Here is a 72089-nt window from a genome sequence, read left to right as displayed (position 1 = left end):
GAAGATTGAGTAATGAGGGGGAATAGGGGAGAGATGCAGGAATATGGGCACAGATGGTTGCATGAACCACCTTCTTTTTTTTCCCTGAAATACAAAATTTAGGGAGGGAGAAAACCTCCTGTACACTAGTTGGCACGAGCAAGAAGTCAGGAAGTATAGGAGACGCCTCCCGTCCGTATTGCGAGTGTAACCCAAAACCAATGACACAGCCAATACATGTCATATTCCCTCCATCTACATGACAAGTTTATTTTTCAAGGAGGAATTTTAACGTAAAACCTGCCCCGCACAATTATCCTGATTTGTTTAAAACCCAGGTGGACAGTCCCAATCATCAAAAAAAAGTTAGTATAAAATCTCATCTCTTGTAGAAATTCCTTCAAGGTATGTTTCCTTCATCAATTAAATGTCTGACTATTTATACTCTTAATGCAGTCAACTCAATCAAGAATAGTCTGCAAACATCCAGGTGTGGGTTGTAGCCTAAGCAAGCCCAGCCGCTGATGAAATCTGTTCAATTCTGCCTTGCAAGCAGTTCTGGAACCACATGAATTACCTTCATCCTTAAACCTAAATAATTTCCTAGTGCTGTGTTGAAATATATTGTAGGAAGCACATCAAAACTTGGTATAACCCAAACATTTAAACTGGCTATAAAATCTCATTCCTTTTTGCGGGACAAACAAAAAAATAATTAATCTGCAAGACAAAAAAAATGCTTGCAGATACATGACAAATTATACAAGCATTATTTATGGAAATGTTAAGCAGGAGAAAAAAAAAGAAAAATTTGAATTTTTCATGGAAAAAAACTACCTGTGGTTAATAAATTTCCATCAAAGTTACTTTAATCAGAGAAATAATTTGTGGTTTATAAACTGATTGGATGCCTCATGCTGAACCTCATTATATGCAGAAAAAGGTTAGCCAGTGAAAACTGCTGCTGCCTTCTATGTGTCATCAACTTGACAATAAATCATCTAAATTACATATTCATTACCTAGCAAATTGTATTCAAGGGTATAACATTAAATCAGTTTATAAACACAAGAGTATGTATCCAACAGGGTGCCTATACCTTTAAAGGATTCAACGCATGGCTAACACCAACTTAGTGAGGCTTTGGAGGAAAGAAAAAAAACATTTTTCAGTGTTTGTTCTGTGTAAAAACCCTGAGGTATTAGGGTGCACTAATCTTTAAAAGGTTAATTTATTCATAGAGATTTTGACAGAGATGTATGGCCCAGCCAGCATCTCAGGCACCTCTACCCACAGGGAGAGGCCTAATGTGAGGGAGGGAGAAGAGAGGAGCGGAGAAGAGGAAGAAGGGAGGGAGGAAGGGAGAGAATGAGAGAAACAGAGACAGAAGCAGAGCAGTCAGCATGTAATAAACACAAAGACATAATTACCTCACTGAGCCAGGCAAAGAAAATGACCTTTAACCCTGCACTACAGTGTTTTTTAATGTATTACAGTGCCTTGCTAAACCCTAATCAGGAGGATATTTGTTTTCGTTTCTGTAACTTTTTTGCTTTGATGAATTAACATGGATAAAGTATTTTCAACAGTTTTCAATGTTTTATACATATATATATATATATATATATATATATATATATATATATATATATATATATATATATATATATACACACACACACACACACACACACACATGTATGTATATATATTTGTATGTGTATGTCTACCTTCACACTTCAGTTAGCCAATTTATAAACCTGATCACTGTGCTCATTGGTTTAAGGTGCATGTCTATATAAAGCACACAGTTTAAACTCAATTATGCAGAAAGAATAACAAGGCTTGGCCACATGTATTTTTATGAAGAGGTATGATTTATAAAAAAAAAAAAACTTTGTAAAAATAAACTACATAAACTAAACAATCAATGTCTTACATTGCAAGATGGTGCAAAGAAGGCAAGAGGCGTCTGAGAGATGGTGATGGCTGAGTGAAATGAGCCTTTGTGGGGCTTTGTATACAGCAACCATAGGAGGGTTCAAACTGCATCAATCATAGCTGTCACATGATGTAAGCACCAATCTGTCGCTGCTAGGTGAGAGATGATTTAATTTGTCCTATGTTTTTAAATGGCCATGCTTCAGTGAATAGTATCCAGAGAGAGGGAGACTTGGTGTGACTGGAAACTTCGTTGCTATGTTGAAGTTTTCCAGTGATGATATTTATCCACTTATATTACACTTATTCCAGCACTCTACTGGAGCTACACACTGAACTGCATGCCTGTCAACTGGTAAGCTTTTAAAACAAAGCTTTCAACTTTTAATTACCAATGAAACATCCCAAAGGGTGCTTAGTTTTTATATGCTGAATTTGTGACTGCTGCCTAAAGGGAGACTTACTTAGCAGAGCTGCAGGAGTCTGTTGGGTGGATGCCAGAGTGTGTGTCAAAAGGTACAGCCATTAGCAGAGTGTGAAAAGATCTAGCGCTCTTCCATCTGCTGCCGGAGCACAATCACATAAAGACAGAAAGCTCAGAGATTACTGCTTTTAATTAACGTTGTTTCATCTCATGGAATCAACAACTAGCGACTGAAATAGAGCAACTTTTGTTGCTGTGACAGGCTACAAGTTGCATAGCCTACATCTATGTGACTAAATGTATTTCTTTCAGACGCTGCCCCAATGTAACATAAAAAATAAAATTCTATTTTGTCCTAAAAACTGTTTTGTGGCAGTTTGGCTGGAGTATGCTAAAAATGCCATAGGAGTGGCATGCTGTATCCATTCTTATTTTTAAAAGCCTGCTTCAGGAGATGAGATTGATTTGGAAAGGTAAGACTTGTACATGTGCCTTTTTTTTTTTTTTTTTTTAACAGGTTAGCATCAACAAGTACAAGTACCCCACTGATGCCCACTTCTTTACCTCTCCCCATCCCGTCTTTCCAAGGATATTCTTTATGCTGGTCAGTTCAAAGCCAGTGTACTCCCAAAACTCAGCCCAATGCCTTCTATTAGCACCACTTAGACATGACCCCATGCTAGCCCTAGCCAGGAGTGCTCTACTGTGCCCTTCATGCAGTGTTCCAAATCTTTCTCTGGGTCTCTCTCACTCATTCACTCTGGGCGCATCTAATTGAAAGCGATCTCGGGGCTCAGGCCGAGTTCCGTTTCTTGGCTAATCCTCCATTGAGGGAACCTCACATGTTCCCAATTAGATCCCTCTGACTTCCTCGCTCTTCTCCTGCATCTCTGCTCACTTGGCCTGGCCTTTTGCAGGAGTTTATGTTATTAACTGCACACTGCACAGTTCCTGTCTGTCACAGGGGCCTGGAGATGTTATCACTGCCACCTCAACGTATACGGTTACCTTAAAAATATTCCATAAATTAAATTGGGATTGGCAATTGTGGAGTATAGAAGGGAAGACAAGGCAAATGGGAGGGTGGACTTCGGCATGAGGAATAGGACAATAGGATCTCCTGCTGTTTATTTTGGACAGAGATATTAGTGGTAAGTCACTGGCAAGCAGTACCTGATGAAAAAATTGGAGGGTGCTTAAGGGGCTTTTGGAGATTTTTCAAAGCCAAAATACTGGAGAAAATATACTTTATTTTCAGAGAGATTCGTACGGTCAAGCCCTGAATGCCTGGACTCAGATTGGACTCAGGCTTTGGAGTATTTCTCCTCAATGAAAGGCATACATCCCCTTGTAATCAAATAAAGCTGCTTTTTTTTTTTTTTTTTTTTTTTTTATTGACGAGGGAACTTTTCACCTCCCAGACAGCTGTTCTAGCTACATCTATGTCTCAACTAAAAGACTTTGAATAGATCAGTCATGGTGATCCATTATGAAATAAACATGTTCAAAGAATCAAATAAACAAGGGCAAAATGTTTCCTGTTTTTTTCACTTCCTTTCACTGGGTATTAAAAATTGAAAATATGTCCTTAAAATGATTTAGAATTTACATGTTAAAATGTCAAGATGGAGCTCAGGTCTGACTCTTTGATCCGCAATACAATCATATCAAAGCATATCTGATACTCTTGATCAACCTACTGTTCAAAACGGGTTGGGAAAAAGCATAGTAAAAGGTGGGGATTTCCCACAGGTCCTATCATTTACTTGCACTACAATCAGCGGCAGTGTCTTAAAAAAATCTAAGGCTTTAGCACTTTTGCATGCACTTGGTCATGTGTATATGCACCTGTAGAAAGACCAACAGATTCAACTCTAAGGTGACTGTACAGCTAGTCTGAGTGTAGAAATAATGTTTTGGAGTGGCAGCCATCTTCGCATGCATGACAGTCTAATTGGTATAGTAATCTGTGATTTGATTACCTTTGGATAAGTTTCTAAATACATACTCTCTGTTTCAAGGAGTGGCAGGTGTTATATTTCTTTTGTTGAAAACGAGAAAGTACATTTTTGTACAAGTGCCTGTTTTATTCATAATAGGGTGAATAGCCCTAGAGTATAAAGGATATTTGACTCTGCATCACAGTTGGTCAAGAAGAATGCAGAAATGCTGACTGACAGCAGTATATTACAGTCACCTCTAGAAATTATATTGGCACTCTTGGTAAGTGTGAGTAAAAATGGTTATGAATAAACATCTCACACTGAAAATATGAGAGAAATCTAATCTTTAATTGAAGTCAGTTTATTCTAAATATTATTTTTTTTTTAAATGATGTATTTTTAACAAAAAAAAAGTCACTTTCTTGCCATCCTGCATTCAGTGGTTTGTGAAAACTCTCTTTGCCAACATAGCCAACAGAACTGATTCTTCTATAATGCTTGATGAGACTGCAGAATTCAGAGCACTGCAATTCCCTTTATTTTGGGATCGGTCAGTCAACCTTGTTGCGCCAAAACGCAGCTGCTAGGATTCTAACAGGCACCAAGAAAAGGGAACACATCTTCCCCTTTATGGCCTTCTTCTGTTGGCTACCAATTAAATACAGAATTGAATTTAAGGTTTTATTGTTTGTTCTTAAAGCTCTACATTGTACTGCACCAAGCTTTGCCCCCTTTCTACCTAAAGAACTTTAAGATCTTCTAATCAGCAGTTTTTGACCATTCCACACTCACAGAGGAAGTTCAAAGGTGACTGGGCCTTTTCTGATGTTGCACCAAGATTGCGAAATATTTTAAAAAGTCCCCCACAACAGACATTTTTAAATCCAATTTGAATACTGGAAAGCGGTCTCTCTATCATTTTATTTAAATAATTTGATTTCTTAATTGTGTTGTATTTATTTTATTTTATTCTGTCTTAATCTTATACTGATTTGATTTTACAGTGCAGCAATTCAGTTGATAATTGCTGTCTTTTAAATATACTATAGAAATAAAGCTGACTTGACTTGAATCTGAGAGCACTCCTCAATACAGCATCTCTCCAGGGTCCTCTCTTGTGGTCTCGCCTCTTCAGCTTACCTTACAGCTTTTCAGTGACATTTAGGTCAAAAGCCTATGTCAAAGGTTTGATTCTGCGGTTACTGAACCGGTTGTGTGCATTTGGTGAGATGTATGTATTGGATCATTATCCCGCTGCAACATCCAACCACGAGCCAGTTGTAGCTTTTTGGCAGCCAGATTTAAAATTTTAAATCTCCTGGTACTTCATGGAGACCATGATACCATGTATCCTAACAGTTTCCCCAGGCCTTTAGGGATAAGGTTCGTTTCTAACTCTTTATGCCAAACCCACCTTGAGTGTTTGCTGCCAAAAAGCTCTGCTTTTGTCTCAGAGCTTAGAACCTAGAACCCAGAACTATTGTTCTACTCAAAGTCCCAGTAGCATCTAGAAAACTCCAGACACTTGTGTTTCTGGTTAGATGAAAGGATTTCTTCTGGGTCTTCTAAACAGTTTGTTGGAGGTGAAGCTGACATTTAACTGTAAATTTGGAGAATTGTTGCCATGTTACCATCTTCTGCAAATCTCCAACTGTGATCCCTCTCACTTCCCCCTCACTGTCCTTGGGCACAAAATACACTTGCTTCCTCTTCCAGGCAGGTTCATTACAACTGCAGTCCTTTTGATTATAGTGGATATGGGAATTTTAAGATGCGTAGCTATTTTTAAAACCATTGCCTGATTTATGATGGTGAATACAGTTTTGCCTCATTTCTTTTGTGTATTCTATTTTATTTGTATACCACTTTTAACAGGACATTGTCACAATGCAGCTTTACAGAAATAAATACATTCAAATTAAATTAAATCAAAATAAATTGCAAATGTGTGAATTTATCCCTAATGAGCAAGCCAGAGGTGACAGTGGCAAGGAAAAACTCCCTGAGACATTATGAGGAAGAAACCTGGAAAGGAACCAGACTCAAAAGGGAGCCCATCTTCATCTGGGTGATAACGGATAGTGCAATTATAAATACATCCCTTCTATAACTGTGTACTACATGGACAAATAGTGCAATTGTGCAACCAGTAAATTCATCACAGTTTTCGCATGAAGTCTGGTTTGTTGAACCTATCCACTGTCCACTGATGGAAACCTGAGTGCAAAACTGCTCGCGGCAACCACAGCCCCAAAGTCACCACAGTAATCGCAGTCCCAAGCCATCACAGTACAACTCCCCATATGAGAACCCCCATAGTGATGAATGACTATCCTGTGTCCCCTCATATTTATATCCCAGTGAAACAGAAAGCCATGAATGACCACTAAAGATTTTCTAACAAGTGAAAAAGTAAAAAATAAATGCAATGTAATGAATAAATGCTTCAGTTACAGTTTGTGCATAAGAATTTCTAGGGCTGCCAATGATTGTAACCCATGTGTTTTTTTTGTGTGTGTTTGTTTGTTTTTGTTTTTTTTATAAAGATTTGTTAATTTCTTACAAAAAATTAGCTTCAGTTAAAGATTAAATTTATCTCACATTTTCAATGTGAGATTAAGCTAATGTAAACCATGGTTTACATTAGTACAGCTAGAGAGAAGCTAGAGAGAAATACATCAACTATATCCGAAATACATCAACTGAACTTTCAGCATTTGATTGACTAGCACACCAGTTAAAATAAAGAAAATGTTCCTGTATTCACTGACTTTAAAAAATATTTGGTTAGATATCTTGTATAGCCTACAATGGATAACTGATAAGATAAAAATTATGACCAAAAAAACCCCCCCAAGCTTTAAACAAAACATCACACATGGGTACCTTTAACACAATGGAATGCATGCCATCTCTAAACCTTGGAGCATATTCAGAATAAACACAAAAAACTTCAATCAGGCAGAATTTTTTTTCAGACAGTAATGTTACCCTCCACCAAGTGCACAACTATGAAGTTTACTGATTCAGCAACATCTACAACCCCTGGCAAAAATTATGGAATCACCACTCTTAGAGGATATTTACCCAGCTTTTTTACTTTATAGCAAACAAACAAATCACAGATATGACACAAAAAAGGTTTTGTTCAATAGCTTAACATTCTGGTTTGTGAAATATACATAAAAAAAATTCAAGGACATTTTTTTAATTAATGGCATGTCTTTTTCCAAATCAAGTAGAGGAAAAAAGTATGGAATCACTCAATGTTGAGGAAAAAATTATGGAATCAATTTTTAATTTCCATTTCTAAAACAAATACTGGGACAAGTCTAAAAATGCTAATAAGTCAGCAGTTAAAAGGGAGTGCTTACACACTTTAATGGGCTGTTGTACTTGGCTAATTGAAAGGAAACATGGCTCCAATGAGAGAGTTGTCAGTTGAAACAATGGAAAGGATTCTAAAACTTCTTCAACAAGGAATTTCAACATGGAGTGTGGCCAAAGAAGTTGGTTGCTCCCAGTCAGCTGTGTCTAAAATTTGTTGCAAGTATAAACTTAATGGGAAGGTTATGAAAGGTAGATATACAGGCAGACTAAGGAAGATGTCAAAGCATCAGGATAGAAAACTCAAAGCACTATGCCTTGAAAATAGAAAATGCACAACAAAACAAATGAAAAACAAATGGGCGGAAACAGGAGTCAATGTTTGTGACAGAACTGTAAGAAACCGGCTGAATGAAATGAGATTTATATATAGAAAACCCAAAAGAAAACCAGCACTAACACCAAAACAGAAGAAAACAAGGTTACAGTGGGCTAAGGAGAAGCAATCATGGAGTGTGGATGATTGGATGAAAGTGAAATTCAGTGATGAATCCTGAATCTGCACTGGCCAGGGAGATGATGCTGGAACTTTTGTCTGGTGCCGTTCTAACAAAACATATAAAGATGACTGCCTGAACCAATCAAATTTCCCAACTCATTTATGATATTGGGTTGCATGTCAGGTAAAGGACAAGGGGAGATGGCAGTCATTACCTCAGCAGTCAATGCACAGTTGTACAGTGAAATTTTGGACATTTTCTCATTCCATCAATAGAAAACAGTCTGGATCTCAATACAATTGAAAATTTATGGTGGAAAGTAAAAAAACTGGTCCATGTTAAGGCTCCACCCTGCAAAGCTGATCTGTCAACTGCTATTCGAGAAAGTTGGAACCAGATTGATGGGGAATATTGTTTTTCATTAGTGAAGTCTATGCCTCAAAGAATAAAAGCCAGAGGAGGAGCAACAAAGTATTAATTGTGTTTTTTTTGTTGATGATTCCATAATTTTTTTCCTCAACATTGAGTGATTCCATACTTTTTTCCTCTACTTGATTTGGAAAAAGACAGGCCATTAATAAAAAAAATGTCCTTGAATTTTTTTTATGTATATTTCACAAACCAGAATGTTAAGCTATTGAACAAAACCTTTTTTGTGTCATATCTGTGATTTGTTTGTTTGCTATAAAGTAAAAAAGCTGGGTAAATATCCTCTAAGTGTGGTGATTCCATAATTTTTTGCCAGGGGTTGTAGTCAGTTCAGAGAAGTGCGACAAAACCAATCAAATCAGACTCTGTTATTTGTGCATACAGAGGCAAACACATGCTCAACAGTAGTTGGTCAAGGCAGAAGTTATGGAATGAAAGCCTATTTATTTAGATGCACTAACTGTTAATTACTCACACTGCACACACCTGTGCTATCACACTGCACACAAAATCACACACAAATCTAGCTGGGCAGCTCACAGGTCAAGGGTTTAACTCTAGCTAAAGGCAACTGTTGCCTGCGTATCGACGTCCCCGTGCACGGACAGCAGACATACTCGAGTTCTCTTTGTTCAGTGGGCCCCCATTGTTGGCTACGGCACATTTTAATTGAATCTTGAAATCTTGCCACTTTTAAGAGGCCTCGCAGCTCCATGCTGTGCAAAATTATGAGTGTGGTATTTGCGCCTGCATTAAAGGCATATTTAAACAAAAGTATTGAAGCAGATTGAGCGTGCATTGGTCTGGTCTTAGTACTGTTCTGTGAATTATTTGCAGACCACCACAGAAGGCATCTATTTGGCAATACTCTTAAACCTTTACTCGAAAAGATAAACAAAACGGATGCTAATAACAGCTTAAAAGCAAACGCATACAACTTATTACAGTATGTATTTGTGTAATATTCTATGACCAAATATGGTACATGGTATTGGTGCATGAAGGGATATAGCTGTCAGCATAGAGTAGCTGTGAAAAAAAAAATCCATAAAAAATGAAAATAAATCACTACACACTATGCAAAACAGTCAGTTGTAAGACTGTCAAAACAGTCAGCATTAAACAGCATGCTCAATTGTGCTTAAAATCTGTCTCTCTCTCTGCCACCCTCCTTCCCAAGCTGCTGCTCCCCCTTTCCTTTCCTGCAGCATGCCTGAAACAGAATCTGTTCTTCATTTAAGCCTCCAGGTAGAAATGAAAAAGTGCAATGTCCAACACTGGTGTGGCACGGCTCAGGAGCCTCCAGTCCCGTTTGAGTAACAGCTCTGCAATGTAAAGTGTGTCTTGCACTTTGGAACATGTGGTTTTAGTTTCAGAATGTTTTACTGCCGAACAATGTTTCTGCCTTGGAGCACAGCTCTACTCATAAAGACCATATTGTCCCTCCGTGCCCACACAAAACACACACACACACACACACATACACACACACATACACACACACAGTATGACATCAGAAGACTGGCATAGTCTGCTCACATAAATAAGCTCTGTCGTTGATAAATCAGTACATATTACTGCAACAGCTCCTGGTTTCCTTTGCTCTTGCATCCTAATTTCTAATATGTTTATGACATTGCAACTGAGCTAAGACAAATATTTCTGCAAAGCCAAACCACAATGACCAGTATTTAATGACTAGTCAGAATTTCAAGTTGTATTTTTAAGAATGACATTGTAAGGCATCAGTGGAACAAATTTCTCAATTCAAAATGTTCCCTCCTTGCATTGTAGTCAGCCTAAGCTTTATAAAACTAAAACAACATGCAAAAACTGACACTGCAGCAGTTTTGCAAAATTCTATCAAAAAAGCATGGCAGTGCTGAGAATCTCATAGCAAAATGCAACATTGGTTTATTAAGGAACACGAAGGGCAGGCATGTGTCCAGGGTTGGGGGTGGTTCCAATTTGTGTATTCATAAAATCTGGATTTCTTATCCTCTGAGTAGGGCAATAGAAGAGTGTTCACCCAGTTGGGCACTTTTCCTGACAATGCCATCAGCTATTCATAGCCAGGGGTCCAAGGGAGCACAGTTGCCCCTGCTCTCTGGGTGGGAAGGAAGGGCATGTATACAGAAGAGTACAGATTCCTCTAAGCAGCAGTTTTGCTGTTTTCCTGCATTGCATGAGCAGCAGCTCAAAACATGCAGTGGTGGAGAAAGCATGCATTTGCACTCATTGTTCCTGGTTGTTGTGCAATTGGGAAAAGGCACTTACGTGTTGTTTTGTTGTTGTCTAATGTCATTTTTCTTGAAACAGCCATGTCAAGCAATTTTTTTTTTCAATTTAATTTAGAAAAACAATTATGGTGTTCAAAACAACTCTTGTTTCACTTCAAATAGCATTATTAATGTATGAAAAATATTAAGTATAATAACTGTACAACCCAATATCATGGTTTTCGAAATAAAGTAGTGGTAGTGGTGATTTGTGTGGATATTATACTTTGTATTACCTGGTACTTCTCTGATTTTTGCCTATGTTCTAAATATTTAGAGTTGGTCAAGTTCCAAAACGTCATCTTGGTATTTATTCAGTTTAATAAGTGAACAAAAGAAAAGTGTGCAATATCTGTTCTAGAAAATCTTGCATTAGATTTCAAGAGGAAAAAAAAAGCAATCGCAGTCTATTCTAGTATAGCATGACAGTAATTGTCTGACTATTTCAGATTTCCAAATCATACACCGATCAGCCATAACATTATGACCACCTGCCTAATATTGTGTTGGTCCCCCTTTTGCTGCCAAAACAGCCTCGACTCGTCGAGGCATGGACTCCACTAGATCCCTGAAGGTGTGCTGTGGTATCTGGCACAAAGACGTTAACAGCAGATCCTTTAAGTCCTGTAAGTTGCGAGGTGGGGTCTCCATGGATAGGACTTGATGGCCAGCACACCCCACAGATGTTCGATTGGATTGAGATCTGGGGAATTTGGAGGCCAAGTCAACACCTTGAACTCTTTGTCATGTTCCTCGAACCATTCCTGAACAATTTTTACAGTGTGGCAGGCCGCATTATCCTGCCGAAAGAGGTCACTTCCATTAGGGAATACTGTTGCCATGAAGAGGTGTACCTGGTCTGCAACAATGTTTAGGTAGGTGGTACGTGTCATAATAGCATCCACATGAATGCAAGCCTTATGTAAGAGATCTCTCTGTGCTGAGTGACTTTTTCAATTGTGAAAACCAAGAACAAGGATGACTACAGTATGTCAGATATTACATATCTTATTATGTATTATTTTCCAAATATAGTGAATATGAAAACAGTATGTAGTGTTTTGCTCAAAATATAAATGAATTATTAACTAAGAAGTATAACTGGGAAAATGGCTGTTTTTGTGTTTTTGAATTAAAGCACTGAACCTATTCAGTGCAAAAAATCATATTTCAAATATGTCACATATAGGCACATTTGTCAAAATTTTTCATTAGGAGATTATTATACACTACAAGTCAAGTGTCTGGACAAACTGGCAACTTATTTCATATCTTAAATTCTTAACAGTACACCTGATGAAGATTTGCACAGTCTTCACAACTAACTTCATGAGGGAGCTTCATCCAGGAGGTCTCCTGAATAGGCTGAGCTCCTCACTGCTTCTCCTAAATTCTAAATCAGAAGTGTCAAACATGCAGCCTGTGGGCTGGTATCAGTCTGACAAAGGATCTAATCTGGCCAACAAAACTTTGAACCTCTGTTCTATAGGAAATTTGTGAACCATAATTGAACTGAAAGATTCGTAAATTAGGCTCTCTATTATTCCACTAGGAGACAAAATAGAGCAATGAACATTTCAAATTTGACATTGTAACCATGTCACTTTCGAACTAATTTAGGGGTTTCACAGTAATAATAGTAATAGTTATGGGGTGAATACTTATACAATCACAACTTTTACATTTTATTTGTAAATAATTTTTCTAACTATATTGAGCTCCCCCCCACCGACAAACACATAGACACACACACACTATATTGTTGGCTATTTTGTGTAGATTCATGACATATGCATAGGTCCAGTTGAAAGGGGGGGGCAATACTTATGCTACTGTGTATACACCGATCAGCCATAACATTATGACCACCTGCCTAATATTGAGTAGGTCCACCTTGTGGCACCAAAACAGCTGTGACCCTTCGAGGCATGCACTCCACAAGACCTCTGAAGGTGTGCTGTGGTATCTGGCACCAAGACATTAGCAGCAGTTCCTTTAAGTCCTGTAAGTTGCAAGGTGGAGCCTCCATGGATCGGACTTGTTTGTCCAGCACGTCCCACAGATGCTCGATCAGACTGAGATCTGGAGAATTTGGAGGCCAAGTCAATACCTTGAACACTTTGTCGTGTTCCTCAAACCATTCCTGAACAATTTTTGCATTATTGGCGCATTATCCTGCTGAAAGAGGCAACCGCCATTAGGGAATATCGTTGCCATGAAGGGATGTACTTGGTCTACGACAATGTTTAGGTAGGTGGTATGTGTCAAAGTAACATACACATGAATGCCAGGACACAAGGTTTCCCAGCAGAACATTGCATCCTGGTGCCATTTCTTCCCCAGGTAAGTGACAGAGAGGCACCCGGCCTTCCACATGATGTAAAAAGAAAACATGATTCATCAGACCAGGCCACCTTTTTTCCATCGCTCTATGGTCAAGTTCTGATGCTCACGTGCCCATTGTAGGCACTTTCAGCAGAGAACAGAGGTCAGCATGGGCACTCTGACCGGTTGCAGCTACATAGCCCCAACACAGCAAACTGCGATGCACTGTGTGTTCGGACACCTTTCTATCATAGCCACCATTAACTTTTTCAGCAATTTGTGCTACAGTAGCTCTTCTGTGGGATCAGACCAGATGGGCTAGCCTTCACTCCCCATGCGCATCAGTGAACCTTGGACGCCAATGACCCTGTCGCTGGTTCACCAGTTTTCCTTCCTTGGACCACTTTTGGTAGGTAGTAACCACTGCCTACCGGGAACATCCCACAAGACCTGCCATTTTGGAGATGCTCTGACTCAGTCATCTAGCCATCTGGCCCTTGTCGAAGTTGCTCAGATCCTTACACTTGGCCATTATTCCTAAACTTTTTCTTTCTGGCCCACTTCACATTGGACTTAATTTTTATTTTAATCTCATTAAAATACATTTTTATTCACACAATTTATGCATGGGCATATCCTTCATTATTTACATTTGTCTCAGAAAAAAGGACAGCTATAAACCTTTATTATAATGTCTTTAAAACAGTGGTAATGATCTATTTACTATATCTAGTGTATCCAAAATGTTCAGTGGCTGTTTGAAAACAGCTCCTTGATACACAATATGCATTAAGATAGATCTGCTTACACATGGCAAGCAACAATGTTAGTTTTGCATTTAAAAACACAATGATACTTTGATGTAATCAATAAAATTTAACAATAAAAAAACAACTTTACAATTTTATAGACTCAGTATTAAATATTAACATCTAACCAGCTGCCTCCAATCAGAGTTTACAATAGCAATATCTCAGGAAGGTGTATCAGTATGTTATTACTGTATATTTTCATATTGTCCAGCTCTAGTCTCATATCTAGGCGGCTAGATGTAAAAATGGCTTGCATCTCGCATTTGTTTGATAATAATATCATAATATTTTTACAGTGGGAATACTGTATTAGCGCTTTGTGTCCAAAACCCTTCCCAAAAACTAATGTGTACTAAGTTTCCTTGTAGAGCCACTTTCACTTCTGTATATAAATAATAAATATGGCCTGTGGAAGAGGATAGCAAATAGAGCTTGAACATGCATTAATATGGGATTAGTTTATAACTAATGAAGGGTGAGTGCAGTGCATCCACATTTAAGCCTGATTAAAACTGTACCTTATTAAAATCAATACCAACTTGATAATGAGCTGAGTCCCTTCAAAAAAAATACAAAACAAGTGGACAGCCACAGATCTGATTTTGGTTCAATATTATTTTAGTGTGCTTTTCTTGGCATAACTAAAATGAATTTTGTTTCTGCAAGGCAAAAAACATATTTTTGTTCATTTGTGACAGAACTTTTTTCTTATTAACTTTCCAAAAAAAAAAAATATGTTACACACATGTCAGAGAGGCAGTGCTGTAATGGAAGTGTGAATATGTTTGTTTTAGTCAGTATTTTATTTTTGCTGCTTTGCTCACTCTGGCCTACTTGCCCAGTGGTTATTAGCCTAAATCTTCAGAAAGCAAGCTGAAATATTGTTATATTGTTTCTGTTTAATTAAAATGATTTACTGAGGCACTTAATTTTCACTCACAGACTACATTGGCCTACAGGCTGCCTCCTGAGCTTTGCTGCTTTTATACATCGTAAGAAAATTTACATCATAATAATACTGTTCAGTCAATCAAATATCACACAATTAGTCTCTTAGAGAGCCATTCTTATATAGTGAAAGAAATAATGGTAACCTAACTGCAAACAAAAAGAAAGCAAAGAAAAGTTATATTACTCATAGTCTTCCACGGTCATCGCTGTCTCGTATTTCTGTGGTTTAAATGAATTAACCAAATACTATGGTGGTGCAGCAAGTATCATTGCTGGCTCACAGCCACATGGTCCCTGATTCGAACCTAAGCTTAAGTTCTTGCTGTGCAGAGATTTTCATATTCTCCCTAGGTCTGCATGGGTTTCCTCTGGGTTCTCCAGTTTCCTCTAACCTCCCAAAAAACATGCCGGTAGGTGAACTTGCGCTAGGCGTGAATGAGTTTGTGTGTATGGTGCCCATCCAGTGTGTATTTCTGCCCAGTGCTCCCTGTACAGGCTGTGGGGCCACAGCAACCCTGACTAGCATAAAGTGGTTGCTGAAGATGAACGAATAAATGAATGAAAAGGAAACTTTGTGTGCAAAGATTAAAGGTATACACACACCTGTTCAAATGATAATATTTTCTCTGGTTCAGTTTTGGGATATGATTTTTGATAAGCAGAAAAAGAGGGACAAAATGGCTTGTATTCTACCAGTGAAGTTATTGAATAATATGATAATATATTGTACAATATTATATTAAACATTATACGTTATTAGACTAACACATACGTAGAGTCAGTGTCAGGTATTTTTAACAACTCAACTTTTTTCACTACCTTCAAAAAACACAGCTTCAGTGTAGTGTTGGTTCTTCATCCCTCCTACACTCTGAAATACTGTTGTGAAGTGACAGACCTGCAAAGGCAGTTTTTGTTTATTATTTAGGAAATAATAAACTAATATAACTAAAGTCTAATTTTATATACAGAGACATTATGAAAAGTCGAACTGAAGAACTTGCAGCTGTTTCACAAGCTTGTTAAAAAAAAATTAACTGCACATTAACTACCTAGCTAAGTAGCTAAACGGTGCTGGCGCTTAGCTAGCAAAGTATTAAATTATCCTTAATGTATGTTTAGCTAGCTAATTTAGTTTAGTTCTAGCTAATTGCTAGCTAGTTGTGTAACTTAATTACATCAAATTAATTCCACTTGGTTACCTGTTTTCGAAAACAAAACAACACCGTGTATACTTTGGTACACAGGTTTAAAAAAAAAAATTTATAAAGTTACCTCAGGTGGGATTTTTTTTACTTCAGGTGAGGAGCGTTAACTGTTTCTCACGCGCGCGCCCCAGTCAGCAGGTTTAAACTGAGGTGAAGAGATGCGCGCGCGGATGTGCAGCTGTGATTCTGGTAGCTTCTTTTCCCAGCATTAATAACTCATGATTTAATACACTAATCCGTACAGCTGTCGTGTAGAGAAGTGATTTAGCTCACTGTCTGTAGAAATAATATACCAACCAAAACTGGTGTTATTATTATCACTGTGGTTTGAAATTCACACCAGAGCACCTGCCAAACTCGGGCCAGGCTTTAGCACTGGCTGTTAATTCGGGGGGGGGGGGTTAAAGAAATCATATCGCATTTCCCACTACACGTAATGTCCCGTTTTTACATATGGCTGGTTTTTATACAGCTATATTATATAAATCTATATCATCACACAAGCTAGCCAAAACGCGTCATTGGTCCGCTGCAGTGTTCTAGCAGGCTATTGGCTGTTACTCGTGACGTACGTTTGTAATCATCATTCCCTTTATCAACCTCTGTACAACGTTCACTCATAAGTCGTTTTGACTAGTTGCTAACAACGCCAAGTGAAACAATACACGTGTGCTTATTCAACAATATAAAAAGGGAGGTGAGTCGGAGGAAGAGAATGGTGGGAAGTAATAGGCCTGGCGAAAAAAACAAAAATACACTCTATATCGACTTTATTAAGCCAACTGTGAGAGACGTGCATTCAGCTACATGCAGCTTATGCATAGCAAACACTGCAGTGAAGCAATGAAGAACTGGTTTGTTCTGGATGTGTATGCTGCAGCTAAAAAACACCAAAGTCTAATTCAGTCTAAACGCAAAACGAAGGCAATTTCCACATTTATAGTCAAAAAAGATTCAACTGAGGAGGATAAAATTGACTTTTGTATACTAGTTGACTAAATGCCTGTTGATGTAGCTAATTTAAACGGAAAAATTGTGGCTAACTAGCTAGCTAGTCAGATCCGCCCCATTTGGGCCCCGTAGTGTGGTGACCACCAGTGTACAGTATGTACACTTAAATTATTACATTCATAATTACTCTCAGAGCCTAGGTTACTGGTGGTAGTCCACAGAATATATTTAATAAGTAAAAAAAGAAAATATAAACTTTAATTACTGCTCTTGAGGGTCTCAAAATATGCTGATGTGACCTGGGCAGAGTTTGAGTTTGACAGCTCTGATCTACAGTTATATCCAGTATCTTGTTCACTTATTTTTATTTTCTTGTTTAATACTGTGTTCTCTCATCCTAGGTAATGAAGTATTAATTCTGTTCATTCTTTCATGTAAAATAATATGATTGATGTGTGTGTGTGTGTGTGTGTGTGTGTGTGTTGGGGGGCAGGGGGATGGGGGGGGGGGGGGGGGTGTAACAGCCCTGTTATGACAGTGTTATGACAGTGTTATGACAATGAAACAGAATATTTCAGAAGTCTAGTAGTTAATAAAGAGGGACACAGAAAAAGTCAGCACTGATCAACAAGTAAGACAATTAGCACACAGAACTTCAGCAAGCAGCTACACACATCACACAGCAAGAAAGCAGATTCCAGCTACAACAATCAGGGTTTTTTTTTTCTTCCAGATTTTTTATTTATTTATTTTTCCATATTATCCTCTTTGGACAATGGTAAGTTGTAGCCAAATACTAATTATAAATTATAAATATTTATTCGTAAATTACAATCACTCATCCTAACATCCTAGCTGTATTACCGTATGAGAAAAATGTCATGTTTAGGTCTTAAGCAGCCCTCAGACATTAAAAGAGCTCAAAGTGTCTTTAAGTGCCTGAAGAGCCGAGTGTCTTTAAAGCCAACTCTGTTTCTTTCTTCAGTCCCAGCTTCAGGCAATTTCCAACTTACTGCCTACTACAAACATATCCCACCCCGTCCTGCCACCCAACATCTACCCCTTGCCCTCAGTGATGGAGATGAACCAACAGCTTTTCTTCATCCCATCTGTCCAGGTATAACACTGTTTCTAGTCCAGTCAAAGGACTAAGTTCAAGTCAGTATACTGGGGTTTGTGTTGGGAATCAGTGAAGCCCATTCGATTCCACGTAATTACAATACAACTGAAATTGAAGTTAAACTTTAAACTCAAACTCTCTAAATGCACTAAAATTGCAGCTCATTAGCGGTACTCTCCATATTGTTGTCATTAACAGTCGGGAAAAACAACAGTCGAGTTATTGTAATTTTTCATGTTTATGCAACTTGATGTTGGTTGCTTTTCATGTTTTCATGTATTATCCCACTCACTCATTATCCCACCCCATGTATTGTTTTCTTTGTACATTCTTTTAATGGTAGTCCTCAACTGCCTCTTTATCTCTATCATTCTTTTTAATATGGCATTTTTAAAATATTTACACTTCAGCTTTAATTCCCTACAGATTAGAATTCAAGACGAAATTAAAATGGCTGAGATGTCAGCAAAGAGCTCGTGTTGGGAGAAAGAGCCACAGTGCCCCTGAAACCACCTCCTGTAAGATTATTGCTTTTATATATATATATATATATATATACCCAGGTCTTTTTGGAAGAGTGTATAAGTGACAAGTGTTAAGTGTTAATATACACTATATTACCAAAAGTATTCGGTCACCCATCCAAATGATCGGAATCAGGTGTCCTAATCACTTGGCCTGGCCACAGGTGTATAAAATCAAGCACTTAGGCATGCAGACTGTTTTTACAAACATTTGTGAAAGAATGGGCCGCTCTCAGGAGCTCAGTGAATTCCAGCGTGGAACTGTCATAGGATGCCACCTGTGCAACAAATCCAGTCGTGAAATTTCCTCGCTCCTAAATATTCCACAGTCAACTGTCAGCTTTATCATAACAAAATGGAAGAGTTTGGGAACAACAGCAACTCAGCCACGAAGTGGTAGGCCACGTAAACTGATGGAGAGGGGTCAGCAGATGCTGAAGCGCATAGTGCAAAGAGATCGTCGACTTTCTTCACAGTCAATTGCTACAGAGCTCCAAACTTCATGTGACCTTCAGATTAGCCCAAGTACAGTACGCAGAGAGCTTCATGGAATGGGTTTCCATGGCCAAGCAGCTGCATCCAAGCCACACATCACCAAGTGCAATGCAAAGCGTCGGATGCAGTGGTGTAAAGCACGCCGCCACTGGACTCTAGAGCAGTGGAGACGCGTTCTCTGGAGTGATGAATCACGCTTTTCCATCTGGCAATCTGATGGACGAGTCTGGGTTTGGAGGTTGCCAGGAGAACGGTACATTTCGGACTGCATTGTGCCAAGTGTGAAATTTGGTGGAGGAGGAATTATGGTGTGGGGTTGTTTTTCAGGAGTTGGGCTTGGCCCCTTAGTTCCAGTGAAAGGAACTTTGAATGCTTCAGTATACCAAAACATTTTGGACAATTCCATGCTCCCAACCTTGTGGGAACAGTTTGGAGCGGGCCCCTTCCTCTTCCAACATGACTGTGCACCAGTGCACAAAGCAAGGTCCATAAAGACATGGATGACAGAGTCTGGTGTGGATGAACTTGACTGGCCTGCACAGAGTCCTGACCTGAACCCGACAGAACACCTTTGGGATGAATTAGAGCGGAGACTGAGAGCCAGGCCTTCTCGACCAACATCAGTGTGTGACCTCACCAATGCGCTTTTGGAAGAATGGTCAAAAATTCCTATAAACACACTCCTCAACCTTGTGGACAGCCTTCCCAGAAGAGTTGAAGCTGTAATAGCTGCAAAAGGTGGACCGACATCATATTGAACCCTATGGGTTAGGAATGGGATGGCACTTAAGTTCATATGTGAGTCAAGGCAGGTGACCGAATACTTTTGGTAATATAGTGTATATATATACATACATATATATATATATATATATATATATATATATATATATATATATATATATATATATATATATATATATATATATATATATATATACACACACACAAACATATTAACACTTAACACTTGTCACTTATACACTCTTCCAAAAAGACCTGGGTCTTTAGCCAAAATTGTTGCTGACAAGAAAAACAATGTTTGAATGTATTTTACAGCTGTTTCAAATGCTGTCTGAGTTGTAAAATTGGGTTTAACTACGTTAGCAATAACACAGGAAAAGTATTTATAAAAAGACAACCTCAGAATTAGCTTTATAGCAACAGGACAGTATGCATGTGGTAATTGTAATATAATTTTCCATCAGATGTAAATGTGAATGTTAGATACACAGTTGCACACTTTAGGTCACATGGAGATAAAAAAAAAAAAATTCATGGAAAGGGTTATGTTGCTCATGTGTCTAGTGCTCATGCTTTATATATATATATATATATATATATATATATATATATATATATATACACACACATATATATATATATACACACACATATATATATATACACACACACACGCACACACACAGTTCTTGTCAATTATACAATAATAATAACAATAACAACAACAATAATAATTTCTCTTCTTTTGCCTTTTGTCTCTCAGTGTGAAGGTGTTCAGGCTGGCAGCATAACTGCTCCTCTGGCTCCATCTGTCTCGACATCTCCACAAGTGTCAGAGCCTGAGCCCAAGTCTGTCTCCCATCTCCAGTTTCAGCCTTCCATGCAAAGCAAAGACATCGTTTCTGAAGCACCACCATCCACACCGCCAGCTCCTGCAAAGCTTACATGTTGTGATATCATGGATGCTGAGGATGCTGGCCTGGAGAACGTAGAATGTTTCTGTTTACACGTGAGACACTAAGCTTGTGAATAAGTTGGGCATACACAACATAAATCTTATTTCTGTGGGGTCTCTAATCCTCTCTCTCTTTCTGTGTAAAACATAATCGCTGGAGCATGAATACCATCAAACAGGTAGAGGAGCAGAAGGAACAGGCAAAAGTCCAGCAGGTTCCTTAAGAAGCTACTTAAGGAACACCTTGGCAAGAACACCAAGGTACAGCAGTGAATTTTGCTGATCACAGGCCTGAGAGGACACGCTTTATGTCCATATATGGACGTGTAGGCATGTCTGAGTTCATGTGTGAATATCTGAGAGCCTTTTTAAAAATTTTCCAGAGTCTATGTACAGAAATGTTGGTGCTTCTTTTAGTCTATTAGAGACATGGGAGGTTGAGAAATGGAAATGTATAACTGGGTGTAGATGATCAGGGAAGTGGATAATTATGAGTCTTACACAATACATATGATTATCATGAAGTCAAATGTTACTCAAATGCACAATGTTACTCAAAAGGGTACAATGCTGTTTTGGACCAGGTTTTGTACAGCTGTATTATGCTGTTTCACATTTTTAGCTTAATGTTGTTGTTGTTGTTGCTCTTTCGGCTGCTCCCATTAGGGGTCACCAAAGTGGATCATTAGCCCGCATATTTGATTTGGCACAGTTTGTACGCCCAGTGCCCTTCCGGATGCAACCCTCCCCAGTTTTTATCCAGGCTTGGGACTGGCACTGAAAGCACACTATTGCACACCAGTTCCCTGGCCAGGAAACGAACGCGGGCCGCAGCGGTGAGAGTTTTGTGGCCTAACCACTAGTCCTCCAGGGACCCACATTTTTAGCTTAATAATTGGTTTAATTAACACACTGGATGTTGACTCTGGCCTGTTCTGTAGACAGTCAAACTGTTGCTGAAGAATCTTTACTACAGTATGGATGACAGGTGCCTACATGAAGAGTTCCTGCCATTTGGAGCTGTCATCAGTGCAAAGGTCCCTTACAATTATTAATCCCTACATTTTATTCCTTTCACAATAACTTGTGTTCACTTCCCCTTACTCGCTGTATTACGTCAAAACCAGTGTTCACTTGCAGCACAAGGAGACGAGTGTGTAGTGGGGTGGGTTTTTTCCTCAGCTGGTATATTTTCCGATTATTATGATATTTTTAACGTTTAATGCTCGTAATGCTCATTCTTTGTTTTCTGTACCTCCTCACTATCCCCTACAGGTCATGATGGAGAATGGCTGCTCCAGAGGTGCTGGATTTGTCAGCTTCTCATCTCCCGATGAAGCCAGAAAGGCCATTGTGGAGATGAACGGCAGGTTGTTGGGCAGCAGGCAAATGTATGTGAGTCCGGCTCAGAGCAAGGAGGAGCATCAAGGAAGGGACGGAGAGAGGACCGACAGTACCGGCCTACTGAACCTTGCCCAAATCCACACAAGGCTAAACAGAACATCCGGCCACAGCGCAAGTCCCAGCTGTCTGATTGTATATCAGTTCTGTGTTAAGTGTAACAACACTGGAGTTTGGGTTTATATATATAAAAAACTGTTTGATGATTTTTAGTTTGGGTTTATATATATTAAAAAACTGTTAGATGATTTTTGTTTTATGTCGTTTTGCCTCAAATCATCATTCAGTCTCTGTAAGTTTGCAATCTTTACCATTAGCTAAATTTTACTTTCTGCCTATCCAATTTCGGTACTGAAATCGATGCTAGTCTAACCTGGTATTAGCAAAAAAACAACAACAACTAAACAAATAAAACAAATAAAAACAGTAAAAAAAAAAAAAGTTAAATATAGTTTGTGTCAAAGTTAGCACATTAGCAAAACTTACTGTTTGGCCGCTAGAGTGAAGTGATTGGATGCTAAATTGAAATGATTGGATGTGGCTAGAGATGCAGCTCCAGAGCTTAGGAAAAGCAGCAGTACAAGAACACAAGCAGAGCGCAAACCACACCGCAGCCCCTGAATGCACAGATACGATTCTGATTATTTTCCAGGGACTTTTATGATTTGGACCAGGTTTTGGTCATAGCTGTGTTATGCTGTCTCACATTTTTAGCTTAATAATTGGCTTAATACTGAGCGATTGATCAGTATGTATTTAAAGCCCACAGTGCAAACACACACATGCACATGTTCAAACATTGGATGTTGACTCTGCTCTCTGTTTTGTAGCTGGTCGTACTCTTTGTGAAGAATCTGGATTACAGCATGGATGACAGGCACCTACATGAAGCATTTGTACCATTTGGTACCGTCATCAGTGCAAAGGTCAATTACTAATTACTATACAATTTGTACTAAACTTTACAATTACTAATCCCTACATTTTATTCCTTTCCCAGTAATCTATGTTCACTTCCCCTTACTCGCTTTGTTACATCAAAACCAGTGCTCACTTGCAGCACAAGGAGATGAGTGTGTAGCTGGGAGTTTTTTTCTTTTTCTGTATTTGCTACCTTTACCTTGATACCTTTAACACAGAAGAGTTACGTATCAGCTATGGGGAGGTGCAATACCAGAACCCTAATACTAACATGACATAGCTGCTCTGTTTATATTTGGGTGTACAGACAGTGCTAGTTTTTCCTCATGGTTAGCCACGAGAGTGTGTAATGCTCATTTTTTGCCTTCTGTATCTCCTCGCTGACCCCTACAGGTGATGATGGAGAACAGCCGCTCCAGAGGAATTGGATTTGTGTGCTACTCATCTCCTGATGAAGCCACAAAGGCCATCAGAGAGAGATGAATGGAAAGATGTTGGGCAGGAGGCCACTGTCTGTGACTCTGGCTAAGAACAACGAGCAGCGCAAGGCTTCCCTCGCCTGGAATGAGCAGTGGACGGAGAGCAGCCGTCCTACCGAGCCCCATCTGAGACCACACAGGGCCAAGCAGAGGGTCCAGCCACAACGTGAGTCACAGCTGTCCTTATAATGTCTTACAGAATGTATCTTGCTGCCTGCTATGTAGGGAGTATCCTACAAATCTAAAATAGTGCAATGGTAATACAATATTGTGATAATATTATAAACCATGATAAAAGGTTTGACAATTATTATGATATAAAAAATCTAATATCTGCACACTCCTACTGAACACACACTGTGTACCTGTGAAACATACACGCGCACACACACACCCTGTGTAAAGTAACACAGCTCTGCTTTTCTCTTCCAGGTCATCCCTCTGGATGAATAAATGAAAATTACAAGTGCAAAATGCCACATAAATGGTCTGGGTCTTTATCATAGTAAATAATGTTGGTGTAAATAACTCACACAGTAGCAGCAGTAAAGGTGCTGTGCTGTTAAGTAATCAGTCTTAAAATTCAACCTTAATACACTGGAATTTTCATTAGAAATGAAAGAGACAGCAACATGAAAAGAGAATAGTAATAATTGAGTGTTGTTCATAAAAGCCTTGAAAACAGACCATGTAACAGTACGCTGCTCACAGAACATGGCAGACTCAGGACGCACGTGAGATTTAATTTATTGGTGCTCGGGCCCTTTGGTACAGTCAGTGGGCAGTTACGTAAAACTATGTTAAAAAAAAGCTTGGTCGCCACTTATCCTGCTCAGCTTCGGCATTTACTGATAGAGAAAGCATAAATAAGGCATTACAAGCACTACCAAAGTGAATCAAGCTATTACAAACTGTCACAATCATATCCTCAATCTTTACCAAATAATTCAGAAACTGTGAGTGACTACGTTTAACATTGTCATTATGCTAACAACATTCCTGTTGGCACACATTTCTACTGTGGCCCCTAAGTGCAAAACACAAACAAACCATAAAAAATGCAACAGCTAAATAAAAAGCACCCCAACACACATCGAAACGCAACAGCAAATCACAAATACATCAATGTTAACTCAAAACAGAAAGGGCTGAAAGGGTATACCCTACTATACAGTAGGCAAAAAGCAGTACGCCAAAAGAGTAGTATATCCAAATTCTCAGTATTCATAAAACAGTAGGCGAGAAAAATTGTCACTGCGCTATCTCATAAGGCAAAAGGGACTGGCGTGGAAGAGCTGTCAGAATCAAAAATGGTGAAAGGCAGCGCGTTGGCTCTTTTTAAAGTGTAAGTGCTATAGGTATTAAACGTTGTTCCCTGTGGTTAAACCGTACTTGTTTAACAACAGCTGAGTAAACTGTTAACTTGTTGAAGGTTAACAAGAAAAAACAGTTGCCACAGCTTCCCTCAAAATACCAGTGACTGCCTTGCTCACTTTATGCACTATGTCATGCACAGAGGACTTGGGGATGGCCCGTGACGCCAATCTGTATTATGCTGCATGGACAAGCCAGTAGAGGAAGACAAGTGCTTCAATGTGCCTTTGCCACCATGGTCGGAATCGGACTTTAGTGCAGCAATGAGGGACATGACGGACTGCTGAGAAAGCCGGAGATCACCACAGAGGTCAGCTGTCTCATAAAAATACAGCCGCAGGATTGGCACAGCTGTGTTGAGGTAGCAGTAGGATGTGGGGCTCACAGTCTGTAAATGTGTACATAGTTTGTTAGAATAGTAAACTTGAAAAAGTCTTTCATGCTTCTTGTATTAACTTACTTGTCTGTGTATACATTAATTCATTCTTTCATGTTTGCTTATTTGTATTCATTTAATCAATCATTTTTATTCATGATTCCTGTTTGATTTTTTTTGTCTTTGTAAATTCATTCATTAATCTTTTCTTGCTTGCCTATGGATGCATACATTTATGTGTATTAATTCATTCATTCATTCATTCCATTGTAGTATCACAAATAAATGAATGACTTTCAAAGTAATTGCTGGTATATGTCATTATTCTGTTTACAAAGCCCTTTGTGTGGGGGGAGAGGGGGGAGTCGAGGAATCAAATCTGAGGTAAATTTTACACAATTTGCTAGGTGGTGATTGCTTTTTTTGAATAAAAATAAAATAAAACAACTGTGTCCAAAGGCGTGATCTCCAAGCAGCAGCATCCCAATGTCTCTGCTGTGATGTACTACCAAACATCATCAAAACGCCGACGAAAACTGCAAGTATCATATAAATCATTTCACCGTGAGGGCAGTACAGGTGCCTTACTATGGCAAGTTCTTTTAAGTTTTTGCGGATATAACGTCGTAGGTCACGTGACAATGCCAACAGGGTGGATGTAGTATGGCAAGATTGTATTCATACTACAGACATATACTACAGACATTGAACGAAGTAGGTACTGTCACAGTACGCGATTTCGGATGCACAGTTGGTCTTTACTGAATACTGCATGCTTATTGCTGATTGGCTACAGTCAGTGTGGAAGTAACTGGTTTTATTGACCTTTGGGGTGGTTTTGAGTATATTTTTGGCTGTATACTTCTAATTTTTAATTGAGTAAGATTTTGACACATTACTTTCTCTTACGTATAAATTGTGAGTCCACCACTGGTTATAGCTATTTGTTATCTGATAACATTTCTGTAGACTCTGGAAATTTTTTAACAGGCTCTCTTATATGCACACATTAACTCAGAGATATGCCCACATGTCCATATATGGACATAAAGCTCATCCTCTCAGGCCTGTGATCAGACTTTTCTGCTGTACCTTGGTGTTCTTGCTGAGGTGTTCCTTAGGGAGCTTCTTGGTCCTAACAGGCAGCTGCTGGACTTTAGCCTGCTCCTTCTCCTCGTCTACCTTCTGCTCTTCTACCTGGTTGATGGTATTTTTGCTCCAGGGATTCTGTTTTACACAGAAAGAGAGAGAGAATTAGAGGATTAGAGACACCACAGAAACAAGATTTATGTTGTGTGTGCCCAACTTATTCACAAACTAAGTGTAAACAGAAAGGTTCTACATTTTCAGCCCAGCGTCCTCTTTGTCCGTGATATCACCCCATGTAAGCTTTGCAGGAGCTGGCGGTGTGGATGGTGGTGCTTCAGAAATGACGTCTTTGCTTTGCATGGAAGGCTGAAACTGGAGATGGGAGACAGACTTGGGCTCAGGCTCTGACACTGGTGGAGATGTCGAGACAGGTGGAGCCAGAGGAGCAATTATGCTGCCAGCCTGAAATTATTGTTATTGTTATTATTATTGTATAATTGACAAGAACCTTCACACTGAGAGACAAAAGGCGAGAGTTATCATTATTATTATTAATAGTAGTAGTATTGTATAAGTGACAAGACTTAACTGTTAATGTGTGTTTATATAAAAGCATGAGCAATAATCTTACAGGAGGTGCTGTCGGGCTTGATGTGGTTCTCCATCCCAGTAAGAGCTCTTCAGTGACATCTCAGCCATTTTCATTGGGGTCTTGAATTCTAATCTGTAGGGAATTAAAGTGGAAGTGTAAATATTAAAAAGATGCCAACAATGGAATTAAAATGTGAAGCCCCTAGTGATAAAGAGGTAGTTGAGAAGTATATTTCCTCATCCCACCAAAATTCATTTCTGGTTATGCCACTGCCAGCACAACACACGACTCATTTTCAGACTCAAGTGAGACTCATCGGACAGTTTTAGTTAAGCACTGGTCGTTTCGCTATTATTTTTCAAAGTTCATGGGAGCCAAATGAAATGAGGCTGTGGGTCGGATTTGACCTGTGGGCCTTGTGTTTGACGCATGTTCTAAACACTAGCTAGCTAGCATTTTAATTATACCAACAAGCAGAATCAAAAAGGGGGACAAACTGACTAAATACAAATAATTAAGTTGTTTTTCATCCATTTCTTCTCTTTCTGTTTTTTTTTTCCTTTTTGCATTTTTATGCCCAAGGTAGATATGAACACTTCATGACTGCCACTTGAGCTTGGTTATTTTAGTTACCAATTCTTTTGGTAACAATTTCTACCACACCCTGCGACTGCATGATATACAGTCCTCTTGATAGTAAAGTGTGCTTTTTTGCATATCTATTTTAAAAATCATGGGGCCCCCAGTGGTCCAGGGGCCCTAAGCAACCGCTTACACTGCTGATAGCAAGAAACAGCCCTGCGTCATATTATTCTGATAGACTTCATCATGGCACCTGACCCATCCTATAATAACCATATGTTTATGTTCACGACCATATCACATAATTAAATATTAGAACAATAATAAAATTAGAACAGAATAGAAGAATAATAGAATATAACAGAAAAATAGAAGAATATAAGAACAATAGTGTGAATTCATTGGCTTTCTCCCCCTCCTTTGCTGTTTTTTTGTCAGACTGATGCTATTACAGTCAGCTTGACAAGGAAGGTCTGCTCAGCTACCACTTTCCCTACAACCCTTAGACCTTCCCTCAAAGTGTGTTCTTTTAAAAGCCAAATTGAAAACATGCAACATGAAACAAACTATTGCCTATGTTAATGCTGAAACAATACAACAGTGTATACAGGGTGTCCCAAAAGTCTCCATACATAGAAGAAATTAACACTTTTTAGCAAAATGTCTTCCAAAATTTTTCACATTTAGTTTATATTCTTATATTATATATTTTTTCAGATAGCATTTAAGAATGTCTTTGACAAGAGAAGAAAATCATTCTCATGGCTGGGTCAGGAAGCTGTCGCAAGTTTGCAATGGACTTTAACAGGTAACATGGCAAGCGCATCACACACGACACTATTGCCAAACTTATTAACAAATTCAAAAATTCAGACCAACCGAAAAGTGGATGTCCACGAATATCCACTGACGAAGGAACAACCGACATGATGCCGGCATACATAGTCCCCTAAGTATGGAGACTTTTGAGACACCCTTGTAGACTACAATAAAAAACAAATTTACCAATAACCTACTTTTTAAATGTGGACTATCTGCTGAAAGCTGCTGTCCTGCCTGACTGCCATCAACCTCGCTGCTTGTCTAAAATAAACAAAATGAAGGAAAAGATAAATCAATAATACTTGATTACAAAATGAGGAAACATAAATGCCCCACTCTTGTTTTAAACACATAAAATCCTTGTTGTCTAAACATGACCCTTTTCTATTCTCTAGTATAGTATTTTTGAGCACTTCCACAAATGGGCAAGATTGTAACCATTTCAAACTTTAAGTATTAAATGGTTACACCATTTAAAGCATGTTTAGCATGGTCAATTACAAGGACAATAATCAATTTATTTCCTTTAACAAAGCTGAAATGGTACAATTGCCTATATATTAGCAGAAAAGTCCTGTTCTTCCTTCAACAGTCCACGTAAGAGAACACATCTACCAATACCTGGTTTTAAATGGAGACTACCTGCGGACAGCTGCTGCCTTGCCTGACTGCCATCAATCCTATGGCTTGACCTGTCTACAGTGAACAACAAAAAGAATGGAAAGACATAAAATACAAATATAAATGTTTTAAGGAAAGTTGTATTTGTTTATATGGCATGGGCATCCTACAGTACATTTCATTCAGGGTCTTTAGTTGTATTTGTAGGTCTTTATTTGTATTTTATCTACAAGATGACTAGACTAATTTGCATATGATTGCATATTATTCATCATCTGCATATCAAATTACAAATTAGTGCACAGGAAGAAAACGATTTACAGTTAGAATAATAGAGAAAAGAACAGTGTTTTATCGCAATAGAAAAAAAATAGATTATCACTTATTTGTTAAATAATTTATTTGTTATATAAAGAAGTCATCTTTGGTCATGGCACCACAAACTAAATTTTTATGCATTTACAAAATACTAAACTTTCTATCAAGAACGCAGACAAAAGAAGCAGTGACAGTGAGTAATAGTGAAAGGTGAGCAGTCGTGAAGGAAACGGTTACTCGCTTTTATTACTTGTTAAGATCTCTAAGAAGAGAATTTAAAATGAAGTGCGAGGGTGGGACAAACAAAGTGGTTATCAGTGATTGGTTGTTGGGGAACAGTGGTGCTCGGTGATTGGTCAATGGGAACAATTGTGATCAGTGATTGGTCACAAGCTCAACACAGTCAGGCTTGACACACTGATGCTGAGTCGAGTGATCCTGCTCTCTCGTATATCAGCAGCTGTGGTGTGAGCTGGAGAACCGTACAGAGTCGCTAGGCTCTTTTTAAAATTAAAGTCCCTACAATTGTCTGAAAAGTTGTCAAATTTAGCGACAAACTCTCTAAGTTGGCAACACTGAGCCGCACACTCCCATTTTACACGCGGCTAAGCTAACCTAGCTCACACACACCGGGATTTCATCAGGGAAAAGTCTATACCAGTATAACAGTTATGCCTTTAACTTCTGTCATACAGATTACTGTGCAATTAATGATATGCATAAGCGTTACTAGTCTACTCATGGGAGACAGAAGAGCTGAAAGAGCACTTTCTATAATCAGCTAAATTAACAGAGTGTTAGCTAACTTAGCTACCAAAGTCACTCAACACACCCTGACGTCTTTAACCGGAGTAAATTACTTTAAAAATGTGCACGGCTTAACCTTAATGGTGTATTTTTGCCCGCATTTCTTGCGTCTTCATCATTTCTCTTTTTTACTGCCTGCGCATTTAGTCCGCTTCGACTCATTAAAATCGCTGATAGCACCTGAGTGGCGCAGTTTCCCGCTCAGCTTACTGTTGCCAGGGGAACCGGAGGCGCGCGTGACATTTGAAGCTCCACAGCTGATTGACATGGCGATCCACCAACCACAGCTTGGAAATAGTCACGTATTAAAAAATCCCACCTTCCTTACTGCTATCTAACGTTTATTCACCAGTTCGTTTATGTATTTTATAGGTATTTTACTAGTCTACTTGACATAGTCGTTTTATAACAAACAAATTAAAAAAACAAGAAAGTACATAATAATAATAATAATAATAATAATAATAATAATAATAATAATAATAATAATAATAATCAATCAATCAATCAATCAATCAGTTAATCAATTAATTGATTAATTAGACCCAAGTGTTTTGTCTGCCCCAAGGTATTATATGCTTCAGAAATCAGTTGCAATGATATTTTTCATTTATAAATTATTTTGTGTTTCGCCTTTTATAGGTAGCGGTTTATTAAAAACAAAGGTACTAAGCAGTTAAGACCTAAGAGCAAACACAGAGAAAGAAAATGTTATGGAGAAAGAAACCCTGTTGAACAGATAAAGGCAAGACTGAACAAGTCCATGATTAAAGGAAAAATCCACCCTGAACAACTTGCATATTAATCTTTATAAGTAACATGTGATCTTCATTAGCATCCAAAAATTTTGTAATGAAATTTTTTTGTTCTGTCTTTCATTGACATATCAGTCTATTTTCACTTTGGTTTCAAGTTATCATTTTGTTACCCACAATGCCGTTTGACTAGTTCCTGATAGTGGTGCTCCTGATGAGTTTAAGCCCTTGCTTCATCTCTACCTAAAGAAAGCGGGGCTTTAGTCCTTTAGTCTGGGCAGCTCTCTCACCTCCTCATCTGTGCACTCTGCTCAAACAGATCAAGGTCATAAGCTTCACCTTTCATGCTAATACCACCGTCAACAATTGTACTCATCATCTAGTAGATCGCTAACTAGGAGAGCCGTAACTCAGTGTAACTATAATAACTTCGGGTCCAGTGTTTGCTTTCTCCACTATTGTACAGAGAACATCTCATTAATATGATATTGAATGCTGCTGGGAAATGCTGAGTTAGGAGCTAACAGTGAAAGCTGACCGTTATCCCTGTTATCACTTATGCTTGAGAGAGTTTTTTCTCCTATTATTTGCCATTGTAACTGTGACATCAAACTGTGACATTCTGATGAGAATAACAAAAATACAGCACCAACTGCAAGCACATCACAAATATTTCAATATACATAACAATATAAACATCCACTTCAAATATTTACTTACAATAGCCTACTTCAAAATCTATGGGTGTTTTTTTTCAGGTGGAGAAACATCTGGTGCATAAGGTGATTGAGCTGGTAATTTAGCTTATGTAGGGTTTTTTTCCTTGCTGCTAATGATAATTAACATGCAAATGAGTTCAGGGACTGGTGAGAGGTTGGTAGTGCTGCTTCATTCATTAAGGCCTTAATTACTGTTTGAATACTAAACTATTAGATATTAATCATGCTACTTTACATTCTGGGAAGGAGAGATGGTTATGATGATTTTGAATAGGTTTTGTGCTTTTAACCAGAATCCTCTGCCTTTCTTTGTCCAAGATAAACAGCATTAGTCACTTAAAATTTGAATTATTTGAAAGCATTTTTCAAAGACAGCATATTATGACAAACGTGTCAACTACAAGAGCTAGTAATGAATATTAGAGTTAGTTTCATCTACAATGTACAAACAGACATCTGCAACATCTTTTGATCAACTTGCTTTTGTTAAATTAATTATAAAGTAGAGGGCATTTAAAACACTTAATTTTGGCTTTTAATTAGCTTAGCTTAATTAAGCAGTTTATCTAAGTTCTCCCCTTAATTAAATAGCATATTAAATTACATAGTGCCTTAGGCATTGATACAAATAGTACAGTAGAGATATAAATTTTATAAATGCATCTTAACAGTTAGGGTGAACCTGAAATGTCATCCTCTGCAGTAATTTCTTTTTTGAATAGATTTTCACACTTTCCACCATAATGATTACTATTAATATATCAATAAAATTATTCCATTGTAAGCAGCGTGTATCTGAAGCCTCCAACATTGTAGAGGACATAATTTAAATAATGTACAAGCAAAACTCTGATGGTATCAATTTTATTTCTTTTAACATGTGCGGAATATAAGACATTATATTACAATAGTCAAAGCATGCACAGCTGTACATTACCACTGACATGGAATCTATAGATCAAATGTACTTCATTTCTTTTCACTTGCTGAACACATGGCGAAAATTTTTTTTTTAAATAAAAAAAAGCAGCAAAAGTAAAGTGCACAATCAGTGAAGAATTTTTCAGAACTCTTTCTTAAACACTTGGCACAAACTATAATCCAAACTGAACGGCTATTACACACGACATGGAAACAGCGATGGACCAGTGAGGATTTATACACAGACACACACACACACACACACACACTCACTACATGTAGGAGTCTTTATATATGCCTTTTATATGTAGTAATGTGTTGATATCAATCTCAGTGTAAGACAATATGGCGCAGAGACATGTCACAAATCCTAGACGCATTTCATTAATTCAAATAATATTAAATAAGTAGTCCGTAAACCTAAACTGCACTTCTTCCCCTCAAGGGAATTTCATGTTACACTAGCAGTCATCACATGCTAGAATATTTCATCCTGCATTCTTTATTTCATGTCTCTATTTTTCTTTTAACACAAACCCAAAGAACTGATTTAGCTTGGATTAAATAAATAGTGCCACTACTATACACGCTGCCAGTGAGCATTGCAAATATACACAGTGCTGCATTTTAATGCAGTTGCAGTCTTTGTAGTGTGGTCGCTGCAACAAAACCATGCCTCCTGCACAATCCACAATGTCAAGACTACATGCTGGAATCATTCTGCATCTACGGTCCCACTTCACAAACCCTGACCTACTTTTCACAACAGTAAAGATGCCAAACCTGTACCAAAGAAAACTACTGTAATATAATGGCTTACTTATACAGATATAAAAGGTCCGCATCATACACAGGAAATCCTGCTGTCCATGCAAAACTCAATTTGTGTGTTGGTTTGGGAAAAATTAGATTTAAGCTAAAATTGTGTTTTCCTTGCCTATAACATAAAACAAAGTTTTAAGAATCCACAAATGTATTTCTCCAAAATGACTTGGTCTTGCCTAAGCTATTTTCCTACAAAGATCACAATGGGTAAGGAGTCAGTCTTTTTAAAACCTTGTAAGCTTAGTTTAACTTCCACAAATAGTGAACATCACGCTTTGATCAAGTTGTATTTGGTTTGTAATCAGATACTGGCTGTCAAAATGTCCATCATGCAGTCAGAATGAAGTATATAAATACTTATATTTTCTCTCTTCACTTTTTGGAGGATATTATAATGCTATAACTTTATGTCTGGTTGAGATCCAGGCATAAGAGAAACATATTTCAGTTCAAAATTTCACCATGTGAAGAGTTTTCCCAGACTGCCACACTTTTAATTAAACCAACACATACAAACTGACATCATTTTTGCACATCCTCACAGACACTAATTATTTGGTTATATTTCTTAAAGTCACCCAACATACATCTACCCTTCTGAACTCATTAGACATAGCTGGGTTGTGACTGTGAAACATTACTTCCCATATTCATTTCATTACATGAGCTCACACAGAAATAAGGATGCATTTGCATTCTCCTTTTCTCTTTCTCCTTGGCATTTTAGCGTACAGGCCATATCGCTTGTAATCCCACTGGCCACAGCCTAGACAAGATGACAAGGTCAACAACTTCACAATGCAAATAATAAATAATTCATTCACACAAACAACCTATTTGCCAAGAGAAAACAAAGGACCTAAAAAAATGTTGCCTTTCTTTAAGGTGCCAGTTCACTACCTCAGAATCCTCAAAGGCAAGTGTACATCAAATGCCAAAAGAAAACAACAGAGTCCTTTCAGACTTCAGATTGATTTGGTATTTTAAATCCACCTCTTCTCTTCTATAAAAGCATGGCTAAAAGATCTCATCGTTTGAATATGCAGAATAAATTACTGAAAGAGGGAGTAATTTGGGTGTGCTTTGCAGCACTCTTTAGGTAGTAGCAGAAGTGAATAGTGTTGGTCTTGGTCATGTTGTTAAATAATTAAACATGTATTCCTTTATCGGCTCTGATGAAGGTACTGTTGGGTGAACATGTTCAGCTCGCTGTCCAACCAGCCAGCTTTGTTCCTACAGAAAAATTCAAACACACAAAGAACACATATATAATTAACACTCTTATCAATCTCCCCAACTACCTTCCTGCTCAGACATACTTCTGTGCATGAAAGAGTACAAAATATCAGGCTTTTACCTGAGCAGCTTGGCTTTGCTCTGTAGAGTGTCCAGCTGTTCGATCTTGCGGTTCATGTCCTGAATGTCTTCTTCCAGCTGCTGACGTGTCACATCGACCTGTTGGCACAGCTGGTTAAAGGTGCCTGCCAGCTCCCTGGAAGAGACAGACACATACATATTAGCAAAGCACTAGTTTATTTACTTGGAAAATTGTTTTAGTTGCGTACTGCATCTTTGAAATTTCTTATTTTGACCACAACCAGGACACTGGCTGTCATCAAGCTGGCACACAGCAATCCTTCATCATTGTCATTCAAATGCAGTATAAAGCTTTGTCCACTAGAGGGAACAATGAGAGAACCCACAAATTGCCCAGTTATTACATCCAAGCTTACTACTGTATGTATTAGCATTAGTAATAATTTACTGGGAAAGCTCTGATGATCTGGGAACTGCAGAGTGATGGAAGACCCCCATAATGAAAAAGAGCCAAATAGAATTTTCAGATTTTGATGGGATAAACAACAAAAATAAGAAAGCAACATAAAACTGAAATAAATCCAACAATGATTAAACATTATGAATATGCAACAACACTAAGGAACAAGTGGCTAAATCCTATATTTATAAAGCATGCTGGAATAGATTATTTCCAATATGTGGCACAAATGTAATCATATAAACAAGACAAAATTCTACAATTACTACTGTAGTAGTCTGGAAGAAAAAAAGATATTGAGATATTGAGGAAGTAAGTAAGTAAGTAAGTAAGTAAGTAAGCAAGACAGTTCAATTTGGCAGTATAGTCCTCGCTTACAGTAGTTTTCATTCCTTTCATTCCTTTTTGACATGCCTCAATCAAAATGTTTCATGGTTTTAAGTAAATTTCCAACATTATCTGAGACACTTCAGAAAGGTACATTAACATGTGGTGGATGTTTACTGGTTGAAAAAAACGTATATAAAAAAATTTTGTGTATATTATTTGTGTTTCCATTCCACCCAAGACTAAACATTTTGCATAAGTCTTTTTTTTTTTTTTTTTTTTTTTTTTTTTATTTCTGGCACTTCCCTTGAGATTTTCTTACACATCAATCCAGCTGAACTGAAACTGAACTGAAACTTACTGCTGGACTTGGTGGCTGCAGTTGGAGCCAGTGTAGCTGACGATGAGCTGCAGCTTCTCACTGGCGTAGTCCACAAACTGCCTCTTGAAGGCTCGTTCTTTCGCCTTAGTGGTCCATGTGAGCCTCTCGTACACGTAAAGAAGGCCATAGAGTCCCACCGACAGAGCAATGAGCCTCCAACCTACAGCCTTCCAGATCTGACACATACACACACACACACAAAACATGTGAAGTACAGAGATTTTAAATTACATGTCTATAGATATGTAAAAAATCAAAATATTTAGATGAACAACCGATATCTTACCACTCCTCCCACAACTATGATGCCCATGGACGTCCGGGACGTGAGAGAAGCAAGTCCCGTCACCATAGAGACCATGAGCTCTTCTTGGGTCATGGAGCCCTGTGGGAAGGGGGGCATGGCAGTACTGACAGGAGTGATTGCCAAAGGCCTGGGAACCTGATGAGACACAAACACATTTGGTAGCCATTTACACTAAGAGCTACACAGTAAACAAACTTACATCAAACTTTATTTCTAGATCGCTTCAGGGTAAAGAAGTCTCACTGGCAATGATTTCACATTTTTGTTAAAATGAGAATTAATACTCATCTGTGAGAATTAATCCTTTTCTGGCATATTTCAGTTTCATGCTTCACTTTATCTTTAGATAATACTAAGATAAACATTATAGTGAGATAATGATAAATTGAAGGGAGGCATGCATCAGTCATATCTGTTTGAAATCTGTTTGTCTTCTCTAGGAATGCACAGTTTTCCTATTCTGATATCAGAGCCCTTATCAGCTGAAACCTGATACTGATCAGATACTGACAGCGCTTCAGACCACTATCAGTCTGATACACATATTCAGTATCAGATGCATTCAAGAGCTACCTGCAAAGATTTAAGCTAGCTCAGCTTAAGTCTCACTAAACAGCAAACCTAAACACCATCGTACCGTACAAAGCCAGCCATTACCTGGTCGTTGTAGCCCATGAGGGCACGGCGGGTGTTCTTAGGGCCGAGGAAGCGATTGACCAGCATGGTCCAGCCCAAGGAGAAGTGGAAGCCAATGTCCTCCTGGAAGTCGCTGCACAGCTTGTCACAGTTGAGGTCATAGCAGAGATTGAAGCACTGTCTGGGCACCATCTTATCCACTTGCTCCTTCACTGAGATGGGCAGCAAGGGCTTCAGGCCATCTGGGGTTAGTACAGTGGAGATGTTAATTTACCTGACATGGCTGAATTGTATTATAAACTATAAACAGTGTAATACTTAAGAAAGTCGTTAATCAATAATAGTTATTGTCGTTTTGCCTCTGTTAAAAGGCAGCTTCAATTTTGCAATGCTAATGTATCTACAGTTGCAAGTTAGTACGACATTAAAAATCACTGTAAACCAATGTTCCACTTTTGAATTCAATACTGACCTATCATTTCAGTTTGTGTGGTTTGCAGGGCTGCACTGATGGTCTTGGAACACCTCTCAGACATATTCCTACCCAGACCCTCTTCTATATGTTTGTGAAGCTCCTGCAATCCAAAAACACACAGATTTCAGGTGCAGCCAAGCCAAGGTCCCAATCCTCTTTGCTAACACAGGACTAAATAGGGGTCAGGAAAGCTGTGGACTTTCCACTCAGCAGGTCTGGGCATCAACAATAAACAGTAACTTAGCAAAGTAAAAGCAAAAGAAACACACGCACACATACAGTACAACAGAACAGAAGAGGGGAATTCAATGTTGGAGCTACTGCACTCACGTTCTTGTAGACTTTCAGAACCACTTGAGAGGGATGAAAGTCCAGGTGAAATTCGTCTACCAGCACGTGCAGTCTCCTTATCTCTTCAGCCATTGCATTTGATACCTGAAAGACATACATATTAAAGGCATAACTACAGCCACCATCTCAAGGGAAGGCAACTCAATACAGGAAAAACTGCCTGGTGTAAACCATTACACACACACACACACAGATAGTAAACTGTAGTTATCTGATGTAACATCTTTTTTTAATTAAAGGGTCCAAAGTTCTGCCATTTTCAACTTATTTTAACTAACTTACCTTGTCTATCTAGCTAGGTTAGCTTGATTAGCATTCTGCACACAATTACACTAACAGTGAGCTTATAATATAATAAATCTAATATAACACACAATGCTAGTAGACTTTTCAAATAATAAATCACCAGTTGGCCTAGGCTATGGAATATAAGTTCATGAAAGTGATTTTTTTTTTAAAAATAATGCATTCATGATTCTAGTAGCACAGAAAACACAACATATATCAATATTAAATTAATAAGTATTAATCGGCTTTTTTTATTATTAGCCACATTTTGATATTTTTCTACATTTTTCATATTTAAAGCAATAACATAGAAAGCTTGGTAGATTACAGTAACTTTTACAAGCCCCTTTGTTAAAAGCACATGAACTATTATTCACCATTTTCTACCTCCACATTTCATTATTTTCACCACTAGATGGCATACAAACACAAATATTAGTAAGATTTGCTAAAATGCTGGAGAAAAAAATGTTCCTCAAACTAGTTCAGGTAAAATAAGCCTAAAGCCTAGGGATAGTGATTTTAATGGTTAATGTCTTGAATCTTTAAAACAAGCTGACACATAGTAATTACATGGCGCTTTACGTTACCTGTTTTTCAACCTCCTCTGTGATCTTCTTGATCTTGCTCTTGCAGTCCTGGGTGAGCAGATCCAACTGCTTATCGATGAACTCCAGCCGATCCTCCCGCTCTTCTTTCGTTTCCATGCAGTGGATCCTAAATCATCAATCGACATCACTTATTTTACAAGATAGGATTTGGATGAATTTTACAGTGTAGACACTAACACGAAGTGGTAATAGTTAGAGCCTCTGCTTCACATATTTACTCAGACCAATGCAAACTTGGATACAAGATCAGTTACATTTCAGACAGTCCAATAAGCCAATCTAAAAGCCATTTTAAGACCATTTTTTAAAAATGCAAATTCAAATATTGGAGTAATCTCCATCATGTAAGGATGACTTTTACCGCGTTACAGTGCCTGTGCCTTCTGGACCACAGAAGACACCAGTCACACTTTGACTAACTATACTGGATATTTTGAATATTGGGTTACTCTTGTTTACTCTTGGGTTACTTCTGATTTGAGAGCCTGGTCTGATTGTGGAATCATATTACTGCTTGCAGCCAATGTGTGGTGTTTAATTTCACACCTCTGCTCTTGGGCTGCCACATGCACCGAGTCCATGATGAATCGTAGGGCTTCTGAGATCTGCTTGGCCCTCACGGTGTGCTGCTCAAACTTTGTCTTCACCGCTGACTGGGAGATACACTCCTACAATCACACAAGCCAACGATTTACAGACAGTTGTCTCAACAAATAAAGAAATTGAAAAATTTTATTTTAGTGTGTCAGATGCTACCAAGTACCTACTTCAAAACGCCGCTCAAAGTTCTGAAACTCGAACATTCTAGCTTGAAAGCCTTCAGCCAGTGCACCCCCTGCATTGCAGTAAAAGGAAATGAGGGTCAGTGGACTGCTAAACCAGTTTTGCACACTTATTTATCTCCACTTGTTGCTAGGCAATCCAGTCTTCATTTATATGTTGTTTGTGAAGGGTGCTTGGACCCCTAGAGGTCTATATATTGTAGGGGCCACAGAGAATCCTGTTTAAGACATCTGTATAAGTTGTAGCTACCTGCTTCAGGCATGCCCTGGGCCTTCTGCACACGCGCCTGCAGCACCTCTTTGGCAGACACAAAGAAGATTCGGTCGCTGGCCTGCGCTCGGTCCACCACCCCGAGTTCATCTACCAGGAAACTGGTGCAGCGGTCCATGTGCTGGCGGCGGACCTGAAACACACAACAAGCTTCACTCTCACATACTGCTCATTACATGTGACCCAAAATGGGTAATGAATGCTGCTTTGTAAACCATTATCAATGTAAAAAGATACATGCATTTTTAATATTAATATAGTTATCAGTCATGTAGAGAATACTGACACAAACTGAGCAGTAGAAATGAACCAAAACCTAAAATCCACCAAATATGCTTTTTAAATAGTCAATAGTCAAAATAATTTAAGACTAAATAATTCTGTTCAAATATAGACTTATGGATGTGGATTCCTGTGTGAATCACCCAAAATATGTGTGTAAATATTGCACCAATATTTTAATATTGCACCAGAGAGTTCTATACTGGGGCTATATTTGGTATAGGCACAAATGCACCAATCCCATTTTTATTTTCAACAGAAAAATAAAATCAGAGCTGCATGTTGTGGCCTATACCAAATACTTCTCCAATACTATTTTCCATATTAATAAATGTCATTTAAAGGGTGCAACAAGAAGATTCAAGATTTTATTTGTCACATACAGAGTTATATATAGTAGATACAGTAACTCGCGGTGATATTAAACCCCGGCCTACTCCTCTTTTGACTTTACATTTAATTAACTAAGTTAAAAACCAGAAATGAAAAAAAAGAAGAAATAATAAGAAATATGAAATAATAAGAAATGAGAAATATATGTACAGGAATGTGCAAAAATGGATGTACAAAATATGCAAATATGTTATGCACAAGATATGCAAGTATGTTAAATGTAGTAACAACACAAAGTACAAAGTGCAGTGTGTGGAGTTTCAATGGAGTGTAGAGTGACTGGAGAGTCTTTATGGCGTCTTAAGAAATCTGAGTGGTGGACATATCCCTATTGAGGAATCTGACAGCATGAAGGAAGAAGCTCCTCCTGAGACTCTCAGTGTTAGCCATTAGACAACGGAAGTGCTTGCCTGCCCAGCAGGCTGAACAGGCAGTTACCGGGGTGGGTGGAGTTCTTGACGATTTTAACAGCTCTTGTACTGCATCGTCTGGTGTAGATGTCATGCAGAGAGGGAAGAGCAGACCCGGAGAAGCACTCAGCTAAGCACACCACTCTCTGCACAGCTTTGCGGTCCTGGGTTGAGTTGCAGTCACCGTAACATACTGAGATGCACTGAGACAGTAAACTTTCTATGGCCCCAGTATAGAATGTTTTCAAGATTGCTGAGACCCTGGATTTCCTCAGCAGTCTCAGGTGGTACAACCATTGTCTGACTTTGTTCACCTGTGCTTGGATGTGATAAGTCCAGGCCAGGTCCTCAGAGATGTGTACTCCAAGGTACCTGAAGCTGTTCACTCTGTTCACCACTGAAACTGTTCACCACTGTGTCATCAGCAAACTTGACAATAGCAGTGGAGCTGTGAGAGGACACACAGTGTAGAGCAGGGGGCTCAGGACACAACCTTGTGGGGCTCCAGTGCTCAGGGTAATGGTGTTGGAGGTAAACTTGCCCACTCTCACTACCTGCAGTCTGCCTGTGAGGAAGTCCAGGACCCAGTCACAGAGGGGGGCATTAAGTCCGAGTTCCCTGAGCTTCGAGGCCAACCTGTGTGGGACTACGGTATTGAAGGCTGAGCTATAGTCTATATACAGCAGCCTTACATAGCTCCCCTTGCTGCTGTCAGTGTGGGTGAGGGTGGTGTGCATTACGTGAGATATGGCATCCTCAGTAGACCTACTGGGCGGTAGGCGAACTGGAGTGGGTCGATGGTGTCAGGGACGGAGGAGCAGATGGAGTTTTTGATAAGCCTCTCAAAAACCTTCACAACAAGTGATGTGAGGACTACAGAATGATAGTCATTAAGAAGATGGTTCTGTTTGCTTTTTTTTTTTAATTGGTGCTGTAGTAAAATTGCATATAACCATGATATCCAAGACAGTCAATTTTGAAGAAAAAAAAAAAAAAGTGCATCTGGTATTAAAAATAGATCTCTGACACATCCCTCATTAGGGGCAGCTAATAGGGGCTGAAGTACTAAAAAAGTGGTTTTGGCTTTTTTTGGGTTCCCATTGTTTGCTTGAAGGCAATTGTTTCAAGTAAAACCTTAATTTAGACATCACAATAAACCCTTTAAATTAAATTATATTAAAAAAAAATGATCAGTGAATCGACTGAGAAATTTGGCCAAATCGAGTCTGATACAGATGGTTTTGGGCCAACGTCAATCTGATATGATACCAAATATGGGATCATTACATCTTTATTCAGTACTTTGGCATTCTTTAACCTCACATTTTTTCAATTCCTAAATCAGCAATCATTTGGTGTGAAAACAAAGAAAAACTACTAACATAAAGCTGCCAAGCTGCCACTGCTGGGCCCTTGAGCAAGGCCCTTAACCGTCTACTGCTCAGTTGTATAAATGAGATAAATGTAAGTTGCTCTGGATAAGGGCGTCTGCCAAATGCCATAAATGTAAATGACACATGCAACACAGCCATTTTCTAGCTCTCTAATGTGGTAAATGGTTGAAGCAGAGGCAGATTTTTCACAATGACCTGGTGTACTATTATCTTGGTAGTGTCAGAATGCATGGTGCCTTCCTGCTGTGTCACGGCACTATACCGTCAAGTCATTTGAATAGAAATAGTGTCACAAGACATGTGTCTTGCTTACTGTCATACCTCCTCCATGTACTCAGGCTCGCTGGCTGAGGCGTCCCAGCGGTTGTTCAGGATGAATATGTTAGGGCTTGAGAGTCGCTCATTCACCTTGTGAAAAAATGATTTCTCCTACAAGGTGAATGACAAAGACAAAGAAAGAGATAATGAGATTCTTGCTCACTTCTGCCTCATTTTATTGCTTGGATAAATCCTAAGCTTTACAGCAAATAAACTGTTTCATCAAAACAAGCCTCTAGCAGATGGCTGCTATTCTGTATGTGTTAATATGACAGACGTTCTTTGAGCTCCCATGACATACTACACTCCCACCCAGGGTCAGTCAAATGGAAAACGCATTTGCCTTGGCCAGAAGTGGTTGGACTACTCTTGTGTCATTGGGATCAATTCATTGTAAATCATCTGTGGTGATGAAATCTTACTGTTTGCATCAGTGTGGACTCTGAATTGGCCACTAGCACAAAAACATCAGCATCCAGGCAAAACTTGTCAATCCAGCTGTCCAGCTCTGTGGTGACATCGATGCCAGGGCTGGAGAAAGGAGGAGAATATATCATACTCAGCTCTGCGCAAATTTATACAGTTTGAATTACACAAAGCACTATTAGTTATGACTCTCCGACTCAAGTATCTGAGGACTGAGTTCAAGGCAAATATTATTCAGGTTATACCATCCAATAAATACATAAGCCTAGCGGTACATTTGTATATGTATGTGTGTAACTGACTGTTCTGTTCACCTGTCCACCAGTACCAGGTCATCCCGCAGTAAAGCGCACTTAGCTTTAGGCCACATGACACACACCAAACTGCCCGCATCCAGCTCCTGGTCCTGATGCAGGGCATGGGCCAGCTGGTTCACCGTCTGCAAACACACACACACACACACACACACATGAATAAAGCCTACAGTCACAATCCAGTTCCTTTAAAATCAATATTACATTAATATGGGGATGCATAGAGATGCATTTTTCACTTAAAGTCTCTTGGTATTACAGTACTACCTTTTGCACTCTTGTTCACATACTGTGACTGCACATATTCCAATGTCTATAGTTAGGATCTGCACTTTACCTACATATTGATTAAGCACACATAACAGTTTGCCTAATATATTCTGCATACTTTGTATATATACACTGTATTTATACATATTCTTTTCCCCCCTTTCCCCCTCTTTTCTCCTTTCCGTATCTTCTTATGTATATATTTTGTAATGCACAGCTGTAGAGTACCATAGCCTCAAACCAAGAAATTCAGTGTACAACTGTCCCTGACATTTTGTGCACATGACAAATAAATCTGAAACCTGAATAAGTAAGCTTCACTATTTTATTGTACACAGTTTGCACATTAAAATGCCATGAAAGTGAACTCCTTGGCTTGTTAGAACATTAAATCTTCTGGAAGAGGCAGCAGACAGACTACTGCTCAGCAGCAAGCCATGTGTGAAAGTCCGTACAAGCAGAGCATTAAAATGAGATAAAAGCCCTGACGTCTGGGTAAATCAGGGGAAAACCAGCACAGGCTGCTTGGCAGGAAGGACATGCACTGTCTGTTAAGTTATAAACACAGCCTTTCCTAAGAAGCCCTTCTAAGACAACATACTCAACTGTGCATAAGCCAAGATGCCAGTTCATTCTGTGTTAATATACTAATTATTCATTTTAAAGTCATCCTAATTAGTCCCAAAAAAACCTTTGGAGGCAATTTTTTTTCTCAATATACTTTGCAAAGGCAGTAGACATCTGAGAGAATACTAGAGGAAGTCTACTCATCTGAGAAAGGCCATGTGAAATATGAGGCCTTTTTTAGACCTCTTCATGACAGACAGCTTTGAAATGCATCTGTGTTTATCATTATTCTGTACGTCATGCAGACTAAAAAAGCAGAAATGCAGTACGTGACTGTAGGGGTGTGCGCCTGTGTGTGCTTGTATGTGTGTGTGTGTGTGTGTGTGTGTGTGTGTGTGTAAAGAGGCAGAACCAAGAGAAAGCACACACACTACAGTCAGGAGCTTGTGGCACATTATGGCTGTGCTATGTTTAGATGCTGATAAGGGCTATGTGATCTGAAGCAACACATATTATGTCAAATCTCTGCATGTAACTGGCTGCCTACCTGAATAAAAAAAAACCCTCATATATTGTGGAAAAGGCAGTGATGTGCTAATACTGCCCTAATAACACTGCACAGATTTTCCAGAGGACACAGACAACTTTCTCAAGCCTTTCGGTACAACATGTGAAGTCATGAGACCAGAGCTCAGATAGCAAAAAACGAACGTGTGGCCCTGTGACAGCTGGCAGCATTAACCTCCACACTCACGTAGGACTAATTATAGGTCAACTAGATCAGTCCACAGCAGACAGATAAGGGTACCGCAGTATCAAATCCGTTAGCTTACAAGACTTTAAAAAAATACGTTTGGTGAAAGCAAGAAAAAGGTTTTTCTAGACTAGAGAAAGTAAGCATCAACAGGAGAGTCCACTATAAAGAGCTTTATCCCATCAGCCATAAAGAACACTTTTCTGTCTAATTATACTTTTCAGATATGGATGATTAGATACATTTAAATTTTACAAGAGAATTTCTTTACCAGTGAAATAATGTACAAAACTGGATAATTATTTTGTTGTTCTCTATACTAGATTAAATAAATGCAGTTTTTGGTAATGGTACTGGTTTTTGGTTTTAACCCTATATTCTAATAAGTGAGGAATAAACCATGAAGGGACATGCTGTTACAGGAAAATAATCAACAATGGAGTGCTGTGATGCAGCCTGACTAGAAGCAGAGTTACTGTTATAACCCCCAAATTGATTATTTTCCAATGACAACGCATCCTGAAGTGTTTTATTCCTCTTAAACCTCAGCGATTGTATTTTTTTATTACTTTTATCTATTTATAGTTACTTTTAATGTTGTGAAATGTCCATGAAACAAGTTAGTTCATGTTATCACTTGTGTTATAGCAGCTATTAACAGTTGTTCCCTCACCTGCCTCTTTTTTCCCCCTCTGGAATTAATAAGACAAAGGAAAAAACAGCTCATCATGTTACCGAACAACCACAAAACCCTCTGTCCTGAAGACTTTCTCATGTCAAGTTCCAGCTGTACATCTGACTGATATGCTGACACTGGAGACTTCATCCATAAATGCTAATTAAACATCACCTTGCCATAAAAACGATTACACACAGTTCACCATGTAAGTTGTTACTATAGAAACGATAACATTAGAATGAGCACATTAATGTATACCTTGCAGCTGAAAATTACTGCCCAAACAGCTGTTATGGAAAATTATTCCACACCTTCTAAACAATCAGTGCTGGGATATATGGGCTTTTAACACATTTTGCTGTGAATATGTTGGGTTCTTACGCTGTTCCTGTCTGGCTGATAATGGACAATCAAACTGAACTTTGAGGTTTTTTGTAGATGGACTATTTAGGCGTGAGCTGCCTGGCCAAGAACAAAGGCAAAGTCTGTGCAAAGATCAAGCAAAGAACAAGACACATTAGCTAAGCAATTATGATTCATTCACAAACTATGTGCTTCTTACAGGTCAATGGAGCAAGCATTAAACTTAGCTTAGGAATGCTGAAAAAGACTTATAGGTACAGGATTATAGCTAGAATTCCATTACAATACATGTATGCACAATAAACACCACCCTGTTCTGTCAAATCTCTAAATTAAGTGAGATCACTCACTTTAACACTCTTCTTTTCCTCTGATCCTTCTGTAAGCAGGAATGCATCATTGCCATCAGTCCCTTCTACCCTCAGGAAGCAGTTGGTGGTGTGACCAATGCCCGATGGTAAAACTTTGTCCCATAGCATGGCGTTGATCACAGAGCTTTTACCATTGCTTGTCCTGTGTGTACAAAACAAAATCAGGGGTTTTCACACATGAGCCAAAAACTCCACAAGCATCAAGAAGCTACGATGACAATTTCTCAGCAGGAAAGGGAAAAAAATGGACAAATAGGCACATAAGTTGAGACCTCCTAAAAAAAAAAAAAAAAAAAATTTATATATATATATATATATATATATATATATATATATATATATATATATATATATATATATAAATATTTTACATTTTGTTTGTTCTTTTTTTCTTAGAGCAAATTTATTTAAAGGGTAGATTTCTCTCACATGTTCTAATTAACCACGAATATACAGTATGTTTCTAATATAGTTTTATATCTGTTCTTTTTTTTAAACCATGAGTGCCAATAATTTTGGAGTTGACTGTACATAGGCTCCTGTAGGAAAAGTCAGATCTGGGAAACAAAGTGACAGATGTTGTGTGTTGTTACACCCTTGTGCTCTCATAAAACAGTTAGCACGCATAAACATGGTCCTGGCTGCATTACGAAATATTTGAAACCAACCACACCCAGAGCAATAAATGCTTTGTTTGTATATTCACAGCATGTGTCTGAGCCTGTGTGTCCATGCCCAGTTGTTAATTATTGCTGTTCATAATGAGTCAAATAAAGAGCACTGAAACACTCTGAGCATGCAATCTTGTGTTGGGAACTGGATGAGACCACATACCTGCCAAAAAACACCACTTTCATGTGTCTCCGGGACAGCACCTCACCAATCCCTGCCACCTTGGACAGGTAACCCCGCACCTCAGCCACCTGCTCCTCTGTAGTGACGGGATCCAGTTCTTCATTGCTGTAGGTCTCTGTTACACAAACACAACACAACTATGATATCCAGTAATTGATCAACATGACTAACTCCAGATATGTTCTGATATTAACCCATTTCTCTAAGGACAACCTAAAAATTCATGTTATTATAAATCCATGTTATTATAGTTACAGGATAATCAGTGTACTTCTATAAAGATATTTTTTATTATATTTATTTAATAGATATTTTTATTTCTATTAAAAAAAAAAAAAAAAAGCATTTTTTTTTTTTAAATGAGATTACAAATTTTCTATCTACGTAACTGCATAAGTGAGCTGGTTAAGTGAAAAGCGTGTGGAGCCTGTTTCTGTTCTACAATGGTGCTGACTAAGCCTGTGTCACTGCTTGTTCCCTTAGGGAGTAAAACATCGGTGTCCCTCCGGTCATTTTATAACCAACCTTCTGTCAGAATCGTTAACGTTCTTTATAAAGCCTCAGAACCTCAGGAGCGTTAAATAGGATTAACATTCAACCTATTATCGCTGTGCTTGACGTTCCTGGAGCCATATTTACCAGTTTGGCAAAATAACAGACCTGATCCGGGATCGGATCTTGCAAACCGCATCTAACTGCGTTTATGAGGATATGCTTCAGTCAAAAATACGACACATCTGTGAGCACTTACCTTCCACAAAGCTTGAGCTCTCTTTGATGTAGGCGCCAAGCTGCTCAAAGATGCCGTTGATTTTCTTCTTGGCAGTGACGAAGTGCTTGAGCGGGGAGGCGTTCACCTCAGCCATGAGTCGCTTGTCCTTTTTGCCGACTGCACTGTTGTTGGGCCGCGAAAAAACCAGAGACATTGCCCTGAAGCCAGAGGGAGAAAAAAGGAAAGAGCAAAATACAAATCAAAATACTGCTGTGTGATGGATTTGGGAAATTATTTGTAAGAATTAACAACCTGAAATTAGCTTTAGGTGACTGCAGTTTTTTGAAACATTTTGAAATTTTTAAGCATGAAATAAAATGTGTAATAAGTAAAGAATAAAATGCATCAGGAAGTGCTGAAGATCTGCTGTTATATAAAATCAATTAACACCTTCTGACCAATCAAAATCAAAACTCAACTGCATTTTGGTATAAATAAACAAAAACTGAACAAGAATTACTCTTAGTTTTCAAAGCGGATGCCAGGCTTCTGTGCAGACGTAGGCTACACATCTAATTAAAAGCCCAGTTCACCTCCTCTAATGTTATTTTTAGTGTTATATTTGGGATATGTAATGAGTTAACCATTCAAGATATTTTAACATATACTCATTTTTAGCATTTAAGGAACTAAAAAGCTAATCACATGACACAGAGCAGGGCTGAAAAAAAAGACAAAAAAAAAAAAAAAAAAAACAATACACATCAGAATAGCCATGGTAAATATAAATCAGCGTACTGTCCACACTTGCATGTTTGCTTACAGTCTGTAAATGTTTGTAGAGAGCTGAGTGTGTCAAATTCTGCATGTATCCAAAACAGTGCAAACAATGTCCAGTTAAAGTCATTCCTATTGTGCCTATTGGAAGGACACATTTCCAGATGGACTTTGTTTGCTTGCTTGTCATGTTAAAATGCTGTGGTTGCAATGGACTTAGCTTCTAAGAAAAAAAAAAACCTAATACAGATAACACCAACAGGTGGAGGAGTTGATGGAAAGTTTACTTTCAGATTTGAGAATATATAAACACTGTCATTTTAAAAACATGAAGAGTACATAAAATGAATTCTGCTGGAAAACATTAGATTTGATTGCATTGTGCTACATCGCATTAAATCTGCATATGCAAACACAATAGGAAGCCACTAAGGACAAGGTTTGTGACACTCTCTCTCTCTCTTTCTCCCTATGCTAGGAGAGAAATGATGGAATTGTGTTTGTAAAATAAGAGAGCAGCCAATCTCAACAGAAGACAGTAACTGATCAGTTCCGCTCTACAAGCTTACACGTGAGGCTGACATATGCTGAACAGCACGCACGTCTGCCACAGAAAGTCACCTTGAGCGCACACACTGTGGGCAACTTTAGATCACTGCACACACAAAGAGATGGTCAGGGTTCAGATCCTGAATCTGAAAATTAATGACACACTCTATGTCAGGTACTTGGACTAGGGCTGCATAATATATTATATAATTGTCAGGCTATGAATCAGTAATATCACAAAGTGACTCTTTATTTTTTTCTATTTCTGTCTGCATATACAGTGTATCTATATCGATCTAAAAAAATGAATGCTGCAATACCCAAAACAAGACATCCAATTTCCTAATTTTTGTGTGTTATATGCATGCTGATCATTAGGAGAATCACATAATTCACTTGACTCAACAATTAACGTGATCAATGTGTTTGTATGTAGTTAAAGATAAGTAGATTAAGTAAGAACACTGGCAAGCCTGAGGCAGTCTGACATCACTGACCCCTGAACTGCTGTCAAATCCTGAGCTCTTACAGGCAGAACTGGACACTGTCATGCTTTCTTATTCTTACTGATATGTTCAGGTTGAAACAGACACATTAAAGGCAGACCTGTCATGTTAAAACAGGCTTAATCTCAGGCATAAGCCGGATAATATACAACTCATACTTGAACACTGCAGTGCAAAGGAGCACAGATAAGCACAAAAACTAGACATGCACAAATATAATAAGTAAATACATTAGTGATGTGTGCTCTAGGACAGTTAAAGGTTTATAATAGCACGCCGGCTCTTATAAAAAACACAACATAATACTAATACAACTGGTAAATATCTGTCACAGCCTTACCTTGGAGTATTACAACAATCTTGGGATAAGAAATGTGTCCTGTAGCATTAAAAATAGCCGATGCTAGAGCAGTGAGACAGCAGTGACCGTTCACCCAGTTAGCAGAGTTACATCAGTGTGCTCCCGGTCAGTCATAACCACAATGACACACAACAACTTAGAAATCTTTACAAAACACCATCTGCTCATTACCAGCTGAGAAAATCAACTCAGCGATCAACCCTGTGTGAGTTAGCACGAAGCAGATACAAACAAGTCCAATGTCAATGTCACACAAGGCACTGCTCTCTATTCAAAAACACACACACGATCGGGTCAAAGCTGCGCGTTATCTGCGCGTTAATCCGCCATTACGACTAACTTCTAACATTCCTCTGTAGAGCCATGCTCGCCGTGTATGTAAAGTTACTGCATATCTTCACCACATGCCTCACACGCAGGGGTTACACCTCCACTCTGCTCGGTCTACTCTTTCACTTCCGCAATTTTACTGCGCGGAGGTCTACACTGGCATCTGATTGGCTGCTTTGTCCGTCTGTCTGAAAGCCCCGCCCACAAAGCCCACCTCTCATGTGTGTCAAGCCCACGTGAGAGACTTTGACTCCGGCTGCGCTTAGGCTGGGGTTCAGGGTCAACTTTATTATGATTTTATTAAACACGCTGCAGCAGAGGAGATCATCAACTACTATGCAAGTTGCTACTGTTATCATTTAATTATCAAAATGGCTAGTCACATCAATAAAGCAGGTTTAACAGAAATCTCAAAAACCTAGAAATAATGTCACCTTGAATCTGACTACATTTAAATCAGTGCTAAACAGTGATTTCAAATTAGTTTCAGTTAAAATAATATATATATATAATTACATATCCTGTGAGAACCACCTTAACTTTAGATGACTGTAGCTAATATTTCAAGCATGAAATAAAGTGTGCATTGAATAAATTTCACTAAATTTTCACAACAGATGCCTGGTTTCTATACAGACTAGAGCTCACCTCCTCTTGTGTTATTTTGGATGCAAATTGTGGTACAAGCTACTGCCTGGAATATGTGGTGTGTTAACCATCCAGCCTATTTTAATATCCATCCATTTTTAGCATTTTAATGGAATTCTCAAAAACAGAGAAATGTTCCTCTCAAAGTTTCTCCCACATGTTGTCTCATGGAGGTTTTCTCTGCCACTCTCACCTCTGGCTTGCTCATTAGGGATCTAAATCTATACCACAATTTCTGTAAAGCAGTTTTGTGGCAATATCTATTGTTAAAAAGCTCAGTACAAATAAAATTGAATTGAATTGGACTCATGACTGCTGGATATGCCTATGAAACTGAGCGTGAGCTTTGTGAGAAACATATTTCTCTGACACAACCTGAGAGTGTTAGGTGTATGGACAAACATAATACTGTAAATAACATTTTCCTTTGGGTTGTGTTGTCACAGTTATAACATATGTCAAGGTATGAGCGTGTGGTTCTGGAAATATGTATGAAACATAACGGCTTCAGAAATGGGTGTCACTGCAAGTCACTGAAACTGAAATCAGTTTAGTTTATTCCACATAGGCTATGTTTATATAAAAATGTACAGATGGGTAGTTATTTGGTAGTTATTACTAGCCATGTTGAGTCTATTATCTTCCTCAAATCCACTCCTCCCTTCTGTTTAAAAGGTGTGGGACTGGTTCACACAAAAATAACCAATGCTCAGAAAATATATGATAGTCCCTCATCCTTGACTTTTTCTCTGCCACAATGCTACATTTGTTTGTAAATCTCAGTATAAAGACATGTGACTGTTATGTATAAATCATTTACAATATAACGAGTGTGTAAACGACATGATATATGAGACACAACCCCTGACACAGGCAGGTAACCTGTCCTCAGTAGCTTACTCTCACCTCTTCTGCTGTGGTGAATGTATTTTTTATTCCATGCTTAATTTGTCCCAACCTTGGAACAGGAGTACCCCCTGTCCTGCACATTTTACTACTCCTTCAACTCAAAAAGAGCAGTTAATTAGCTGATTAGTTGAATTTGATGTGTTGGGACCAAGCCAAACACTAAAATACACTATGTGGCCAAAGGTTTGTGGACACCTGACCATCACACCCATATGTGGTTCTTCCCCAAACTGCTGCCACAAAGTTGGGAGCACACAATTGTATAGGATGTCATTTTATGCTGTAGTATTACAATTTCCCTTCACTGGAACTAAGAGGCCAAAACCTGTTCCAGTATGACAATGCCCCTGTGCACAAAGTTGGATGAACTCAAGTAGCCTGCACAGAGCCCTGACCTCAACGCCACTGAACACCTTTGGGATGAACTGGAACGCCGACATTGCACCAGGCCTCCTCACCCAACATCAGTGCCTGACCTCACTAAAGCTATTGTGGCTGAATGAGCACAAATTTCCACAGCCACGCTCCAAAATGTAGTGGAAAGCCTTCCCAGAAGAGTGGAGGGTATTATAACAGCAAAGGGACTAAATCTGGAATGAGATGTTCCAAAAGCATATGTGGGTGTAATGGTCAGGTGTCGAGAAACGTTTTGGCCATATATCGTATGTAGCACACGGGTTACTCCAGGACCAGGGTTGGGAACTTGTGCATAGGCCACCATCCTTGTTTTGTTTTTGTTTTTTTCCACAATGCTACGTTTAATTCTAATTGAACAGCACCCAATTATAATATTTGAGACACAGCTCTTGACTTCTTGTCTACAGAATCACCTCTGCCATCTGATAAAAGGGGCGTGGCTTGCTCCATGGTTGAGCTATTTAGTTTATTAATAGCTACATACACCAGCTAATTACCTAGCTAGTTAATTTAAAAAAAAAGCTAATAACAGGAACCAGCTAATACACCAGCTAAAGACACCAACGTGTGTCCTTGGCTAGTATCATCGCCTGGAGTAAAATTATTAACAGCGATTCTCATCAAGATCATTAACATTAATTAACAGATTACAGAGCTTTGCTCTAAAACCTATATATAACTAATGTTAGCAAATCAGTATTGTGCAAGTAGATTAACAACTTACCAAGGAAGAAGTGATTATGAGAAGTCTTCAGGCATGTTGGTCCAAGAAAATGAATATTTCCTCTCTCATCAGTCTCTTAAACAGTGTCTCTGTTGTGCTTACAAACAACAGGGGCAGAAAACCAGGAAACACCAGTGAAGCTTTTGCTGCTACGTGACAACGCTTCTGCAGCAGATAGTGAAAGTAAGATGAACATTAGCAAGCTAAGCTAGTAAGATAGCGGCATGTCAATTCGATAAGTAAAATAGTGAACAAATGAAGTAGAAATACAACAGTTATCGTTACTAAACACAAATGTTCCTGCTAAGTTGGATAAATAAATTTAGTAAGTAGCTTGTTTACACAAAACTAGCAAATGTTCAATTACTTGTCAGCATTAGCACTGCCCGCGTTCCTCCGGCTACGATTTATGACATCATCTGAACGCGCCATAGGTTATGTTGTTGTTGTTTTTAACCATAAAAGCACTACAAAATATTAATAAAAAGCAAAAAATAAAAGAGCAAACATACAATACCAGTAACGTATTCAAAATAATGTTTTAAATAAAATTCAAATGCTTAAGCTGAACAATCGATTTACAAAATTTCTTGTTTTTGTAAAACCGTATATTAGTTAATGTAGATGTATAATTACATAGATCAATGGATACAGAATATATACAGTACTGTGCGAAAGTCTTAAGCACCCTAATTATTGAATACAGATTTTGTCTTAGATGTTTACTGTATGACTTCTGCATTATTGAGTCAGTATATTACTGTTCCAATAATAAATTCAATGTTACAGAAAAATGCTTGTAGGTCAGTAAAGAAAGTAACATATTACGTAATAGACCACTTTTCAGGCAATAATAATAATAATAATAATAATAATAATAATAATAATAATAATAATAATGAAGGCTGTCGGAGATTACTTGTGAAAACCAAAGTCTCCAGAAGAACAGTGGAAGATTCTCAGTAAAACACACCAGCCAATGTCCTTATAAAACTGCACAAAATGGAGCTGAGACATTTTTAAAAGTCAAAAAGTTGTCACAAGAAATAGTGACTTTGTTTAGTTTATTACAGTTAACTGCTGTGTATAGTAGATTTTTTTATGTAGACATGTTTAGTTGTATAATTTTTGAATGTTTCTCCTTTACAAAAAACACATACTTCTCTCACATAAAAAATATACTTATATCATTGACAGGGTAAAACCGATGCAGTTTTTCCTGTCTTGCTGGTGGGAGAGGACAATCAGATATGAAACTGACAGGACAAAGAAATGCCCTGTTCATTAACATTTGAAGCATTTGCACTTTGCACCCTTTTTACTTTTACATTTTCCCTAAAAGGCATTATGAGACAACAAAGAAGTTAAAGGAATATAATATAATAAAACCCTCTCACACAAACGATGTATTTTTGCATACTACATGCTCTTGCTTTTAGGGTTTTGCTGATGTGATCCCTTACAAATATACATTAAATATACACTCGCATATGTTACATGCACAATGTAGTTATGCAGTTATCAATCACTCAGTGATGCTGCCCTAGGAAGGAATTTAATTGATAAATGTTGATCCTATTTCTATCAGAAAGTAAGTTTAAAAATGTGTTAATATAACTCCTAAGATCTGCTGTGAGCTGTTTTTTTTTTATCATAATAGTTATTCCTGAAAGCTTGACTATTAATAGATCAATAATCAATGCATTAGGAATGAAGAAACAGTGAGACAATAATGATGACAATAACTGATGAAAGTGAAATGCAATGCAAGCAGAATTACAATTACCTCTGAAAGCAAATCAGAGTTTAATTCTTAAAAAAAAGCAGATGTTTTTCACTGAAGAGATGAAGCGATGTATTTGCAATTAAATCAATGTTTTGCTTTTCATTGTGGCATATCTGTCACGAATGAAAAAAATGAAAAACAATACTTTTTGTGTATTGCCTTTCAAGTTATTCAACTGAAATGATTATTTGCACAGAACTAATAGCTTTGTAGGTTACTGAGAACAAAGTTTCAAGTGTGGATTATTATTATTATTATTATTATTATTATTTTTTGTGATTACCAAGCTTGCTTATTAAATAAGCATTTATTGTATGTATATTAAAATATATATTTATGTGTTCATAGCTACAATATAAAATGCAAGTAAACACTGTTACTACATCATTGCCATCTACTGGACATATTTTGAACTGCAACGAAAAAATAACAGTATGATTTTTAAGCATGAGGATTTGGATACTCATCTGGAAACACCAAACAATATCTGTTAAATGCAACACTAGAAGCTACAGCTAATAATAAACTAATTATAAAACAAAGTTGGCAGGGCTTTTAATGTATTTGTGCATCAGTGAATTGGTCTAATAATTCTCATAGCTATGCTTTATTTATGACATGCTATAATATGAGCCCATTTTAGGATGTCGCTGAACTAAATCGGATGAGTGAATGACATATTTCCTTTCTAGTACTGATTTTCCCTTAGACATCTTTCAGTTTCTGTATCACTGTGATTTACTCAACAAAAAACAATGAATTTTATATAAATAGGTCACAGTAGCATACAGAATGATTGTCTATCTGCAATATTAGAGTCACAGTCAGGGTGTATTACTGCCTTTGCCCAGTAGGACCTGGCCAGGATAAAGAAAGATTGTCTGTCTCATGTATCATGAGAAGTCTTTGTGTACTGTAGTCATTTTATTTTCCTTCCCTTCTCAAAGGTCTCACCAGGACAGATCTCTGGGAACACTCTCTGCATGTATTGCTGAATCATGGATCTTGCCAGCACATTTTAAGCTCAAGGAAAGTTACCAAGCAACAATATGAACATTCATCACGTCTTCCCACCAACGGGGCCTCATGACTGAAATGTGTGTCCTCTGTTTCAAGCAAGTTCACCTATATATTTTGACCTATAAAAAGTTAATATGTTAATTTTATGAATTCAGTGGACAAAGCAAGGTGTTAAACAGTCACTAACCCAATATAACCAAATAATAAACAGTCACTTTTATTGAAGTGTCAATACAAAAACAAAAAAATGAGAAAGATGATTTAAAAGAGGAGTGAGGAAACAAAATATACATTAGCCATTTCTAAACAGTAGCACTGTTTGCCTGAGGAACGTTATCAAGTAGAAAAGTGTATAATTCAGTTATCCAAGGCAAACTCACTAAAAAAAAAACTTACCAGATGAATGATGCGACTGCTATAAAAATTGATCAATAAATTAAAAAAAAGGAAGTACAGGCCTCTGCATTCAAAGCACACTGTCTTCAAGGGTTGGCCTTATAACCTTTACAGGGCAATGAAAGGCAGAGTCTTAATGATTTTCAATGCACTGTTAAATTGATTGTCTCTCTGACAGTCCTGTCTCAGCTCTCACACTGGACATCTTGGACTAAAGAAAGTGACTGTAACACGGATTTCCTTTAAAGATTTTAGGCCTAAGGGTCCACAAATGAGACAACGATGTATCTGACACCCGCCGTGGTGGGCAGGCCTTCGTGATAGTGTGTTAAACGGCCAGGATGCATAAGGGCCCAGCCTTTCCTTGGAGCTTTTACGGAGCAGTCATACCTGAGGAACCGGCAGCCACCGCCCTGAATGAAGGGGAACAAATGAGGAGGTATAACAATCAGTCACATAGCAATAACAAATTAAATGTTGTGCAACATTACACAATTATTAATTTACATGAAGTGAATACATGAGCCTATCACTAAAGCTACTTTATTTATTTATTTACTACTTCAAATGGGAAATATGCTAGCACAGCAGATGATTTATACAACAGCACTGCACTTCCTGATTTTCACCAAAAACAACAACAAAAAAAGAGGCTAACGCATACGTATACAACACAATATTGGAAAACACTGGATCACAGAATTAAACACGTTTATAAATAATAAATATATAATATAATAAATATATTATATAAACAAACAAACGAGCTGACCAAATCTTAGTCAACTAACTTAACCAACTTTTTTCCAGTGATCATAAAGTGTTTTAATGGAGGGACAACACAAGGAAACATGATAGTAAAGATTATGTAGTATGCTTGAGTTCATGAAAAGAGTACTTTCTTATAACTAGTCTTAACCTCAGACACTCTGCACATGAGCTAATGATCGCTATCTTTTGTACACTTTTCTGGCTTCAGAATGCTTAAGTTTACAAACTGATTGGCTCTTTTTTCCCCCTGATGTTTGACGTGAATATTTTTATTATAAATGTATTAAAGCCAAACAAACATATTACTATTCTGTCAGTATTACTAATCTGTCCACTCTCTAAACAGATGTACTACATTGGCAGACCTGTAGGAAGTCAAAGGGTACATGGCCATTTGAGCCATTATGTATTATATATTCATGTTTTGACCTACGTACATGAAAGAGTACAAATAAGTGATTTAACTGTTTACTGTAAATCATCTGAACCCACAATGCAAATTGAAGCCAATTTAGCTCTACATGCAAGAAACACTTGTTAATACTTCAGTGAAAAAGAAGAAACAGCATAATGACATCACCAACATAGGAATGCTTTCAGTTTTCAGCCTAAACATGCAGCATGATTTGATCCTTTACTCTAGGCTTCAAGGTTAAATGCTTCTATCAATTATGCACATTCATATAACATATAATATGTAATAATATGTCACTGAATAATATGTCACAATCCCAGTGTTAAATTTAGCTGTGCAGAAAAAAGCAGCACAGGCCACATTATATGACACACGAACACCAGAACACACTCAGGCTCTCACTCACCTCAAAGTCAATCCCCACTTGATTGAGGGCAATATTTACAGTAAAAGTGGAGGCGTCATGATGAGGCCTTAACGAGGGCTGTTCATCAGGTTTATACCTAACTACAAACGCCAAGTCAAACTGAGCCTGCAAGGAGAAACAAGACACACACACACAGATGCAAAAGAGGTCATGCAGCATTCACAAACAAGACAGCATCCTGCAAGAGCGAGCGGAAGAAGACAGAGGAAAAGCCCAGCTCCCCTTCATCGATACAGCTGCCAGTGTCGCATTTCGTTTGTGTTTTCAGCGCAGCTCCATCTGTGAAACGAGCCTTATTTACCTGATAATCAATGTCTTTGCTGTTGAGAGCTATGTTAATAGTAAAAGTGGATGCATCATGATGAGGGGTGAGCAGGGGCTGCTCGTCAGGCTTATACCTCACTACAAAGTTCAGGTAGGAGGTACACTGATGAGAAAAGAGACACGGGTGAGACAAATCTGGCAGAACTTGTGCTCTTAGGGTTTTATTTACTAAATTATGCCTGGGCCATACTAGAGGACAATCAGGCCAGTTTTGAGTCTGATTCACAACTGTAATAATTAATATAATTGTCCCAATCTCAGTTTAGTTTTATGCTGTGGTGTGGGGTGTATAAAATCCACAGCAATCTAAACATGTAAAACTCAACATCGTGTCCAGTGTACATTCCCTGCACACTGTACACGATGTTGAGCTGTCCATGTTTAGATCGCCAGGGAGTATAAAATCCAATCTTAACCCCTGTGATCTAAACACATCGTGTACAGCGTGCGGGGAATGCACAGGTCTTGTGTGAAAACACAATGAACTGTCGTCATCCATGTTTTGATGTGAAGTCATGTTCTGATTCTTGAGAACGTGAAAGTGTCTAAAATTTGCTGACTGAACGACAATGCAGAATTAAAAAAGTGTGTGAAATCTGTCATTATATCCAGGGTTAACACTGTATAAATCTTGCAGTGTGACCCAGGCATTAGTGACTTACCAGTCTTTTGACAATTTAAATAATTTACATTATCTGGTCGACCTGTTTGAAAAATTTTGAGTGCAACAGATGCAATTTTAATCACTTTCACTTATGGCTACACAATATAATCATCTCTTAACTGTAAAACCAATGTGATTTAAAAAAAAACCCCTCAATTATTAGTGTTGGAATTAATACAGGCCAACCTTAAACCCTGACACAAGGCAACCCTGCAAGGCTTAACTCAACAGCAATAATCAAGCTATTTTTGTCAATATAGTGCAGTCTTACTTCAAGACAGTATATAAAAACATGAAAATGATTTCAGCATCGAAAGAGTAATATTCTACACATTAAACAAAATAACATTTAAATTCAGAGGGAGAAAAAGAGTTAAAAAGGCTTTACCTTTGTGTAATACCCAGGAAACATTTTCTCTGTTACTGGTGCAATATATTCTAAGAGGAACTTGTGCCACTCTTTTTCAAAGTTGATCTGATTCATGTGAATATCAATAGTGGGGACGTTCTCGTAGCCACCCTGGATCCGTTTGTCCTGCAAAAAGAAACGAACAAAAAACAAATTAGGTTAGAGATGTAAAAGTGGACTGCCTAATTGTGCCTAGGCATTATGCAGCTTGAACAGAACTTAAACTTATGCTACACTCATAAAAGTGTGTTAAATGCACCATAATTTTGTGTTTAGTTTTGCAATTGTAACAGAAACTCTTCCCAAACAACCTATGGGGAAAAACTCCATACCACATTGCCACCTCCTGACCACTGGCCGAAATTTTCCATTTCTTCTATAAGTTGTTCGCAAGCCACTTTGGTGAAAACAGGAAACCAGTATACATCAGGGCATGGCTGTATGATAGACAAAGAAGTTAATGAGTAAGGAAGGTAATCTGAACAATCCATCAAAAATAGAAATGTACAATAAAGTAGTCAACAGTCTTCAGATACTTACCGTTTCCACTATATTGTCTTTCAGAATTCTTGAGTAATTTGGATGAATGTATCGCTCTTCCCAGTCCTGTAAAAAAAAAAAAAAAAAAAAAAAAAAAAAAAAATCATGTGGTGGAATAACTCAATAGCTAGTTAAACACTGGAGCAACATAGCAATGTGCTGTTAGGAATATCTAAGATTCCCACGTACCACAGGGTTTTCAAAGATCTGCCAGAGATCGTTGTGAAGGTGATCCATCTGGTAGTTTTCTGTATTCAGGATTCGGCCATAAGTATGCATATTTGTTACAAACATGAAGACTCCCTTAAAGGAAAAATAAGAATTAGACTACATATGTAATGCGTTACCATCTTTCACAAATATCTACCTAAGACCTAAACATCAGTCAAAATATTGTATACCCAGTATGTCACCTGTACATACGTTACGCTATAGTTCATGGGTTGGTTTATTGCCAAAAATCTACAGAGTAATCAATAAGAAGGATCTGCTCTCAAACAATTATAAAAAAAAAAAACACATGAAAACATGTGCATACTAATTTATTCTGCTGGCTCCTGGAGTTGCTCTACACACATACTACTACATGTGCATACTAATTTATTCTGCTGGCTCCTGGAGTTGCTCTACACACATACTACTACTATTTCCATACTTTCAATGCATGTGTATAACACATTGCCACTATCTGTAAATGAAGAGTTTGAACAAGAAGCATTTTTTAAAATTAAAAATGGTGAACCCTATAGAAGTAGAGCCTGATGTGATCTTCTGCTGTTGTAGCCCATCTGCCTCAAGTTTTAATGTGGTGTGTGTTCTGAGATGCTTTTGTGTTCTGAGATGCTGTTCAGCACAGTTGTAAAACGTGGTTATTTGAGTTACGGCAGCCTTCTTGTCAGGTCAAAGCAGTCTGGTCATTCTCCTCTGACCTCTCTCATCAACAAGGCGTTTCCACCCCCAGAACCAAAGAACGCCACAGAACTGCCGTGCACTCGATGTTTTTTGCTTTTTGCACCATTCTGTATAAACTCTAGAGACTGCTGAGTGTGAAAATTCCAGGAGATCAGCAGTTTCTGAAATATTCAAACCAGCCCATCTAGCACCAACAACTTTGCCACTGTCAATGACTGCATTCACATTTTGTCCCCATTCTGATATTCAATGTGAACATTAACTGAAGCTCTTGAATCAGAGCATGGTATGCTAAAGCTCACCTGCCAAAACCTGCACTAATGCAACCTATTTTGCAAAGCACCTCTAGTGTTGAAGAAAAACTGTCAGTGTTACTGACCTGGTCCCGCACTCTGGAGCAGAAGGCCATATCTGGGTCAAGGGTTGCCGACTGGAAGAGATCAGGAGCCTTCAGTTCGTTCCTCAGAATGTCCGCTCTCACCAGGTACACCTGAGATACATATGGAACGTTCCAGATACCCCTGCAGGATAATGCAAAAATATATATCACAGTATGCCAAGCTCAGTCTATGTCCCCTATGTTAAACAAGCTACTAACACAGTTCACACACTGATCTCTCTTTACCATCAAGAAATTTCAACTGCACATGTCCATGCATGGTGGGTAAATATAAAAATGCTTAAGAAAGACGTACACTCTGCGTCTCTGAACGATGTCCACATAATCCTCAGACCTGGCGTAGTAGCCATCAGCACTAAGAGCTCCCCAGAAATTAGACCACAGCCGGCCAGGCTTGCTCATCATTGGTGTTACGAATGGCCTGTGGAGTAAGGAATGAGACAGTGATTTCAAAAGGACAATGAGGACTGGCACTGGGTTTAGTAATGAAGTCTATGCACTTTAATGTGAAAGCTGCCACTACAGTTCCACAACCTCATAAGACATAACAATTCCCAGTAATTATAGAAAAGTGTATCATGGCATATTCAATTCACTTACCATGATGATGTTACAGGAAAGTGACATAAATTTTTAAAACCACAAACAAAGGTCTCACTTACTTATTTAGCTCAATTAATATCTTAAGTATGTCGTCATTTCTCAAAACCACATCTGCATCCAAACTGAAGAAGTACTCGCAGTCAGTGTCGTCTCGACACATATCGCTGCAAGAAAAAACAAAGACAATTACCCTCTTATTCCAGAAAAACTGACAATAATTACCTTCATATTCCAGGCATAACAAACAAGACACACAAGATATGCTCTTATATGTTAGGCTGATAAGAATTTACACCTTGCTTTCATGAATGTCATAGGCATTTAAAACTCACAAGCCTATATTGCGTGAGGTAATGTGGCCAACATCCTCATCGGGTCCAATGAGCTTCACAGCCTCATACTCTGTCTCATGATTCTGTAGAAAAGCGTGGATGTGCTGGTCATGATGGGGCTCCTGGAAAAGATAGTACAAAAATTCAGTTATAATGGAGACACACACAGTACATTTATTTATATACATACACACACACACACACACACACACAGCAACTACCTATCTAATCTATCTATCTAAATATTTACATAAGCATCAAGAGTGTTGCTTGAAATATAAATTGAAATGATGAGGAATAACATCTCACCTGGTTGTAAATGAAGAGTTTAAGGCGATTTTTGGGGTACTGGAGACTGAGAAGGCGCTCAAAGAAGACAGTTAGGAAGGGAGTGGGCTGCTGAATAAAGATGCCAATGACCACTCCTGGATACTCGCTCTCCTGCAGAGGAATGACAAGGTCACCAACCATACTGTAAAAGTTCCCACTGAGAATGATCCATATCAACTAGCCTTGCCATTTCCAACAGGTAAAATCTTCAAATTTACACTATTGAAATTCCGAGACCATTAGAAAGTAACCTTATTTAATCTTATCTAGAAAGGTTCTTATTAAGCAATCTCTTAATCTCATTAAATAAGTAAGAAATGGTAATAACCTCAGCAGAGAAAGGCAATTAGAGCCTATTAAAGCTTGTAAAATACAGTAGACTTTCACTTGTTTTGTAGACTTATTACTCTCATAGATCATATGTAGAACATCTACAGCTAAAAGTTCATATGTTTGCTCATTCTGGATGATGACTGGCTTATGAACCTTATAAAGCCAAGTTTATCTGTGAGCTTGGAGATAGGACTTTTAATTCTTTAATGTATTACACCAAAAATAAAAATAAACAAATAAATAAGACCATATAAAACTGATATCAAGAATTACTGCATTTATATCTTCTTCTTCAGTTATTCACATTAAAGCATATTATTTAATAACTACAATAAATTACAAGTAACTCCAGCTAAACTAAAAGGGAGGGTATCTAATTACAAGAGTGAAGAGTTTAGGAATTTAAGGGTATAAATCCATACAATATTGTTGATGTGAATAATAAATAATTAACAAGGATGAAGTAAAATATGAAGCCTGGATTTTTAAAGAATTCCTTTATCTACACTGTCCGCCATATAAATATATAATGTATAAAAGCAAAAACTTATCCATAATGTGTCAAAAGTAAATTCCCACCTTGAGTCCTGAGAGAGACCGCAAATCCTCATGGCAAACTGTACAGCCAGTCTCGAAGGTCCACACTTTTGGGATGTAGTTTCCGAGGTAATTTATCTGAAGCTGGAAAACGCATGCAAATGGTGATTACTAACATGAGTACAGAGACATTAATGAAAAGCAGGCATATTATGGAAATATATATTTCCTAAGGAATGATAAGAGAAAAGCCTGTCTACCTTTGTAGGCCCATTTCCATGGATAATAACAGGTAGGGTGTCATAGAGCACATTTCTGGCCCGCACTCTTTTGTTCTCAAACTTTAGTACCACTTCATCTGCTCGGAAAAAAAACATCCCATCAACATTCCCTTTCAAGCTTCTTTGTAATTGCTAGAGCTGTGTGTTATTGAATGACCCAGAAAGATAGGTTTTCCACTGGGATGGGGAAAGAAAGCTCTTTTGTACTGCACTATTTCCTCCAGATCTTTGCAGTTATCTAAACACAGATCTCTTAATTCTGGCATCTTTTATCTACTGCCAATACAGGAACTACAGTAAAACTGAAGTGAACAGCTTGATCCGCTGCTTAAATCTATTTATTGACACTTATTGGTGATATGGAACAGATTGTTTTCTTTAATTTCACCCCCAGGAACACGCCGAGTAAATAACATTTAACCACAGCATCTTGAGGATCATCATTAATTTACCAGAGGCCCAGCTGTTTACGTTGGTTTTAAAACAGCCACTTGAGTGTGAGAGCTGAGGCTTTGAGAGCACACAGATGGTTTATCTTAGCACCCAGCTATTGCAGGACTGAAGTCCAAGACAAGAATGAATGGTGGCTTCGCGTTCAGCTGGCCTACGTGTGCACAGGCACATCCTACAGTTGACTCTCACATTCCACTCCCTCAGGCAAACGGAGGCAGGCAGGAAAGCCAAGGCTTAGAGAAGCTTGGAAGAATGCCAAGGCTCTAGCTTCCACCCCTGCAGTGAGCCCTCATGAAGAAAAGGGCCCAGGCTCAGTATGAGATAGATCATCTATTCCATCCTCTACCTTTCCATCAAAGCATGCCAAAGCTAAGGCCTCATGAAAGAGGAAATTTACAGAAAGAGGGACGGGTTGTTTTTTTTCAGACCCTCCTGGTGTAGGGTTTTTATAGGCGATAAAAGCTGCACTGTTGTTACGCTGTTCTTGGACTAGTCAGCAACTTTGCTTCCCTATAAAGAACAGTCCAGTAGGCTGTCTTCTCCTGTCCCATCAAACTCTTTTTGCTTTGCTTTGTCTACATTTACACAACACACACTCACCTAGAGCTCCGTGTAGGTTCTGGAACAATCTGCACTTGCTGTCAAGAGTTATATTTACAGATTTCTGTAGAGGAAATGACAGGCGAGAGAATGTCAGCACCAAAACACCTTATTATTAATGCACAAAGACAGGAAAAAGAGACAAACTGCTACCTTTTCTTACAAAACCTGAATGATAAAGATGATGCTCACCCGCTTCTCAGGGTTGATGTATATCTTGGTATAAAAGAGCTGGTCACTGTCGTCATCTTTCCCTGACCAATCAGAGACCATCTGTTTAAGGTTTTGGGCATAGCCGATGAAGCCTGGATACAGAAAATGAAAAAGAACTCTGAGTACCACAGCAGAAACTGGAAGTAGAACAAATGAAATTGTCCTAAGGTTTCCTGTCTCATGTTCCCACATCTGATTTTCACATGATCATGGATGTGCCAGATTGTGTCACAGCTGTTAGCTCAGTACATCAGCTCATAAGAATGCAGTAAATTCACTGAACACAATGTCAAAGAGAAGGTAGGGGGAAAGGGGTAGCTTCAAACTTGTGGTAGGATGTTCAATAAACGTCACTTGTTGTGAAGAATTTGTATTCCAAAGAACTACTTGGATTATGTGGAAATGTGGAAACATTTTAAACCAATTCCTCATAAGTGAATAATAAATATACTGCAGCTCTCAGCATTATTCCTCTCTTGTACCACAGCACTGTTGAATTCTCAAAAATAGTGTTCTCAGTATTCTGTCATTCTGTCACAGTTCCAGCTGCAAGACTTGTTTTAGTACGTTATAGTTTCTATAGTAGCCACTAATTCACATCGGCTTCTATGGTGGATGTGCTACATAAATCAATTAAAAAAACGTAATGTGTGTTATTGTATTGTGTAACATTCTGTGAGAAGATGCTAGTGAGAGAACAACTGTTTACAGGTGTAATAACATAAGTGATAACAGGAGCTAGTGTGTTCTGTGGACATTTCACAACATTAAATGTAACTCTAAATGCATAAAAAGACTTTCTTTAATAAATAAAAAAAACTTAAGGATGTGCTGTTATTGGAAGATATTCAAGTGTGCGATGAAGCAACAAACCACCCTGTCACTGATTATTTTCCAATAACAGCACTTTTATTCCTTACTTACACGCGTGCTTCCTTAAATTAATGACTACTTATATGAAGCAATATACTACACCACAGATTCCCAACCCTGGTCATGGAGTACCCCCTGTCCAGCACATTTTAGGGTTTTCCCTGCTCTAACACACCCACTTCAACAGAGGAAGGGCTGTTAATTAGCTGACTCGTTGAATCAGGTGTGTTGATGCAGAGAAAACACAGGACCAGGGTTGGGAATGTTAGTGCAAATATTAACAACATCAAGTGCTAACAGCCAAGTTAACGACGTTTGCCATGTCAACAATGAGACAAACACATGCCTCCTGCTCCGAGAAACCTCTTCCCTTCTCTGACATGTGGGTGCTTGTCCTCCAGATGGCGGTCCGGCCAGATGAGGGTCTCGGCAGAGAAGACCACCTTGTGCCTGGCTTGCTGGAACTTCTTCAGCAGCTCTTTTGGGCCCGAGGAGAAGATCACATCATAGCTGCAAGGCATCCCAGGACAAGATTAAGAAGATCTTACATTTTTAATGCTACTGAATAGCTTTAATCCACCAAGATATCAGCTAACAAAAATGAAAAATATGGAAAAATTGTTGGCCACAAATTTAGTTTTCGCTCATTAAGACATTATGACAGTTTTTTCAAAATACAACAACCTTACGAACAGGGCAAATCTCAGTGAGAAATACACGTAGTTGTTAAAAAGCCACTGCTCTCCTGCATCACTCATCATCACTATGTTCCTTCAGTGGCAGCTGAATGATATTCAGGGGTCTGTTTTAAACCATGGACAGTGCATCCATTACAGCACTTCTAAATTCCGTAGTCACTTCACTAGATTATCATTTTATGCTGTTTGCAATGAAATTAATTGTTTCTTGTCAAATAGGATCATTTTTCACTATCTTGTACATTTTCAGTGAAGTATTAAAAAGAAAATTATTAATGCAATGATTTACATTTCTGGCCCTGTCCTGAACTTCAGTTTTCATTTCATTTTTTATTTCAGTGTAAAATTAGCTTCAATGGATGCATAATTTAGTGAAATAAATCACCCGTAAGAGTAAATACCTGTCTACAAAGAGGATGATTTTGTCCTCCTCCTTTATGCTATCCAGGGCAGACTTCAAAAGTCGCACTTTCTGTCCTCCTCCCGGTGCAGACATGTAGTCCCCACCGGTCCATTTCTCACCCCTCCCAAGAACCTACAAAAGGACAAAATAAATGATTGTGAGTCTATTATTGTGAGCAAGAGTTGTACAAGTGCACTCATGCTTAAAGCTTAAATTTGCCTGGGCGCTTTCTGTACCTTAATTGTGTAATTAAAGTGCCGTGCAGATCTCATGAACCGCTTAAATCCATCTGTTTCTTTTGTAGCTACAGTTAATACAAGGAGCTTTCCTGTGGGAGAAAAAACGACATGCAGAAATGATATTACTCTTACAATAAAGTCAAAAGATGCCACTAACAAAAATACTTTGTGTACGTAGGTGTTATGGAGATGTTATGGAGCAGATTTCTTTTAGCATGGAGGCAACTTAAAAATAGTAGTCTGCTTGTAAAATCGACGTGTGGCCATTTTTTATTATATTTCAAATTATTGTGCACTGATTTAGCTCTCTGCTGCAGGTCAACAAAAATTATGGAGTAAAGACTTTCCTAATGTCTTATAAATATCCAGCTGCAGGAAGCTTTTACTCTTTTACTATTTCAGTCTGAGGGTTTCAAATTTACATGTGATGTTTGGTAAGAGAATAGGTGAGAAAATAGCAGGGTTCCCTGAAAGTGTGAGTGTGAATGTAAATATTAGAGATTGTTGGTAATGTGCACTTCAAGCAGTGGAACCTCAGCACTTAAAGTTTTGAGCTGGTCATCAGAAGATTGTGATTTTAAGTCCCATTTTTGGCCATTGAACAAGAACCTTACCCCACAATTAATCAGCTGTATGCATGCAATAGATGGATAGTGGGTTTAAATGGCAGAGCCCTAGCATATGACAAAAACACAGCTGTGTAAGAAAAATGCATAAGCAGTCAAATTAGGCAATCATCCTACTGAAATGTAATAGGCTGAACAAACCTAAAACAATTCCCTGGTATTATAATTAAATTTTATTTTCTCTTTGATAACGATACATAATGATACCTTTTTAACTCCAGACATTTTATTACACCTGTAAGTTATTATATCTGTCTGTGAGTCCACTGAGCTTGTGTTTGCTTTGCGTTAAGGATGAATGACATGTACCAAACTGAGTTACTACTTAAAAACCATGCATTTTTACATGATTTTATTTCTTACAAAGATGCATATATCCTTTGTCCCCAAAATATAAACAGCATCCTATATGACAGGATGTGTAAGTGTCACAAATCTGTATTTAAAAAGTTAAACATATCAGTAATGGACATTTTAAAAGATATATAGACATTGTTAAAAGTTAAAAAAGGGGATTTAAAAAAAAATAATGTTATTAAACCATAGGGATCCCACTTAAACCCTTGGCTGTATGACTAGATTATATCCTGTCTCGCTTTTAAGTATCTTTAAATTAAAGTCTCCAGCAAATGAATCAATATAAGTGAATACATTAGAAGACATGAAGACAAGCTTCATTTAAACTGTCGAATCTTAACTGCAACTAAGAGCAAAAAAAAAAGGAAAAAAGAAAAAGAAAAAAAAAAAGAACTGCATACTTTAATCCCTGACTCTTAAATAGTGGTGGAGAAAAATGCATATATATATATATATATATATATATAATTTTTTTTTTTTTTTCACACACACACACACACACAATCTCTCTCCATGTATCTCCTGGAGCTATATGCCACTACATGAAGTGGGGAGCCCTGCAGCCTACGTGCCTAAAGACTAGTGAATAATGGGGACAAGTTCCACCTTTTTTTTTTTTTTTTTACCAGAAATTTCTACAGATTTAGTAAATGCATTCAGTTGTTCTTTTTTTATTTTTTTTTATTTTTTAAAGACAGTCACAAGCGGATATCCTACTGACTGTAAGAGAACAGCAGTTTTGCATTTATGGCGCAACTGTGTGATTTGCTTATTCAGCTTTTAGGCTTTAAAAGGAAACAAAACGGTGAGAAAAAAGCGGATCTTGTTCATGTGCTTTATCACAGTAAAGTCTAATATCTAATACGGAATAACAAATTATCTTTCATAAGAGAATAGCGTAAAGAAGGCAGAATAACGCTGAGAATCACCAATAAGAGGGAACTCCTCGTGTGTTGGAAATTCCGGAAGGATGAATTTAGCTGTTACACTGACACAGCTATAATGATTGCAGTCTGACAGCACTGCAATAAATAGCTGAGCCAGAAAAACAACAACAACCACCACAAAACAAAAACAGCGATTTTAGGTTTCTGTTTTTATCCACATGTCTAAAAACTGACCTAAACATGATGGTAGAATAAAAATCAGAGCTGCTGCTGTAGTATAACTGAACTGGCTCTGGCATGGACACTCCACGTCAGCGCCACTCAGCTGTACACACACACACACACACACACACGTACACACGCTAAACTTTCCCCGGATTTTATCCTAAACTCCAGTCTTATTATTTCCATAAGCTCAACATTTACTCAAACATCAGCTACAAGCCCTGGTTTGTTTCTGCTCGGGCTGCACAGGTCACTGTTTCTGTATGCTTAGTAACTCGCAGTCTTACCCTCAGGAACTGGTCCCTCTGGCTCACAGTGCAGCGGGGAAAACACGCTCAAGCACAAAAGTCCAAGCACAAACGTTAGCGTTTCAGTCTTCATTTGCGGATTTTTTTTTTCTAAATTGTCGATACTCTTCAGACAATAAGTGTGTCGTGGATGCTGAAGATGTTCCGAGTAAAAGTTAGCCTAAGTTATATAAACAGCTAAGCCCACCCATTCCAAAGAGACTGCCCAGTTAGCTACGACGCTATGCTACATTAGCATACAGCTAATAAAAGCAGAGGCAGGACAGGGATACAGTGATTTTTAGGCCTAAAGTTTGAGCAGGGACTTTAGGTTTGTTCTTTTTTTTTTTTTTTTAAGTATCACTGTATCCAAATCACACTATGTCTTGTTGGTAACCTGCTACCTTGCTTTGGGGGTCTAATATTAATTACCAGGCTACCCTGCTGAAAAAAAAAGCATACTGTATGCTGATGTAGGGTTATGATGGTTAGTGATAGTTAGTTATAAGAGAGAAAACCTAGCTGTTAAAGCTGATCATGGCTTATATTGATCAGGCTGGTGATCAGCAGAGGGGGTAAGAGTGGAATTACTCATCTAAATATAATCTGCTGAAGACAAACAGGACATCTAGATCAGCAGCATGGTGCCTGAATGCTGGTGACCAGCATTTGTTGTGTTTTAAACATGTCTGTGCTGGTGTTTGACCAGCATGTGATGGTGACCACCAACCACCAGGATGTGGTGGTCAAAAACCAGCATATACCGATGACCAGCAAAAACCAATGTGTACTGGTGATCAGCAAAAACTAGCACATACATGTTCAAAACACAACATATACTGGTTTATGACCAATAGATGCTGGATTCTGCTGGTCACCAGAAAAAATGCAGCTTGTGATGATGACCAGCAAAAACATCATGCGCTGTTCAAAAACCACCTGTATGTGCTGGTAACCAGCAAAAACCAGCAGAAACATGTTCTAAGCACAACACATACTGGTGTGTGACCAATACATACTGGCCTTTACTGGCCAAGACATGCTTTCTTTTTTTTCTTTTCTTTTCTTTTTTTTTTTTTTATCAGGTCATTAATCTCTGCTAGGTTTTCACAAGCATACATTGTTTTTTGCCGGTCACCAGCACCTGCTGTATAACCAGAAGGCTATTGTGGTAAAAGCTGAAGTACACCTTCAAATGATTTACTCAAGTTAAAATAGAAAATTATAAACTCTTATATTTAATTAAAGTGTGATAGTAAAAGTATAACAAAAGTCACACACTGATTTTAGTTACTGATAGTAACTTTCACCAAGGAACGTGAGAAAACTTTCTTAAAAAAGGTTAACGAGTTTTATTGCAGTGATACACGTCTGTGGTAAGTAAAGGTTTTTCTTTCTAAATGTAGTAAGTAAAAGTCAAAAGTCTTAGGTGAAAGAAAAATCAAAATACAGATGCTTAAAAACTAGACTTACATTTCTCATTTCTGGTGAGAAGCCAGCCTAAGCATTCTTTAGCCAGGTGTGTAGACATAACATCCATCCTTCAGGCTACTGTAGATAAAAAAGTTATACCACCACCCACTGCCTGATGTGCACGTTTATTATATCCTTACAGGGGAAATGTGAATCTGAATGGCATGAATATTGTCACCACAGCGGATTGGATTGGATTTGTTTTATGTTTAATAATAGTGAAGTGTGGAATTTTAATGCATCTCAGAGCTCGACTTACCGCAGAAGAGAGAAGAAATACAGCCTGCATGTAAAACAAGCACAGCAGGACACAAGCATAAGGTGTGTTGTGTGAGACGCTTGTCCTACTCATGTTGAAAAAAAAAAATCTCAGAATCACATCTGGTGGAGATTGGCCAAACTAAGTAAACGAACTTTTTTTTTCTAGGTTTTATCCTGCCTGAGTAGCTTAAATCCTGGTTTACTGTTGCATTTAGTGGTTAATGTAGTCACATTTATGTAGTTCTGTAGTGCAAGTGGGGCCTCATATATTCATCAGCCCTGGGCCATACATTAGCTTAATGAGTCCCTGGCCAGACCCCTGACTTTCACAAGAGAGTCTAGTACTTTTCATGTACTAATCATGGCCAAGAATCACCTACTTCTTGGCAAGAGCCCATTTTATTGACAATGCAAGTGACCAACTATTGACTTTTCCTGGAGCAAGTTGACATTCCCCAGAGTGTCGTGTTTGTTCTCCACTAACTGCTTCAAAAAATTCTAAAAACAGTGTGTTGTGTTCTACACCATCTACAACAGTTCAAGCTTGCTTCAAAAGGCTCTTATCACAGTGTTCAAGAATTTGTTTACCCATTGGAAGCCAATGCACGTACTATATGTATGCATGCACAAAATTGTGGATACCCAGTGATATTGCAACCTTCAAGATTGTGAAGCTTGTGGCCAGAAAAGTGTACAATGAGTATCAGATCCATTGTAAGTGTCCGAGGCTGAGACAAGGCTGTTATTTAGTGAGTTTTTGTCATTAGACAAGCAGTAAACCAATTCATTATTTAATATAAAACTGAATATGTTTTGGTTAACTTGAAGTGGATAAAACTATTGTCAGAATAAAAGTAGATATAGCCCTAATTAGGACAGTGTGTAGATTCTGGACAGACTGTTTCAAGGGGAGGATGAGAGCACGTTCCAATGATAATAAGAAATGTGGATATGAGTAGGGAGTCTCAT

General features: G+C 38.2%; 3 protein-coding genes across 9 annotated transcripts; 1 reads left to right on the top strand and 2 right to left on the bottom strand.

The window, feature by feature from the left end:
- Positions 1 to 21606: 21606 nt before the first annotated feature.
- Positions 21607 to 25755, top strand: LOC113533632 (polyadenylate-binding protein 3). Its single transcript, XM_026925899.3, has 6 exons — positions 21607 to 21743; positions 21849 to 21944; positions 22183 to 22458; positions 23139 to 23234; positions 23623 to 23874; positions 24141 to 25755. Exons 2-5 carry the CDS (start codon positions 21885 to 21887, stop codon positions 23710 to 23712), a joined length of 522 nt encoding a protein of 173 aa, XP_026781700.1. The 5' UTR covers positions 21607 to 21743; positions 21849 to 21884; the 3' UTR covers positions 23713 to 23874; positions 24141 to 25755.
- Positions 25756 to 32611: 6856 nt separating this feature from the next.
- Positions 32612 to 53525, bottom strand: mfn2 (mitofusin 2). 6 transcript variants are annotated; one of them, XM_053236539.1, is made up of 19 exons: positions 53413 to 53525; positions 53046 to 53210; positions 47864 to 48042; positions 47092 to 47227; positions 46237 to 46399; positions 43254 to 43378; positions 42936 to 43044; positions 42517 to 42624; positions 39696 to 39849; positions 39431 to 39498; positions 39210 to 39331; positions 38643 to 38769; positions 37744 to 37848; positions 37411 to 37513; positions 36960 to 37180; positions 36282 to 36437; positions 35975 to 36171; positions 34867 to 35001; positions 32612 to 34742 (listed from the first exon to the last, which is right to left on the bottom strand). In XM_053236539.1, exons 3-19 carry the CDS (start codon positions 48036 to 48038, stop codon positions 34673 to 34675), a joined length of 2274 nt encoding a protein of 757 aa, XP_053092514.1. In that variant the 5' UTR covers positions 48039 to 48042; positions 53046 to 53210; positions 53413 to 53525; the 3' UTR covers positions 32612 to 34672. The 6 variants fall into 6 exon arrangements, with proteins under 6 accessions (XP_053092514.1, XP_053092518.1, XP_053092517.1 ...); XM_053236543.1 differs by lacking the exons at positions 53046 to 53210; positions 53413 to 53525 and adding exons at positions 49171 to 49296; positions 49997 to 50488; XM_053236542.1 differs by lacking the exons at positions 53046 to 53210; positions 53413 to 53525 and adding exons at positions 49171 to 49256; positions 49997 to 50488.
- A 2519-nt stretch (positions 53526 to 56044) lies between these two features.
- plod1a (procollagen-lysine, 2-oxoglutarate 5-dioxygenase 1a) lies at positions 56045 to 69640 on the bottom strand. Of its 2 annotated transcripts, none has more exons than XM_034306280.2 (19): positions 69387 to 69640; positions 67002 to 67093; positions 66764 to 66897; positions 66011 to 66174; positions 64771 to 64883; positions 64579 to 64642; positions 63505 to 63602; positions 63287 to 63388; positions 62354 to 62485; positions 62045 to 62166; positions 61772 to 61876; positions 61405 to 61530; positions 61089 to 61230; positions 59987 to 60100; positions 59798 to 59863; positions 59590 to 59694; positions 59237 to 59383; positions 58162 to 58287; positions 56045 to 56660 (listed from the first exon to the last, which is right to left on the bottom strand). In XM_034306280.2, exons 1-19 carry the CDS (start codon positions 69478 to 69480, stop codon positions 56505 to 56507), a joined length of 2202 nt encoding a protein of 733 aa, XP_034162171.2. In that variant the 5' UTR covers positions 69481 to 69640; the 3' UTR covers positions 56045 to 56504. The 2 variants fall into 2 exon arrangements, with proteins under 2 accessions (XP_034162171.2, XP_026781684.2); XM_026925883.3 differs by lacking the exon at positions 58162 to 58287 and adding an exon at positions 57840 to 57965 and having other exon boundaries at positions 69387 to 69637.
- Between the last annotated feature and the right edge of the window lie 2449 nt (positions 69641 to 72089).

Source organism: Pangasianodon hypophthalmus, chromosome 8, assembly GCF_027358585.1.
Source record: "Pangasianodon hypophthalmus isolate fPanHyp1 chromosome 8, fPanHyp1.pri, whole genome shotgun sequence".
Lineage (NCBI taxonomy): Eukaryota > Metazoa > Chordata > Actinopteri > Siluriformes > Pangasiidae > Pangasianodon > Pangasianodon hypophthalmus.
Note: the sequence above shows the minus strand (reverse complement) of the source record. Positions and strands in the feature narration are given on the sequence as shown.

Coding starts and splice junctions, on each gene's coding strand:
- LOC113533632 (XM_026925899.3), top strand. CDS start 21,885: ATGGATGACAGGTGCCTACATGAAGAGTTCCTGCCATTTGGAGCTGTC. Junction 22,459..23,138: donor TGATTGTATATCAGTTCTGT/GTTAAGTGTAAC, acceptor TCTGTTTTGTAG/CTGGTCGTACTCTTTGTGAA. Junction 23,235..23,622: donor GTACCGTCATCAGTGCAAAG/GTCAATTACTAA, acceptor TGACCCCTACAG/GTGATGATGGAGAACAGCCG.
- mfn2 (XM_053236539.1), bottom strand. CDS start 48,038: ATGTCTCTGGTTTTTTCGCGGCCCAACAACAGTGCAGTCGGCAAAAAG. Junction 39,499..39,695: donor CCAGGGCATGCCTGAAGCAG/GTAGCTACAACT, acceptor ACTGCAATGCAG/GGGGTGCACTGGCTGAAGGC. Junction 36,438..36,959: donor TCATGGGCTACAACGACCAG/GTAATGGCTGGC, acceptor GTGTCTCATCAG/GTTCCCAGGCCTTTGGCAAT.
- plod1a (XM_034306280.2), bottom strand. CDS start 69,480: ATGAAGACTGAAACGCTAACGTTTGTGCTTGGACTTTTGTGCTTGAGC. Junction 61,531..61,771: donor ATATTAATTGAGCTAAATAA/GTAAGTGAGACC, acceptor CTTACTCCACAG/GCCATTCGTAACACCAATGA. Junction 59,864..59,986: donor AGATCTTTGAAAACCCTGTG/GTACGTGGGAAT, acceptor TTTTTTTTACAG/GACTGGGAAGAGCGATACAT.